The sequence below is a fragment of the Salvelinus fontinalis genome, chromosome 36 (assembly GCF_029448725.1).
Source record: "Salvelinus fontinalis isolate EN_2023a chromosome 36, ASM2944872v1, whole genome shotgun sequence".
Lineage (NCBI taxonomy): Eukaryota > Metazoa > Chordata > Actinopteri > Salmoniformes > Salmonidae > Salvelinus > Salvelinus fontinalis.
The window spans coordinates 4015327-4087415 of NC_074700.1; positions in this window are offsets into that span (position 1 = coordinate 4015327).

Here is a 72089-nt window from a genome sequence, read left to right on the forward strand (position 1 = left end):
TAGACAATGATGATGAAGGTGATGGAAATGGCTGTTCGCCCTTGTGAGGAAGGTGTTGGTCTTTAGAATGGTAATAATGACTGTGCATGTTTTGTGGTGTACACACTAGCTAGCTAGCCTGCAGTCTGTGTTGTGCAGACCCTGCAGGTCTCGCACAGCAAACGTGATTCAGTGCTTCTAGGAACAGATGTTGACTACAGGGATGTTACAACGTCACATCTGGCACACACATATCTTAACACTCCCACGGGTGAGAAAGATGGAGAATGAGAGAGAGGGGGAGATGGATTTTTACCAGTTCCTTATGGATTCTGTGTTTGCAAATGAATTGCGATCGTAAAGAACTGTTTATGTTTTGGATATTTCTGGTGTCTAAATGATATTGATCCTGTGAAGTTCCAAACGTGGCTACAGTCGCACCACTACGTTCCTCCAGGCTTCCTATCCGGTGCCCAGGCTAAATAAGCCCAATCAGTCCTTGCTCTGGCCCCGCGCGACAGTCCCTAACATGGACAAAGAGCTCTGTCAACCCCCTGCCCATCCATAAATGTGACAGTCCCTGACATGATGAGACAGAAAGAGAGGGAGGGATGGAGAGAAAAAGAGAGAGAGCAGCCTTCTACACGATTAGGCGTGGCAGACACTGATGAGCGTCTCCCTAGCTTCTCTCCTCCGTTGTGCTGTGCCGTTACACAGTGTGTGTGTGTGTGTGTGTGTGTGTGTGTGTGTGTGTGTGTGTGTGTGTGTGTGTGTGTGTGTGTGTGTGTGTGTGTGTGTGTGTGTGTGTGTGTGTGTGTGTGTGTGTGTGTGTGTGTGTGTGTGTGTGTGTGTGTGCGTGCGTGCGCGCGTGCGTGCGTGCGTGCGTGGATGTGTGGATGTGGGTGCACGTACCAGCATATGCACACACACCCTAAATACTTACACACCCATCTATAAGGATAATATCTACTCATATATGTTACATTATTGTGTAAGCTGCAAATCCTCTCTATTTTGAATTGATATGCCTCTGTACATCCCTGTAAGCCTCTGTGCATGGATCTGAGTGTGCCTCTCTGTGTGAGAGTGAGCAGGCTGGGGAGCCCATATATTCCTTTAGCACCTGTAAACTTCATAGCCCCCTGTCACAGGAGGAGAGGAATGGGCCTGTGCCTGAACACCCAGGCAGTGGCAGTAGCTGCGGCAGTAGTGTCGTCTCTGTTTTCCTCCTCGGTTTGTTTTGATTGTGTCCCTCTCCACTTCCTCCCTCTTTTCCAATATGAACAATAGGTTATGGAGCACATTTTCCTGTTGCATTACTCACAGGCATCAGCCGCCACATGCCATTAGACTCAGCTATGGGGAGGCACCAGGCAGAGCTAGTGTATTACAACACTGTCATCTGGTGGGGAGGGGGGGTATAGCAGGCAAGAGGATCGGAGGTGGCTGGCTGTGGTGGATCGCATTGGTTCCTGAAGCTCCAGGAAAAAATAGTGAGGGTCAAGTGTGGTGTCGTCATCTACAGTTGGCTGAATAGGTGTGAATGATGTGAGAGTTGTGAAGGAAGTGTTTTGTACACTGACAAGATTATAGGACCCCATTTTTCTGTCAGAGTAGTTCACTCGCTCTCTCTCTCTCTCTCTTTATGTGAGTGCTGTCTGTGATGAGCCCGCAAGCACGCACACACACACACACACACACACACACACACAGACACAGAAGCTGATGAAAATCTATAATGAAATCGTCAGATATTCCTTTATTTACAAATGTCGACTTTAGCAGACGCTGATTTATATTACAAGCCTCCAACTTCAATCCTAATTTGAAATGTTTTACTAAAATATTTTATTAATTAATTCATATTACATAATATTTCAATAAAACATTAGGTTCCTGCGGGTTTCTAAGCCAAGTTCTTCTTGCCCTCCACCCCCCCCCCCTCCCCCATCCTCTCTGAATTAAAATGAGAATAATTAGTGTTCATATGTGTGTGAAATCAAAGATTAAATACGAGATGGAGACGGAAGAGATTGGTTGAAGAAAAAGAGAGAAGAAAAGGAGTTAATGTCCGAAAAAAAATATGAATATTTTCCAAGCTGTGCCCACAGGAGGGTAGAGCGAGGAGGCACTCAGAGAGGCTGACTTCTCTTTTATCTGATGGGGAGAGAGAGTAGAGAAACTCCTGAAGGCTTGGGAGCAGACAGACAGTGGGAGAGACTTCTCTATCTTTCTCTTTCCCCATTTCTCGCCCTTTTTATATCCCTCTCTCTCTCTCTCCCTATTTCTTCCTCTCTGTGCCTCCCTTTCTCTCTTCCGCTCTCTTTCTCTATCTCTCGCCTGCTCCTCCTGTCTCCCCTGATGTTCCTTCTTCCTAAAGTCTCGGTCCTACTCTATCTCTCCATCTCTTGCCTGTTCACTCTCTGTCTCTTTCTCTAACCTGTATTATGCTATCTTTTGGTATCCCCCTCTCTCCCTCCGTCTTGATCCCCCTTGGTTGCCTTTTTATTCCCTGACATCCCTCTCTCTCCTCCCATCTCTCTCTCTTCCTCTTTCCCTCCTCTCATTCTCTCTCTCTCTCACTCTTTCCCTCCTCTCTCTCTCCCTCGTCCCATATCTCTCTCTCTCTCACTCTTTCCCTCCTCTCTCTCTCCCTCGTCCCATATCTCTCTCTCTCCATCTCGCATCTCTCTCTCTGCCTGCAGGACTAACCAGTAGATTAAGTTCATTGCTTCTGTGGCAGTGTTGCTGAATCAGCCATATTTTTCCAAATGACCCAAATCCTCACTCTGGACAAACCTCATTTGCACACTGATTGCATTTTCTCTCTCTGGTTCCCTCTCTCCTTCTATCTCACTTTCTCTCTCACTATCTCTCTCTCTCTCACACACACACACATGCAGGCGCACAAGCACACACACACTGTATTGATCTCAAAGGGTCTACAAGACACACTCTCTCCCTCTCCTTCTTGCCTGCTCTTTCTCTGTCAATACCCAGAGGCCTGTATCTTACTCTTTCTTTCATGTGTACTCCCCCTCTCTTTCTCTCTCTTGACCATCTCTGGAATAGTGGCTAGCTGTGTGTTATTTTCTTTTCTCCAATGTTCTTTCTCTTCTTTCCCTGAGATATGAAAGGTATTTAGTTACACTGAACAAAAATATAAACCCAACATGCAACAATTTCAAAGATTTTACTAAATTACAAGTCAATTGAAATAAATGTATTAGGCCCTAACCTGTGGATTTCACACGACTGGGAATACATATACTGTATGCATCTATTGGTCACAGATACCTTAAAAAAAAGGCATGGGCATGGATAAGAAAACCAGTCAGTATCTGGTGTGACCACCATTTGACTCATGCAGCGCGACACATCTCCTTTACATAGAGTTGATCGGGCTGTTAAATGATGCTGTTTAATCAGCTATTTAATATGCCACACCTGTCAGGTGGATGGATTATCTTGGCAAAGGAGAAATGCTCACTAAAAGGGATGTAAACAAATGTGTGCATAACATTTGAGGGAAATAAGCTTTTGTGCTTATGGAACATGTATGTGATTTTTTTTATTTTAGCTCATGAAACATGAGACAAACACTTTACATGTTGCCTTTATATTTTTGTTCGGTAATAGTTTACACTGAGTGACATCACCTGACGAGGCTAACGGAACTGAGCCTTTCCCCCCAAAAAAATTACGAGATTGGAGAACACATTGGGAGTTAACTTAGACCATTCCTCCTTACAGAATCCTTCCAGATCGCTTATGGACTGCCCTCTTCAATTCAAACCACAGGTTTTCAATGGTGCTCAAGTTCGGAGACTGAGATGGCCAGTGCAAAATGTTGATTTTGTGTTCAATCAACCATTTCATTGTGGATTTTGATGTGTGCGTGGCCGAAGAGCTCTGTCACCATGTCATATGACCATAGCGCAGGTTCCAATCCAAGTGCCAGTGCCGTTTAGCGAACTCCTGGCATATTCATATATACATTAAAATAAAGGTCTTTGTCCACCAGTGGTGGGTTTTGCGTCGAATACAAAATGCATATGGTGGTGGATATTTGATATTATGGGGCTATTTCGCTTCCACTGGTCCCGGGGCCCTTGTTAAGGTCAACAGCATCTCATTAAACACTTTAGAAGAAGCCACCAGGGCCGTTGTCCTTGCCAGGTGAGGTGTTGAAAACCGGGGTTTTGATCATTTTTTTGCCCTATATTTTTGAGAGACAAAAAAGATGACTTGTTAAACAAAATCTCCTTATCTGAGCAATTATATAATATAAAATAATATGATTTCAAAGGGTGTAAATAATTTCGGATCCCACTGTAACTCCACATGTCACGATCGTCATCTATAGAAAATTGCTCCACATAAGGTATGATGTATGCCACTGGAGGATTGGCACTTCTATATTACTTACCTTCCTATAGAAATGTACTTGCATCTACAGTCCTCTTCACTGATTGGACGGTTGACATAGCTCCAGCATTCTAGAAATACTCAGCTAGTACGAGTATATTACAATATCACTCGAGGCTCACCTCTATTACCATAAACTGATGAAAGAGATTATACTGATAAAATATTAAAAGTATTTGAGGTGTTCTAGAGCAGCGTTTCTCAACTCAAGTCCTCGAGTCAACAGCACACATTTTTGTCGTAGCCCAGGACAAACACACCTGATTCAACTCATCAAGGGCTTGATGATTAGTTGACAATTAGAATTGGGTGTGCTTGTCCAGGGCTAAAATGTAAATGTGTACTGTTGGGGTTACTCAAGTACTGGAGTTGAAAAACACCGCTTTAGGGTGAATATAGTTGATCTCTAATAGTATTGCGCAATCTCACAACATGTGAACAACCTTGTCTCGAAGACCAATTTGGTCGTGCTCTTTTTTTGTCGTTGTCGTCGTCAAGGATCATCGCGATCACTGTCTGACAATTTCCTGATGAACACTTCACCACTGAGACCGAAAGGAAAACAATAGTCCATTGCCTAAGCAATCACAGCCTAAAAACCCTAGTGAGACTGCATCAGATGCCCCCTACAGCTCTGGAGTCTTCCCTATCCTTCCATAGTCATCAGGCAGGGCATCCATCTACCCAGTTAACCAGATATCACTAGACTATGTCAGACCACTCGTAAATAGATGCTCCCAGGGGGTCGCCCAGTGGCCAAACAATAGCCTAACCTAGAATTACCCCCCTCACAGGCAGGCACACACTCATGCATGCACACACACAGGCACACACGCACAAACTCACACACGTCTGTTAATCCAGGGCCTTGTATTGACATTTTGATGGACCAGTGGGGTGCCAAGAGTCCACACAGCTCGCTCGGATGACCAGAGCAAACAGGCGGTGATGTGGCACAAGCTCTATGTTGATTGGTTTCTTAGAAGTATTTGTTCTTGGGTTCTTCTTTTCAAACTTTACGGTCACACTACTTTGCCAGCCCATTCGTGAAGTCTGTGTTACGGAATTGGGGTTCTCTGCCTCAAAAGTATTATTTTATCATAAAACTGATCGATCTTGGATGTTGCAGAGTGTGTAGGCGATGAGATAGAGGGAGTTGTAAAGGTGGGGAAAGGGTAGAGGGTGGCGATGCAAGGTAGGAAGAGAAGGAACTGAAGACAGCGAAATAATTCAGTAAGACAAAAATATGGCATAAAAAAACGAACGAAATATGAGGGGCTGCCCGAAATTCAATCAGAGGATGTGAGGACCATTCTTAGCCTTTTTTGATCAATTATACTAACAGATGACATTGGGAGCAAGAGAGAGAACTGGGAAGAAAGAGAGAGAGCAGGGCTGAGGAAAGGAGAGGGGAGAAGAGGGGAGAGGCAGAGGTGATAATGTACTGTCTTTAAAATCAAATCAAACTTTATTTGTCACACGTGCTGAATACAACAAGTGTAGACTTTACCGTGAAATGCTTACTTACAAGCCCTGAACCAACAGTGCAGTTCAAGAAGAGTTAAGAAAATATTTACCAAGTAGACAAAAATAAAAAGTAATAATAAAAAGCAACACAATAAGAATAACTATAACGAGGCTATATACAGGGGGCACTGGTACCGAGTCAGTGTGCGGGGGTACAGGCTAGCTGAGGTAATCTGTACATGTGGGTGGGGGCGAAGTGACTATGCATGGTAACATGGTAACAAACAATCAGCAAGTAGCAGCAGTGTACAAAAGGGGGTGGGGTTCAATGTACAGTGGGGCAATAAAGCATTTAGTCAGCCACCAACTGTGCAAGTTCTCCCACTTAAAAAGATGAGAGAGGCCTGTAATTTTCATCATAGGTACACTTCAACTATGACAGACAAAATGAGAAAAAAATCCAGAATATCACATTGTAGGATTTTTAATGAATTTATTTGCAAATTATGGTGTAAAATAAGTACAAACCAAAGCACGCAGCCTGTTTTTATTTGTCAATTTTTTTTTATTTTCTAACAAGTTTTTTTTTTTCTAATAACAGTTTGAAATGAGGTGTGTTCCGCCTCATTAATTCACATAAAAGTGGCCATTTTTACTTTTGCGGACCAATTAATTTTTTAGACATGTCTGACCAGGACAAAATTCCCCAAACACTTCTCAATTGTTTGTGCAGTTCAAGTCTGCAGACATTTACTCATCTGCCGTCCTGTATACATGTTCATATTTTCCACCAGTCGCCTGCATCGCAATCAAAGTTGTTTTCATTACCAATAATAACTTTGTAAATGTGTGCGTTTCTATCAAAGTGCCTTATTACGTTATAATAGTTTCTGCATGTCGTGTTATGTCGTTTCTACTGTAGCATCATGTTTTTCCTTATAACCGCGGACACGCGATGTAACGTTACTCATTTCATTACATTTATGATGTTATACTCAATGCTTAGGTATCTAGCTAAATTCTTCTATTAGCTCTGGAAAACAATGCTAATTGCATCAGGGAAGTATTAGCATGTGTTGTATTTTGAAGCTACCCTGGCCTTATGTCTCCCAAGTTGCGCAGCTGTAAGGAACAGTGTCTCAGTGCTAGAGGCGTCACTACAGTCACCCATGTTCAAATCCAGACTGCGTTTCTATCAAAGTAAGTGCCTAATTACGTTATAATAGTTTCTGTATGTCGTGTGATACCGTTTCTACTGTAGCTCACTGTGTGTATGGAGCATAATATATTTGTGTATATTCCTTATAACTGCGGACACGCAAGGTAATGTTACTCATGTTACTCACCTTTTATGGTGTTATATTCAATCGTGCGTATGTAGCTAGTTCAATTATTATATTAGCTCTGTAAAACAATGCTAAATGCGTCAGAAGTATTGGCATGTTGTATTTTGACACTACCCTGGAAAAATTGAAAAATATCTCATACCACTTGGTCGTTTTCTGAGTGCATTCCGCAAAGCTGTTTATCATGTCAGCCTTATCCACTGCCCCCATTTTGAGGTTATAGTCAAGCACGCAGTCTGGTTTGATGGTTCTCTGTCTGGTTTGTTTCTCTCTCCCGTCAGGTGGTCCACCTTCCCTGTGGCCGACATGGTTGCTGTATGGACAGTGGAGAGGACATGGACGTCTCGTTTGTCATGGCACTTTACTGCCAGCTGTTAACTTTTCTTGTTTTGTATAATGGGTCATTTAGGATGGTAGTAGCGTTGATGAAATGCAGTCATAGCAGCAGAACTAGAAAGCAGTCTTTACTGTCACCAGGAATGTATACATTTCACTAATTGTGGTTGTCCCCCACTCCTGGCTCTCTCTTATCCTGTAGCTCCAAGGCATAGCGATTGGTCTCTACTATGTCTCCCACCAGCTCCTCTGTCAGAAACAACTTGAAGCACTCTACCTCAGTTGGCAATGGCAAGGGGTTTTGCACTCCAGACTGGGACTCATCAAAGCAAACAGCAGGGCCAGGAGGGGTGAAATGACTTGTGGCCTTCCAGCAGAACTCCTGTACTTCATCCACTGTTGGTATGCCTCCATCACCACCAGCATCTTCAAAGGGACCTGGGAAATTCAGATTCAGGGTTCTCAATGGCTACAAGGTTGGGGGGCAGCTCCTCACTGTCACTGTCAGAATCTGATTCCTGACTTTCATACTCAGACTCATTGTCAGAATTTAAAAAAATCTCCAGAATTTCCACATTTGTTTGTTGTCTCCTTTTGAAAGACATTGCTAATGCTTCAGCTTAGCTCACTAGCTACATACATAAACAACAACACTGAATGGTTTAGAGAGAGAGGGTACGTGGTTGACTGCCGGCATGCGCCACTTGTATCAATAAATCACTATCAGAAAATGTTTTGTGTGGCAATAATTTGTGTATTTACGGTTTTATTAACATATTTTCAAATCTAGGTGACAAATCATGCATTCCGATTCTTGCACAGATTGTAATGGGCACATATTATGTGTGTAAAATACTTTTTTGAAGGTTGTACTGATTATGATGAGCTAAGCTAATTCCAGCTGTGTAGCCATGTTTGTTGACATTCAATGCATTCTGGGTTCACGTAATCGTCTGTTTGACCAAAGATGTTATAACAAAATGAGGTGAGTAAGAGTTCACTCATTTTTTGAGGACTTCTGGAAATGAATGGTGGGATGTGAATGACGGTAGATGACACACCCCTTCAACATGCATACTATAAACAGACCAAACTCATCTTGTCTTATTATCTTCGGTTTCTGTGAGGAAAAAATGCATGGGTGCTCGCTGAAACTAATCGTCGGATTACTTTCGATTTCTAAAAAGTGCTTTACCTAATTATTTCGATCAATGGTGAGCTCATCCGTGATGTGATTAATTATACATAGTAATTGCTGTTAGCTAATTCATATTGTAGTTTATGTCAGCCGAGAGTTAGAAAATATGACTGCTTGTGTTGGGTCAATCTTTCCTCAGTTAGCGCTAGGACAAATGTAGCCTACATTTTTCCGGTTAGGGTGATTGTGTTATGCTATATATACTTCTGTGAATTTCTGAACATTGAATCCAAAAATAAACTGCTCACATTCTGGACATAACTTTGTAAGGACTGTGTTTGTGTAAATAATTTCTGAAAAAAGTGTGGCCAGCTCAAACGCTGATTGTTGCGTCATTCGAAACTGGCCGTTCTAAACGAGCGTTCTAAATGAGTGTTCTAATCACACGGGTGTGATCTTACGCTTCAGGGACCACTGTAGAACGATCACACCCGTGTGATGGTACGTGTGAAAGGGATAATATTATTCATTACGCACCAGCTGTTATTGACAAAAAGACACACACCCCCACCCCTCGTCTTACCAGAGGTAGCGTCTCTGTTCTGTCGGTGCATGGAAAATCCCGCTAGCTCTATATTGTCCGTATCTTCGTTCAGCCACATCTCGGTGAAACATAAGATGTTACAGTTTTTAATGTCCCGTTGGTAAGATAATCTTAATCGTAGGTCATCAATTTTATTTTCCGATAATTGCACGTTAGCCAGAAGAATGGAAGGCAGTGGGAGTTTTTCTTTCAAGTGAAAAGTTACGTTTCAGCACCTTCAAGAGCAGCACAGAAAGAAGAAGGGAAGAGGAGAGAGAGAATCATAGCATGTGAGAGGGTGAGTCACAGATACGCAGTGAATGTGTCGGGGTGCAGTGTGCTACAAGATAGACAGGCGAGCAGGGTAGCTGCAGATAGTGAGCTAACATCCATTAATAATCAGGGAGGTAGTGGAGAGTAAACACATGTAAACACCGTTTATGCACCTTTTAATGTGTAAAATAGCGTTTACTCAACTTTTTATTTTGTTAATTATCGTATACCCACTTATTATTGCATTCCCAGCGATCAATCAATGATCAATGCACATTCTTGATCTGAGTTATATCACGCCTGCCTCTTCTGCGAACAAGTGGAATCATGTTTTAGATATGCTCGTTATGTTCGCCTACTCCCCTCGGATTTGCCTTGCGAACTCATTCACCACTCTGTCCAACGGCAAACGTCGCCCATGGCATAGGCTGAGACGTGAAACGAACTACCTCATTGGCAAGTAGAGATTCCGCTGACAGTGGGCTTGTGAGACACCAGACATAAGGCAATTTTTTAAATGTCCCTCGACTCCTGCCGTGTCAACAGACATCCCCCAAACAAAAAAACCCAGACACTCTGAGAAGGAGTGTAAAAGTGATATATAGTCGCTGATATTTCAGTCAGGTGGCCAGCTAGCTAGCTAGTTAGTTAGCTCAAGGGCTCAGACCTAAGCAGGAGCAGTTGACTGAAATGAAGCTAGCTTTAATCAAAACAAAACATAGGTTACTACAAGCTCTCATAACAAAATAATTTTGCTTTACAGTGAGTAATCAGACAGATAGTGGTGAGGCAACCTGCAATGCAGGAGGCGAAGGAGTAACAGAGCGGAAGCAAGCCGAGAGAGGAGTTAGTGGTACACTGGTTCCCAAACTTAGGGTCCCCAATTTAGGGTGTGTTTGTAAATACATTTTGGATATCTACTCCGATTTCAGAGCACTCTCGTTTGAGCGTGCCAGAGCGCAGAATAACTGATGAATTTACGAACTCACAACACCCGTTAAATGACAAAAAACTGAATTAAATTGTTGCTAGCAGCACAGTTACAGTCAATAATGCTGTAGATAATATGAAAACACCCAAACTAGGTCTGATAGGGTGAGTAAAATGGTGAGAGAGAGGTGTTGTCTAATATGTGTCTGGAAGTAGCTAGCTAGCTTGGGCGCTTAACTGCAGTTGTGAGGTCTGAATTCTCAGATGAACCCTACTCCTCAACGCTCCGAATTTACGAACGGGCAATCTGACAACGCTCTGAATTTACGAACGACCCAGAGCACACTCTGACACACTGGAGGCTATTTACGAACGCACCCTTGAATGGGTCCCCTGAGAGAATCTGTAATCTTATCAAACACATGAACAACTTTCTTTGTCTTCTAATGGGTATGGAATACAGCATTTTAGAGTAAACAACGGCTGTCTCCCTGCACAGATCTGCACCTTAGTGACTATTTGCCCCCTAGAGACTAGCTGCACCTTGGAGACTATTTGCACTGACTCTCCACACATCCTACCTTTACATACAAGCAAACAAACACACACAGTCAGCACTGCTGATCTAGTATATTTCATCTATTTAACTGTGCAACCAAGACACTACCCACGTTATATTGTAAATACAGTCCTACTTGACATTCATTATCTATTATGTATATCCTATTGTGTACATACCAGGGCATTAATATGCACACTACCTCTCAGAGGTGTCATGCCCATAGGTGTTGTGCCCCCTCAGATTTGTCCTGTATAAATATACACTATATATACAAAAGTATGTGGACACCCGTTCAAATTAGTGGATTCAGCTATTTCAGCCAGACATGTTGCTGATAGGTGTATAAAATCGAGCACGCAGCCATGCAATCTCCATAGACAAACAATTGCAGTAGAATGGCCTTACTGAAGAGCTCAGTGACTTTCAAGGTGGCACCATCATAGGATGCCACCTTTCCAACGAGTCAGTTCATCAAATTTCTGCCCTGCTAGAGCCGCACCGGTCAACTGTAAATGCATTTATTGTGAAGTGGAAAGGTTAAGGATCAACACTGGCTCAGCCGCAAAGTAGTAGGCCACACAAACTCACAGAACGGGACCAGCGTGTGCTGAAGCACGTAGCGAGGTAAAATCGTCTGTCCTCGGTTGCAACGTAAGCATAATAACTTTTTGTCGGGATCTTCCTGAAATGGGTTTTCATGGCCGAGCAGCCGCACACAAGCCTAAGATCACCCCGCGCAATGCCAAGCGTCAGCTGGTGTGGTGTAAAGCTTGCCGCCATTGGACTCTGGAGCAGTGGAGACGTGTTCTCTGGAGTGATGAATCACGCTTTACCATCTGACAGTCCGACAGACAAATCGTGGTTTGGCGGATGCCAGGAGAAAGCTTGTGGGAGGGGGAATACTGGTCAAGGGCTGTTTTCATGGTTCAGGCTAAGCCCATAGTTCAGGCTAAAAATCTTAACGCCACAGCATACAATGACATTCTAGACTATTCTGTGCATCCAACTTTGTGGCAACAGTTTGGGGCAGGCCCTTTCCAGATTCAGCATGACAATACACCCATGCACAAAGCAAAGTACTTACAGAAATGTTTTTTTTTTTAGAGATCAGAGTGGAAGAACTTGACTGGTCTGCACAGAGCCCTGACCTCAACTCCATTCAAACACCTTTGGGATGAACTGGAATGCCGACAGCGAGCCAGACCTCACTAATGCTCTTGTGGCTGAATGGAAGCAAGTCCCTGCAGCAATGTTCCAACATCTAGTGGAAAGCCTTCCCAGAAGAGTGGAGGCTGTTATAGCAGCAATGGGGGTTACCTACTCCATAATAATGCCCGTGAACTATCGAGAAAGGAAAGATAATTGTCTATCAAAGTTAAAGAGATTTAATTACATTGTGGGTGAATGAATGGGTTCACATACAAGGAATAAAGCTTAAGTTACAAAGCAATAACAAGCATTACAAGGAATTATTCTATGCATGATCAGAGAAGGAGAGTGGGAGAAGTCATAGCCTGAAAAGCCAAGCCCCAGAAACATCAAAGATACAGTCGTCCTTCTGAACTGAGCTGCAGGACAGGAATGAAACTGCTCAGGGATGTTACCATGAGGCCATTGGTGAATTTAAAACAACTCAAAATGGCTGTGATGGGAGAAAACTGAGGATGGATCAACATTGTAGTGACTCCACAATAATGACCTAAATGACAGAGTGAAAAGAAGAATACAAATATACAATATAAAAATACTCCAAAATATGCATATTGTATGCAGCAAGGCCCTGAAGTAATACTGATGGAAAAAGAACACAGCAAAGGAATACAGTTTTTGGCCTAAATGCAAAGCCTTATGTTTGGGGAAAATCCAACAACACATCACTGAGTAACTGCCTCCTTATTTTCAAGCATGGTGGTGGCTGCAGCATGGTGTGTGTATGCTTGACCTGAGCAGTTTTCCATTAAAAAGCATAACAGGACATTAACCTACACCACAAGGCCAAATCTACACTGGATTTGCTTACCAAGTAGTGAATGTTCCTGAGTGGCCAAGTTACAGTTTTGACTTAAATCTGCTGGAACATCTATGTCAACCCCAATTATTTCAGTCCATGTAACTTATGTGATTTGTTAGGCCAAATTAGCTTTACAGGGAGTAATGACACAGACAGTGATGAGGCGGACACTGGTGAGGCTGAGGCAGGCTGCAATGTAAGAGGATGCAGAGGAGAAGGAAAGAGAGAGGAAGCAAGCAGAGAGAGAGGCTATCCAAGCACTTAAACAGTAAAGAAAGACCTATATTTAAAAAAAAAAGAGAAGCCGGGCAATTAAACAATACAGTTCTAAACATGTAATATGTTTTGTTTTATATCGGTGGTGGTTCGTCTCATCTCCATCATCCGCTGGAGTTTATAGTTTACCCACCTTTCTTTGCCTTTTATTACTTTGTACTGAGGGGATTAAAGAGAGTCTTGTGGTGGTGTGTGTGCGTGTGTGTATGTTTGTGTCTGTGTCTGTGTGCGTGTGTGCGTGTGCGCGCGCGCGCGCGCGTGCGTGTGTGTGTGTGTGTGTGTGTGCATGTACAGTGCTTTGTAAAAGTATTCATCCCCCTTGGTGTTTTTCCTATGTTGTTGCATTACAACCTTACAATTTTTATTTGGATTTCATGTAACGGACGTACACAAAATAGTCTAAATTGGTGAAGTGAAATGAAAAAAATTACTTGTTTAAAAAAATTCCAAAAAATAAAAAAAGGAAAAGTTGTGCGTGCATATGTATTCACCCTCTTTGCTATGAAGCCCCTAAATAAGATCTGGTGCATACAATTTTTTATTTCTTTCTTTTTTTATTTCACCTTTATTTAAACCAGGTAGGCCAGTTGAGAACAAGTTCTCATTTACAACTGCGACCTGGCCAAGATAAAGCAAAGCAGTGTGACAAAAACAACAGCACAGTTACAAATAAACAAACGTAGTCAATAACAAAATATCATTTTTTACAATTTTTTTAGTCAATAACAAAATATAATTTTTTTGAGAAAAAATAATTTAGCACTAACACTGGAGTGATAGATGTGCAGATGATGATGTGCAAGTAGAGACACTGGGGTGCAAAAGAGCAAGAGGGTAAGTAATAATATGGGGATGAGGTAGTTGGGTGTGCTATTTACATATTGGCTGTGTCCAGGTACAGTGATCGGTCAGCTGCTCTGACAGCTGATGCTTAAAGTTAGAGAGGGAGATTTAAAATTCCAGCTTCAGTGATTTTTGCAATTCGTTCCAGTCATTGGCAGCAGAGAACTGGAAGAAAAGGCGTCCAAAAAAAGTGTTGGCTTTGGGGATGACCAGTGAAATATAGCTGCTGGAATACATGCTACGGGTGGGGGTTGCTATGGTGACCAGTGAGCTGAGATAAGGCGGGGCTTTACCTAGAAAATACTTATAGATGACATGGAGCCAGTGGGTTTGGCGGCTAATATGTAGTGAGGGCCAGCCAACAAGAGCATACAGGTTATGGTGGTGGGTAGTATATGGTACTTTGGTGACAAAATGGATGGCACTGTGATAGACTACATCCAGTTTGCTGAGTAGAGTGTTGGGGGCAATATTGTAAATGACATCGCCGAAGTCAAGGATCGGTAGGATAGTCAATTTTACGAGGGTATGTTTGGCAGCATGAGTGAAGAAGGCTTTGTTGCGAAAAGGAAGCAGATTCTAGATTTAATTTTGGATTGGAGATGCTTAATGTGAGTCTGGAAGGAGAGATTACAGTCTAAACAGACACCTAGATATTTGTAGTTGTCCACATATTCTAGGTCAGAACTGCCCAGAGTAGTGATGCTAGTTTCACTAGAATTTAAAGCAATTGGAGGCCACGGAAGGAGTGTTGTATAGCATTGAAGCTCGTTTGGAGGTTTGCTAGCACAGTGTCCAAAGAAGGGCCAGATGTATACAGAATGGTGTCGTCTGCATAGAGGTGGATCAGAGAATCACCAGCAGCAAGAGCGGCATCATTGATATATACAGAGAAAAGAGTCGGCCCGAGAATTGATCCCTGTGGCACCCCCATAGAGACTGCCAGAGGTCCAGACAACAGGCCCTCCGATTTGACACACTGAACTATATCTGAGAAGTAGTTGGTGAACCAGGCGAGGCAGTCATTTGAGAAGCCAAGGCTATTGAGTCTGCTGATAAGAATGCGGTGATTGGGCTTCCCGGGTGGGGCAGTGGCCTAAGGCCAGAGATTCTGGGTTCAAGCCCAGGCTCTGTCGCAGCCAGCCGCGACCGGGAGGCCCATGGGGCGGCGCACAATTGGTCCAGCGTTGTCCGGGTTAGGAAGGGTTTGGCCGGCAGGGATATCCTTGTCTCATTGCGCACTAGCAACTCCTGTGGTGGGCCGGGCGCAGTGCACGCTGACCAGGTCGCCAGGTGTACAGTGTTTCCTCTGACACATTGGTGCGCCTGGCTTCCGGGTTGGATGGGCATTGTGTCAAGAAGCAGTGCGGCTTTGTTGGGTTGTGTTTCGGAGGACGCATGGCTCTCAACCTTCGACTCTCGGGAGTTCGTACTGGAGTTGCAGCAATGAAACAAGACTGTAACTACTACCAATTGGATACCATGAAATTGGGGGGAAAAAGGGGTAAATAAAAGAATGCGGTGATTGAGTCGAAAGACTTGACCAGGTCGATGAAGATTGCTGGACAGTACTATCAGTGGCGGTTATGATATCGTTTAGGACCTTGAGCGTGGCTGAGGTGCACCCATGACCAGCTTGGAAACCAGATTGCATAGTGGAGAAGGTATGGTGGAATTCGAAATGGTCGGTGATATGTTTGTTAATTGGCTTTCAAAGATTTTAGAAAGGCAGGGCAGGATGGATATAGGTCTATAACAGTTTGGGTCTAGAATGTCTCCCCTTTGAAGAGGGGGTGACCGCAGCAGCTTTCCAATCTTTGGGAATCTCAGACGATACAAAAGAGAGGTTGAACAGGCTAGAAATCACATAATTAGTTAGATTGCACACAGGTGGACATTAATTAAGTGGCACATGATCTGTCACATGATCTCAGTATCTATACACTTGTTCTGAAAGGCCCCAGGGTCTGCAACACCACTAAGCAAGGGACACCACCAAGCAAGTGGCACCATGAAGACCACGGAGCTCTCCAAACAGGTCAGGGACAAAGTGGAGAAGTACAGATCAGGGTTGGTTATAAAAAAAGATCTGAAACTTCGAACATCCCACAGAACACCATTAAATCCATAATTTAAAAATTGAAAGAATATGTCACCACAACAAACCTGCTAAGAGAGGCCCGCCCACCAAAACTCACTGACCAGGCAAGGAGGGCATTAATCAGAGAGGCAACAAAGAGACCAAAGATAACCCTGAATAATTTTGCTTTTTGGCCATGAAGGAAAACGCTTGTCTGGCGCAAACCCAACACCTCTCATCACCCCGAGAACACCATCCTGTGGCGATGTTTTCATCAGCAGGGACTGGGAAACTGGTCAGAATTGAAGGAATGATGGATGGCGCTAAATACAGGGAAATTAATGAGGGAAACATGTTTCAGTCTTCCAGAGTTTGAGACTGGGATGGAGGTTCAACTTCCAGCAGGACAATGACCCTAAGCATACTGCTAAAGCAACACTCGAGTGGTTTAAGGGGAAACATTTAAATGTCTTGGAATTGCCTAGTCAAAGCCCAGACCTCAATCTAATTGAGAATCTGTGGTATGACTCAAAGATTGCTGTACACCAGCGGAACCCAACTTGAAGGAGCTGGAGCAGTTTTGCCTTGAAGAATGGGGAAATATCCCAGTGGCTAGATGTGCCACACTTATAGAGATATACCCCAAGATACTTGCAGCTGTAATTGCTGCAAAAGGTGGCTCTACAAAGTATTGACTTTGAGAGGGTGAATAGTTATGCACGCTCGAGTTTTCCGTTTTTTTTGTCTCATTTCTTGTTTCTTTCACAATCAAACATATATTGCATCTTCAAAGTGGTAGGTATGTTGTGTAAATCAAATGATACAAACCCCCCAAAAAATCTATGTTAATTCCAGGTTATAAGACAACAAAATAGGAAAAATGCCAAGGGGGTGAATACTTCCGCAAGCCACTGTATGTGTGCATGCTTGCGTGTGTGTGAGCTTGCACGTGTTTTGGTAGTTTATGGATAGACTTTAGTTATAACTATGTCACATGGCCTACACTCGACCTCTGTCTTTGACCAGTTGACTTGGGTCAGGTGCAATTTCAGTTGACAGACAGTAGAATACTACAATTTCAACTTTTCTTATTTTATCAAGTGTATACTCTGTCCATTTCCTACAGATGCAGGATCTTAATTTGAGTCAGTTTACTAAAGCAGGAATATAACCTGCAGTGACAGGACATTTGAATTACAGTGCATTCAGAAAGAATTCAGACTTATTCTAAAATGGATGAAATATATATATAATTTTTTTCTCAATCTACAAACAATACCCCATAATTACAAAACGAAAACAGGTTTTTAAAGTAGAAATTACAAACTTTAGAAGTCTTTTTAAAACTCAAAAACACTACAAGTTTGCATTTCCTGCTTTGTGGGAAAAGTCTCAGCTACAAAAGAGAGATCATCTGTATGTGAATACATATGTGGCGTCCTTAGAAAGCAGGGTGGGAAGGGATACACTGTGTTTCTGCTGACTTCTGCACACACACACACAGAGAGAAAGAGCCTCTAAATCAGCATCAACAGCACTAAGGCTCTCTGGATTAGGCTCCTGTCTGCCTGCAGCCCCCAGTAAACAGCACTAATTTAATAAATAACACAGGCAAACTGCTGAGGTGCTGCTACTGACACTGATGGTCACTGTGTGTGTGTGTGTGTGTGTGTGTGTGTGTGTGTGTGTGTGTGTGTGTGTGTGTGTGTGTGTGTGTGTGTGTGTGTGTGTGTGTGTGTGTGTGTGTGTGTGTGTGTGTGTGTGTGTGTGTATGTATGTATATATATATATATATATATATATATATATATATATATATATATATATATAATTCTGGGCCCGAAAGATTTATACAGGCTTATCGAGAGAGGCAGGGTTCACTATTGATTTCAGGGGGCATGTTTTATGATCTCTCTGGAGCAGATTGGTGCTTAAGACAAATAAACAATCATATCCTCCCTCTGTTCCTCCATTTCTCCCCCCAGCAGCCGCCAGTCCCTGATAGGCGATCTGCTACATATGTAGAATGCTCCTTGTAGTGTATTCAAGGCTTAAAAAAGCTTCTAAAGTTTTTAATTTCCACTTTAAAATGTCAGACTTGATTTGCCCTAACGAAAAATGGATCAACCCCTACAAAGAATTAAAATAATAATAATTCACATCTGCTGTTGCTGCAGGATTATTTTCCTGATGTAGCAAAATGGTCCAAATTAAGATCTTACATCTGTATGCACAGACTGTGCATGCCATAAAAGAGACAGAGAGAGAGGGAGAGAGAGAGATTCTGTTTGCCATTCTGTTAGCAAAGAGTCTGGGTAGCCATTTCAGGAGTCCTATGGCGTAGGGGTAGAAGCTGTTTAAAAGCATCTTGCACCTAGAATTGACGTGCTAGTATCGCTTGCCGTGCGGTAGCAGAGAGAACAGTGAACCTGCTCCAATGCAGCCCCATCGATGAGAATGGGGACGTGCTCGGTCCTCTTTATCTTATAGTCCAGAATCATCTCCATTGTCTTGATCACGTTGAGGGAGAGGTTGTTGTCCTGGCACCACACGACCAGGTCTCTGACCTCCTCCCTGTAGCCTGTCCTGTCATTGTCGGTGAGCAGGCCTACCACAGTTGTGTCATCAGCAAACTTTATGATGGTGTTGGAGTCTTGCCTGGCCATGCAGTCATTAGTGAACAGGGAGTACAGGAGGGGACTGAGCACGCACCACTGTGGGACCCCTGTTTTGAGGATCAGCGTGGCAGATGTGTTGTTACCTACCCTTACGACCTGGGGGCGGCACGTCAGGAAGTCCAGGATCTAGTTGCCGAGGGAGGTGTGTAGTCCCAGGGTCATTAGCTTATTGATGAGCTTTAAGGCACTATGGCGTTGAACGCTGAGCTGTAGTCAATGAACAGCATTCTCACATAGGTGTTCCTTTTGTCCAAGTGGGAAAGGGCAGTTTGGAGTGCAATAGAGATTGCATCATCTGTGGATCTGTTGGAGCAGTATGCAAATTAGAGTGGGTCTAGGGTTTCTGGGATAATGGTGTTGATGTGGGCCATGACCAGCCTTTCAAAGCACTTCATGGCTACAGACGTGAGTGCCACGGGTCAGTAGTCGTTTAAGCAGGTTACCTTAGTGTTCTTTGGTACAGGCACTATGGTGGTCTGCTTAAAACATGTTGGTATTATAGACTCGGACAGGGAGAGTTTGAAAATGTCAGTGAAGACACCTGCCAGTTGGTCAGCGCATGCTCGCAGTACATGTCCTGGTAATCCGTCTGGCCCTGCGGCCTTGTGAATGTTGACCTGTTTAAAAGTCACAGAAAGGTCACTTACTCACATTGGTTGTGGAGAGCGAGATCACACAGTCTTCCAGAACAGCTAGTGCTCTCGTGCATGTTTCAGTGTTGTTTGCCTCAAAGCAATCATAGAAGTTGTTTAGCTCGTCTGGTAGGCTCCTCTCACTGGGCAGCTCTCGACTGTGCTTCCCTTTGTAATCTGTAATGGTTTGCAAGCTCTGCCACATCCAACTAGTGTCAGAGCTGGTGTAGTACGATTCGACCTTAGTCTTGTATTGACGCTTTGCCTGTTTGATGGTTCGTTGAAGGGCATCTTGTAAGCTTCCGGGTTAGAGTCCCACTCCTTGAAAGCAGCAGCTCTAGCCTTTAGCTCAGTGCGGATGTTGCCTGTAATCCATGGCTTCTGGTTGGGGCATGTATATACGGTCACTTTGGGGACGACGTCATCGATGCACTTCTTGATGAAGCCAATGACTGATGTGGTGTACTCCTCAATGCCATCAGAGGAATCCCGGAACATATTCCAGTCTGTGCTAGCAAAACAGGAATCAGGAGGATAGAATTATGGTCAGATTTGACAAATGGAGGGTGAGAGAGAGCTTTGTATGCGTCTCTGTGTGTGGAGTAAAGGTGGTACAGAGTTTTTCCCCTCTGGTTGCACATTTAACATGCTGATAGAAATTTGGTAAAACTGATTTAAGTTTCTCTGCATTAAAGTCCCCGGCTACTAGGAGCACCACCTCTGGGTGAGCGTTTTCTTCTTTGCTTATGGCGGAATACAACTCATTCAATGCTGTCTTAGTGCCAACCTCTGACTGTGGTGGTATGTAAAACAGCTAAGAAAAATACAGATGAAAACTCTAGATAGGTAGTGTGGTCTACAGTTTATCATGAGATACTCTACCTCAAGCGAGCAATAGCACGAGACTTCCTTATATATCGTGCACCAGCTGTTATGCAGTTGTCTTTGCTATCTTTGATTTGTATTTGTTCGATCTTAGCTAGCTACTTAGCTGGCTCCATAGCCGTCTTTGTATCGGTGATAATTGTGTAGTTATCAAGGTTCGCTGAGGTTCGCTAGCCAGGTATTCTCGCCCTAACGTAACGTAACGTAACGTAGTCAACCCTGCTAGCTAGCCAGCTAGCCACCGATTAGCAGCACGGTAGAAACGATTACATTACAACGGAACGACTTGACTTGTGTAGTGTTAGCTAGCTACATAGTTTTCTTTGCTATCTTTTTATCTAAGATAATTGTGTAGCTTTGAGTAATTATCGGTTAGCTAGCCAGCTATTTTTCGCCTGCCGCGCTGCCGTCCTCCTACCTAGCCAACACTGCTAGCTAGCCAACTTCTACCGAATAGCAGCACTGTAGAAACTTACATTACAACGGGGCGACTTGATTAGCGTAGTGTTAGCTAGTTGTCTTTGCTGTCCTTGTATCCATGATATTTGTGTAGTTTAGAGAAATTTAGTGAAATTGTCGAGGTTACCTAGCCAGCTTCACTTTCAACAACGTAGCCACTGCTAGCCAGGCTACTTCACCAGCCAGCAGTACTATATCATTTTAGTCAATAAGATCTTGTATTTTATTTTTATTTTTTTGCAACGTAAGCTTAACTTTCTGAACATTCGAGACGTGTAGCCCACTTGTCATTCTAATCTCCATTGCATTAGCGTAGCCTCTTCTGTAGCCTGTCAACCATGTGTCTGTCTATCCCTGTTCTCTCCTCTCTGCACAGACCATACAAACGCTTCACACCGCGTGGCCGCGCCCACCCTAACCTGGTGGTCCCAGCCCGCACGACCCACGTGGAGTTCCAGGTCTCCGGTGGCCTCTGGAACTGCCGATCTGCGGCCAACAAGGCAGAGCTCATCTCAGCCTATGCGTCCCTCCAGTCCCTCGACTTCCTGGCACTGACGGAAACATGGCTCACCACAGATAACACTGCTACTCCTACTGCTCTCTCTTCGTCTGCCCACGTGTTCTCGCACACCCCGAGACCTTCTGGTCAGCGGGGTGGTGGCACCGGGATCCTCATCTCTCCCAAGTGGTCATTCTCTCTTTCTCCCCTTACCCATCTGTCTATCGCCTCCTTTGAATTCCATGCTGTCACAGTTACCAGCCCTTTCAAGCTTAACATCCTTATCATTTATCGCCCTCCAGGTTCCCTTGGAGAGTTCATCAATGAGCTTGATGCCTTGATAAGCTCCTTTCCTGAGGACGGCTCACCTCTCACAGTTCTGGGTGACTTTAACCTCCCCATGTCTACCTTTGACTCATTCCTCTCTGCCTCCTTCTTCCCACTCCTCTCCTCTTTTGACCTCACCCTCTCACCTTCCCCCCCTACTCACAAGGCTGGCAATACGCTTGACCTCATCTTTACTAGATGCTGTTCTTCCACTAACCTCATTGCAACTCCCCTCCAAGTCTCCGACCACTACCTTGTATCCTTTTCCCTCTCGCTCTCATCCAACACTTCCCACACTGCCCCTACTCGGATGGTATCGCGCCGTCCCAACCTCCGCTCTCTCTCCCCCGCTACTCTCTCCTCTTCCATCCTATCATCTCTTCCCTCTGCCCAAACCTTCTCCAACCTATCTCCTGATTCTGCCTCCTCAACCCTCCTCTCCTCCCTTTCTGCATCCTTTGACTCTCTATGTCCCCTATCCTCCAGGCCGGCTCGGTCCTCCCCTCCCGCTCCGTGGCTCGACGACTCATTGCGAGCTCACAGAACAGGGCTCCGGGCAGCCGAGCGGAAATGGAGGAAAACTCGCCTCCCTGCGGACCTGGCATCCTTTCACTCCCTCCTCTCTACATTTTCCTCTTCTGTCTCTGCTGCTAAAGCCACTTTCTACCACTCTAAATTCCAAGCATCTGCCTCTAACCCTAGGAAGCTCTTTGCCACCTTCTCCTCCCTCCTGAATCCTCCTCCCCCTCCCCCCCCCCCTCCTCCCTCTCTGCAGACGACTTCGTCAACCATTTTGAAAAGAAGGTCGACGACATCCGATCCTCGTTTGCTAAGTCAAACGACACCGCTGGTTCTGCTCACACTGCCCAACCCTGTGCTTTGACCTCTTTCTCCCCTCTCTCTCCAGATGAAATCTCGCGTCTTGTGACGGCCGGCCGCCCAACAACCTGCCCGCTTGACCCTATCCCCTCCTCTCTCCTCCAGACCATTTCCGGAGACCTTCTACCTTACCTCACCTCGCTCATCAACTCATCCTTGACCGCTGGCTACGTCCCTTCCGTCTTCAAGAGAGCGAGAGTTGCACCCCTTCTGAAAAAACCTACACTCGATCCCTCCGATGTCAACAACTACAGACCAGTATCCCTTCTTTCTTTTCTCTCCAAAACTCTTGAACGTGCCGTCCTTGGCCAGCTCTCCTGCTATCTCTCTCAGAATGACCTTCTTGATCCAAATCAGTCAGGTTTCAAGACTAGTCACTCAACTGAGACTGCTCTTCTCTGTATCACGGAGGCGCTCCGCACTGCTAAAGCTAACTCTCTCTCCTCTGCTCTCATCCTTCTAGACCTATCGGCTGCCTTCGATACTGTGAACCATCAGATCCTCCTCTCCACCCTCTCCGAGTTGGGCATCTCCGGCGCGGCCCACGCTTGGATTGCGTCCTACCTGACAGGTCGCTCCTACCAGGTGGCGTGGCGAGAATCTGTCTCCTCACCACGCGCTCTCACCACTGGTGTCCCCCAGGGCTCTGTTCTAGGCCCTCTCCTATTCTCGCTATACACCAAGTCACTTGGCTCTGTCATAACCTCACATGGTCTCTCCTATCATTGCTATGCAGACGACACACAATTAATCTTCTCCTTTCCCCCTTCTGATGACCAGGTGGCGAATCGCATCTCTGCATGTCTGGCAGACATATCAGTGTGGATGACGGATCACCACCTCAAGCTGAACCTCGGCAAGACGGAGCTGCTCTTCCTCCCGGGGAAGGACTGTCCGTTCCATGATCTCGCCATCACGGTTGACAACTCCATTGTGTCCTCCTCCCAGAGCGCTAAGAACCTTGGCGTGATCCTGGACAACACCCTGTCGTTCTCCACCAACATCAAGGCGGTGGCCCGTTCCTGTAGGTTCATGCTCTACAACATCCGCAGAGTACGACCCTGCCTCACACAGGAAGCGGCGCAGGTCCTAATCCAGGCACTTGTCATCTCCCGTCTGGATTACTGCAACTCGCTGTTGGCTGGGCTCCCTGCCTGTGCCATTAAACCCCTACAACTCATCCAGAACGCCGCAGCCCGGCTGGTGTTCAACCTTCCCAAGTTCTCTCACGTCACCCCGCTCCTCCGCTCTCTCCACTGGCTTCCAGTTGAAGCTCGCATCCGCTACAAGACCATGGTGCTTGCCTACGGAGCTGTGAGGGGAACGGCACCTCAGTACCTTCAGGCTCTGATCAGGCCCTACACCCAAACAAGGGCACTGCGTTCATCCACCTCTGGCCGGCTCGCCTCCCTACCACTGAGGAAGTACAGTTCCCGCTCAGCCCAGTCAAAACTGTTCGCTGCTCTGGCACCCCAATGGTGGAACAAACTCCCTCACGACGCCAGGACAGCGGAGTCAATCACCACCTTCCGGAGACACCTGAAACCCCACCTCTTCAAGGAATACCTAGGATAAAGCAATCCTTCTGCCCCCCCCCCCCCCCCTTAAAAGATCTAGATGCACTATTGTAAAGTGGCTGTTCCACTGGATGTCATAAGGTGAATGCACCAATTTGTAAGTCGCTCTGGATAAGAGCGTCTGCTAAATGACTTAAATGTAAATGTAAATGTAAATGTTATTTATAAAAATGAGTAGTCCGCCGCCCCTTGTCTTACCAGACACCGCTGTTCTATCCTGCCGGTGCAGCGTATAACCAGCAAGCTGTATGTTGATAGTGTCGTAGTTCAGCCACATCTCCGTGAACCATAAGATATTACAGTTTTAAATGTCCCGTTGGTAGTTTAATCTTCCGTGTAGGTCCTCTATTTTATTCTCCAAAGATTGCATGTTTGCTAGCAGAATGGAAGGAAGTGGGGGTTTATTCAATCGCCTACGAATACGCCAAAGGCCCTCCGGTCCCTTTTTCTCCGCCTCCTCTTCACGCAAATCACAGGGATCTGGGCCTGTTCCCGAGAAAGCAGTATATCGTTCGGGTCGGCCTCGTCAGACTCGTTAAAGTAAAAAAAAAAAATCTGCCAGTCCATAGTGAGTAATCGCAGTCTTGATGTCCAGAAAATATTTTGGGTCATAAGAGACGGTAGCGGCAACATTGTGTACAAAATAAGTAAAAAAACAACGCAAATAAGTGAACAAAAGAACACAATCGGTTGGGGGGCATGTAAAACATCTGCCTTCTTCTCCGGCGCCATCTTAGAATATACGACCAAAACCAAGTTTGATGTCACTTTTTAGTAGTTTACCATAGCCTTCTTCCATCATCTATTTGTTATTACCAGACACTTCAAGAGGGAGGAAACTGAAACAATCTGAGGGCAGACAAACAGTGGAGTTTCACTGAATTTAAGCCTGATACAGTACATAAATAAGACCAAAACTACTAAAACAAAACAAAGCACTCGCTCGGCTACGGATTAGCCAAAGGCTGTTTTATCTCCCAAATAAATTGCCTTTTAGACAAAAGAATTCACTCGCGGTGCAAGGATGGAGAAACAGTGGCGGCACAGCGGAGAGCGCATCCCGTGTGTGTCGACTCACTCGCGGAAGCAGCGTCCCTAATCGATGGATATTGAATGGCTCCAGCTACCAGTGTTTTTGCACTAAAGGAACACCCACCATTGTTCATATCTCATATTGATGTTCCCTGCCCTCTTTTGTTTCACTGCGGTTTGATCATGCTATGCATGCCTTAGTCTTCAACTCAGAGTACAACTTTTGTCTGAATGGTGAGGACTCATCCCAACTTTCCTCTGAATTGTTTAAAGCCTGCGTTGTTCTCAAAGGTAGCATGAGAGCATGTTTCTTGTGGCAAATTATTTCCCAAACAAAACAGCCAGTTTGATTCGTTATTGAGGCCTATCTTTTGCCTTGGAACAGTTTTATAACACCTGGAGAAGGTGATTGAGTTCACTGTACAGAGTGTGTTTGAAAGACAACGGAATACTTGGCTGGTTACGGCAATGAATAATCACACACAGCCCGAAAAAAAATATTGATGGCACCAGAGTCTTTTTAATCAGGTCACATGGTTTAAAATTTCTCTAAAAACTCCTGGCCTTGGGGAGGATGAATACCCTGTCAAACTGCTGCAACCTTGTACTTATTCATATTAATTATATTTTAAAGAAGGACTAGGGGTGTTTCCTATACACAAACAAATTTGATCCCATTCACATTTTCTCACAAACAAATGGGCTACAAATACATGTTACTACTTTGTTTATCCTGGCCAGAGGGGCATGGAGCATAGTATGCTAGACTATGCAGCTGCTGTTGTCAGTAGCCTACAGTTAGTCAGACTGAAAAATTGTCTGCTTTCCATGCAAAACAGCACATCAGATCGCTACTGTTTAGGAGTACAGGCTGCTACATTTATGAAAGAGTCTTTGCTTGTGTCTTTCAGGAGTGATGTGTTATCACACTTGCTAAAAGAAAATACTGGATGAAAGCGGAGAGCTCGCCTTGAACTTTGTGTGTTGTGACCAGCCTGCACCACATGCGTTTTTCGTGAATCTTATTGGTCAAGACACACAAAGAGCTTGCAGAAACACTCTGATGTAAAGGACAGAGAAATTGTGCATGAGTTGACAAATCATGAGGCAAATCGGTTAAAAAAAACAGCGCTTTGCCCTTCTTTTTAACACTTTGCGTTGGTTTATCTACACAATCTAATAGATACACACAAACACACACATTTCTTCAAACACCCAAAGTAAGAGAGAGCTGCAGCCACCCTCAGCCCATTTCCATTGTGTTTAACAGATATAGAGGTAGTTTGGTAGTAATATTACATACAAATATTACATACATATTCATTTGCACAATGATTCAGACGTTCGTTAGCGGCAGCAGTCCAAGATGGATGAGAATTTAATTTTGACACCTTGTGGTTATTAAACTGTAATCAGGGTGAGCCACTTATCTTTAGTCCTAACCTTTAGCGCCAAGGTCTGTATAAATTAATCGGAGCCAACATCTCTTACCAAAACGATTTCCATCTCTCCTTAGTCCGGCCCAGACGTAAACAACACTACCTTTCAATATACAGGCAATTACAGCACTCCCATCTATCAAGATGTCAGTAGGAAGTGACTTTGTAGGAAAGTGGAATTGAGGAGCACCCTCTATCTGTGGTTGCAGTAAATACAATTTAAAAAATGCTGGAACTCTAGAGTAACACAATGTAGCCTACGAAGGGGTTTAAATGAGAACGTACGTTTCATTGCCGTGCTAAGACACTCCTAAATGTGTATTAACTTCATTAACTTGCCCCCATTTACTCACTCTCACTACTCCTTATTACTCTGTCAAAATGACAATGGTGCCAGCGAATACTTACTAGTTCCAGCCTTTCCTTTCTTTCAAACAAAGGCTCTGAAAATCACACAGACAAGCACCATTATCCCTTTCTAGCGGGGAGTCTGAGATTCCCCACTATGTCTCTCTCGCTCTTTTGCTCTCTTGTTTTCTCTCTTTTCTTTCCCTCTCAACTTTTCGCAATGCTCTACTTCTTCCCTCCCCTTGGCAGCCTTAACAAGGAGTCATGGCGTCTAATTTCGCTGCGTTTATTCACGGCACTCCACCCTTTCCCCACTGTTTGTCAACGTCTGTTAGACAGTAAACACTGACACGTGAGCAAACATGTCATTTTTTTATTCAGTAATTGTACATTTGTTGCTAGCCCAGCTAGCATGGACACTGACAGTTGTGAATCTGATGTAGCCAAAGAGCTACTTACCCGGGAAAGCACCGAACAACAGACAGGGACGTAGGACCATCGAAGAGGCGCACATATGATGAGAACTACATTGATTTGGGGTTCGCTTATATTGGGAGTAGTGCCTTTCCTCAGCCACAGTGTGTTATATGTGCAAAGGTGTTATCTCACAACTCGATGAAACCACTCTTGCGCAGACTTTTCGAAAGTAAACATACCAATTTGATAAATAAGCCACGGGAGCTCCTTTTTTTTAAATTCAATTTTCGCCTAAAATGACATACCGAAATCTAACTGCCTGTAGCTCAGGCCCTGAAGCAAGGATATGGATATTCTTGATACCATGTGAAAGGAAACACTTTGAAATTTATGGAAATGTGAAAGGAATGTAGTAGAATATAACATAATAGATTTGGTAAAAGATAATACATAGAAAAAAACAACCATTCTTTTGCATTTTTTTGTATCATTATCTTTGAAATGCAAGAGAAAGGCCATAATGTATTTCTCAAGCCCAGGTGCAATTTAGAGTTTGGCAACTAGATGGCATCAGTGTATGTGCAAGGTTTTAGACTGATCCAATGAACCATTGTATTTCTGTTTTTAAAAAATATTGAGACTGCCCAAATGTGCCTAATTTGTTTATTAATAACTTTTCATGTTCAAAATTGTGCACTCTCCTCAAACAATAGCACGGTATTCTTTCACTGTAATAGCTACATTAAATTGGACAGTGCAGTTAGATTAACAAGAATGTAAGCTTTCTGCCAATATCAGACATGTATATGTCCTGGGAAATGTTCTTGTTACTTACAACCTCATGCTAATCGCATTAGCCTACGTTAGCTTAACCGTCCCATCGAAGGCACACCGATCCCGAAGATCTTTTGAGTAGTAAGACATGTATAAAAGCAACAGATACCACAATGAGAACAGGCTAGAAGCATCTTATATGGTGAGCTACCGAGTGGCTAGGACAGGCAAGCCCCATACTATTGTGGAGGACTTAATTCTTCCTGCTGCCGCGGATATGGCTGGGACAATGCTGGGGGAAAAGGCCAAAAAAAACTATACAGACAATGCCTTCATCAAACAACACTGTTTCACAAAGCATCAGTGACATGGCAGGAGATGTTTTAAAACAATTACTGCTTTGCATACAAGCCAGTGAATTCTATGCATTATAGCTGGATGAGTCAACAGATGTGGCGGGCCTTCCACAGCTCCTGGTATATGTCCGTTACGTTTATGGGGGATAAATTAAGGAAGACATCCTCTTCTGGAAACCAGGACAACAGGAGATTATATTTTTTAACTACTGGACATTTTGTAAGTAAAAGCCATGACAGGGAGACATAGTGGAGTGGTAACGCGCATGCAAGCAGTTGCTCCCGACGCCACTTGGGTACACTGCAGCATCCACCGAGAGGCTCTTGCTGCCAAGGGAATGGCTGACCGCTTGAAAGACGTTTTGGACACTTCAGGGAATTTTTAAAAACTTTGTTAAAGTAAGGCCCCTGAACTCTCGGGTATTTTCTGCATTATGCATATGGGCAGCGATCATATAACGCTTTTACAACATACAGAAGTGTGCTGGTTATCAGGGAGCAAAGTATTGACACGTTTTTTAATTGAGAGACGAGCTTAAAGTTTTCTTTACTGGCCATATTTTTCACTTGTCTGACCGCTTTCATGATGATGAGTTTCTCACTTGACTGGTCTATATAAGTGATGTTTGTTCTCGCTTGAATGATCTAAATCTAGGATTACAGAGACTCTCCACAACTATATTCAATGTGCGGGACAAAATTGAGGCTATGATTAAGAAGTTGGAGCTCTTCTCTGTCTGCATTAACAAGTACAACACACAGGTCTTTCCATCATTGTATGACTGTGTGCAAATGAACTCAAGCTTACGGACAATGTCAAATGTGATATAGTGAAGCACCTGAGTGAGCAATTACGCATGTACTTTCCCGAAACGGATGACACAAACAACTGGATTCGTTATCCCTTTCATGCCCTGCCTCCAGTCCACTTACCAATATCTGAACAAGAGAGCCTCATCGAAATTGCAACAAGATGTTCTGTGAAAAAGCCACTGGCAGATTTCTGGATAGGGCCGCGCACAGTGTATCCTGCCTTGGCAAATCGCGCTGTTAAGACACTGATGCCCTTTGCAACCATGCACCTATGTGAAAGTGGATTTTCGGCTCTCACTAGCATGAAAACTAAATACAGGCACAGACTGTGTGTGGGAAACGATTTTAGACAGAGACTCTCTCCAATACAACCCAACATTGCAGAGTTATGTGCATCCTTTCAAGCACCCCCTTCTCATTAACCTGTGGAGATTTATTGTAACGTTCGTCTTCCTCCTCGTCTGAGGAGGAGCAAGGATTGGACCAAAGCGCAGCGTGGTTTGAATACATACTATTGTTTATTAAACGAAGACAAAAAAACACTTGAACAAACTACAAAACAATAAACGACGTGAACAGACCTGAACTTGAGAACATATAAACCATGAACGCATGAACGAAACAGTACCGTGTGGCGAACAAACACAGACACAGCAACAATCACCCACAAATAACCAGTGAAAACAGCCTACCTTAATATGGCTCCCAATCAGAGACAATGACAAACACCTGTCTCTGATTGAGAACCATATTAGGCCAAACGAACTAACCTAAACATAGAAACAAATAACATAGACTGCCCACCCCAACTCACGCCCTGACCATACTAAATAAATACAAAACAAGGGAACTAAGGTCAGGAACGTGACATTTATTCACCATTTTTGATGAACAAATAAGGTTTTTCTATGTAAGATGGCTAAATAAAGAGCAAAATTATTGATTATTATGATATTATTATTTGTGCCCTGGTCCTATAAGAGCTCTTTGTAACTTCCCACGAGCAGGGTAGTGACAAAACCTCACACTCATTCTTATGTGTAATAAATGTATCGTATTGTGTGTGTGTGTGTGTGGCAGGCTTACAATGATTGCAAAAAAACAACATTTGAGAGTGCGCTGACCCTGGTGCTAGAGGGGGTACGCAGCTGGAGGTTAAATGTTTGAAGGGGTACGGGACTATAAAAAGTTTGGGAACCACTGACATGGAGCATAGTGCGTCCACGTCAAGACAAATTGCCCTCTTGCAGGACAATTTCATCATATTTTGTTTTGTCTAGTATACAGTTGAATGCTCTTTTGGGGGATGTTTATGAAAGGTTTGTGGAATGGGGTGGGTGCAAGATTGTGAGGGCATTATTGAGGAAGTTGACTGTTCTGTATATCGTCTGATGGCTAGTTGACAAAGTATCATTAACGATGGATGATTTTGCTAATTTCGCTGAAAATCCATATCGACACCCTGCTGATCAACTCTCCTAGTTGGAGGTGTAAGCTGTTGTGTCGTGGTAGAAGAGCGCAGTGACTTTCCGTATCTATTTTTGTATCTATTTTTAATCTGACATATGCTGTTTGAGAGATCTACTCCATTTTATCTTGTCTTACGTGCTTTGATTGAGGACCGTGCAGGGAAAGGAAAGGAAATGCCTTGTAGAACTTGCAGCCTTCTATTCTATTCCAAATCTGCAGGAGTTTTGCTTTTCTCTTTTCTCTGGCTCTTTTGTCATGAGTAACAAGTTGAATTGAAAGGCAAAGAAAAATACAGGCGTCCTTCCTAACTAAGTTGCCGAACAGGAAGGAAACCGCTCATGGATTTCACCATGAGGCCGAATGTTGACTTTAAAACAGCTGCAGAGTTTAATGGTTGTGACAGGAGAAAACTGAGAATGTGTCACGTCCTGACCAGAGTTCTTATGTGTTGTGCTTGTTTTAGTGTTGGTCAGGATGTGAGCAGGGTGGGCATTCTATGTTGTGTGTCTAGTTTGTCTGTTTCTGTGTTCAGCCTAATATGGTTCTCAATCAGAGGCAGCTGTCAATCGTTGTCCCTGATTGAGAATCATATATAGGTGGCTTGTTTTGTGTTGGGATTTTGTGGGTGGTTGTTTCCTGTATCAGTGTTTGTGCCACACGGGACTGTGACGCTTAATACGTTTGTTGTTTTGTATTTTGTCTATTAAATCATGAAAACTTACCACGCTGTACATTGGTCCTCCGATCCTTCTCGCCTCTCCTCGTCTGAGGAGGACGACTTAGACTGCCGTTACAGGATGAATCAACAACATTGTAGTTGCTCCATAATACTAACATAATTGACCAAATGTAAAAAAGAAGCCTGTACAGAATACAAAATATTCCAAACCATGCATCCTGTTTACAATAAAGAACTAAAGAAAAACTGCAGAAAATGTGGCAAAGAAATGTACTTTATGTCCTGAATACAGGGGCAAATCCAATACAACACATTACTGAGTACCACTCTTCATATTTTCAAGCATGGTGGTGGCTGCATCATGTTAAGGGTATGCTTGTCATTGACGAGGACATGGGAGTTTTTTAGAATCGAAAAAAATGGAATAGAGCTAAGCACAGGCAAAATCCTAGAGGAAAACCTGGTTCAGTCTGCTTTTCAACAAACACTGGGAGACAATTTCACCTTTCAGCAGGACAATAACCTAAAACACAAGGCCAAATATACACTGGAGTTGCTTATCAAGACGACATTGACTGTTCCTGAGTGACTACGTTACAGTTTTGACTTAAATCCGCTTGTAAATCTTTGGCAAGACATGAAAATGGCTGTTTAGCAATGATCAACAACCAGCTTGACAGAGCTTAATTTTTTGGGGTGGTGCCACTTTAAATGACATGCAGCTTATAAAGCCTTCATAAAGCCTTAATAAACACAACATAAATATGTTACAAGTCATCTATAACCGTATGTCATGCTTTTTGAAGGATTCATAAAAGTGACATAACACACGATGTCAAATATGACACAAACCTGTGCTTTATGAAGGTTGGCATCATCATATTAAAATCATATTAAATTGAGGCTACACAAAGCATTTGTAACCCTGTCATACATCTTGGTAGAGTATTTCAACGCCAGGATATTGGTTTCAATTCCCAGGACCACCCATACATAAACATTTGTTCACGCATGACTGTAAGTCATTTTCATAAAAGTGTCTGCTAAATTGTATATATTACATTATACAGTATTTCCCTAAAACATTTCTAGGATGGCCAAACCTGTTTCCCTCTTGGGTGCACAGTCAATATTGGACCTGACCTCAATTTCCCTCAAAATGATGTGCTGCAGAATGACACACATTCTAAAGTGCAGTCATGCACATCAAAAACGTTGGTAAGGCATTTTAAAATCTGTTAAATTTTTTTGCCTACTTCCGTTTTTTTTGCCAAATTCCGTTTTCTTTGTTTTGTTCCCCCAAGTTTCGGGTTTTCCCCATTTTTTTCACACTTGTTTATTAGAAATACAACTCAGTTTGGTTATCTGTGTTCACAACAATGCTTAAACCACATCAGGAGATGACTTTTTAGGTCTGGGAAAAATCTAATGAACTGTTTTTGTTTGGTTGCCCTTTAATTCCTGGGGCGGCAGGGAGCCTAGTGGTTAGAGCATTGGGCCAGTAACCAAAAAGTTGCTAGATCGAATCCCCGAGCTGACAAGGTAAAAATCTGTTGTTTTACCCCTGAACAAGGCAGTTGACTGTTCCTAGGCTGTCATTGTAAATAAGAATTTGTTCTTAACTGACTTGCCTAGTTGAATTTTTTTTTTTATGAGCCGTGCACTGTTGCTTGGTTAGAAGGTTGTCTGTAGTGAAGTAAGCGCACATGTAATGTGATTTGGCCGCCAATGGAATGGGTGGAGTAAAAGACCAGCAACACTCCACATTATTCAGAGCCCTATGAAATGACACCATATATACATTCTACAGAACCTGCTGTGTATTCCTTACAATACTTTTACTGTGGCACCCAGTATAGTTATTGCTCAAAGCCAATATGTATTCGATATACAGTGATTTGCATTGGGGATATTTATTTGACCATGGGACCTGTTTTAAAACCCACATTTAATGCAAATCTCATTTAAATATTGTCACGTTCTGACCTTAGTTCCTTTTTTATGTCTTTATGTTATTTCGGTCAGGGCGTGAGTTGGGGTGGGCATTCTATGTTGTTTTTCTATGTTTTGTTGGTTATATTTCTATGTGTTTGGCCTAGTATGGTTCCCAATCAGAGGCAGGTGTCAGTCGTTGTCTCTGATTGGGAGCCATATTTAGGTAGCCTGTTTTTCATTGGTTTTTGTGGGTGGTTGTATCCTGTGTTAGTGTTTTCACCATACGGGACAGTTTCGGTTGTTTGTTTGTTTGTTTGTTTGTTTGTTTGTTTGTTTGTTTGTTTGTTTGTTTGTTTGTTCTGTTGGTTTATATTATTATATCATTATGGACACTTACCACGCTGCACATTGGTCTGATCCTTGCTACTCCTCCTCCTCAGAAGAGGAATTCCGTTACAAATATGAACAAATAGGACGATGAGTTTGCAAATCAAATGCCCACTTGTGCTGCCATTGGACAGTGAAAAACAAGTAAGTTAACATTTATTTATTGTCATTTAAATTAGTTTGTAGTAGTTAAGTGAGTTAAATTACATACTGTAGCAACCTAAATTGTTATTTCAAATAAATTTGGTGACTTCAGAGCTATTGCTATCTATCCAAAATGTAGCTAGCTGGCAGGCTCCGCTAAATATATATCTCCCAGATACAGTCACTTCTCATAGTCTTGTCAATATAGATTTTAACACAAAAATAAAAACATACAACTGACTATGTTGCAGATTTATCATTGAAAAATGTTGCGTAACAAATTCAGTACTTCGATAAATACAGGCATTTGACAAAGCATCATCTCAAACAATTAAAAACACAATTGACCATTCATCACATGACAAGCATACAATATTTTTTTTATAAAAACACTAAAAAGACACCTTCCCCAAGCCATGATATTTACATGTTTTCATATTTCAAAATACTTAACAATTTTATATACAACATTATGGATAACTTAAAAGCAAATACATAAACGGAAATGAAAGAGGAAAATAATCATATGAATTGAATGGAGTTTTCCATGTGCCCATTTAGAGTTTCTGGCGCAGCACAGAAATGTCCTTATCCAGATGGTGTGACAAAGGCATTTCCTAATAGACCTGCTAACTTTCTTTGTTAAAACTTTTAAGGTTGGAAGCAACATGCAGGAAGAGAGGCAAGAACCATTTGTCCGTCAGCTCAGGGAAAAGTTACAGTACATTATTCACAGCCCTGAGTCAGGTTCAATTTAAATGCATTGCTGGCCTTTTTGAAATGTCATGTATTTGTGTTTACATTTGTACATTTTAATCATTTAGCAGACACTCTTATCCAGAGCAACTTACACTACAATTAGGGATAAGTGGCTTGCTCAGTACATTTGTGTTTACATCATTAAGCATACATAAAGTATGTGTTTTGAATGACCAAAGGTGTCTGGCCTTATAGTAAGCACAGCGTCATATGTTACAAGGCATTTATGAATGTGTTATAAATTACCAAAGGGGTCTGACTTTAAATTAAGTACAGCATGATGCAATATAGAGTCTTTATGGATGTGTTATGAATGACTGAAGGTGTCTCACTTCAAACTAACTATTACAAGACACTACATAAAGTGTAGATAAATAGGTTATTAACGTTCTGCTGATTTGTGAAGGTTCTCTCATGAGCCACAGGTTACTGTGGTGTATGATATGTATTTAAATGGGTTGATGGACCTGCAAAGCTCGCGTTTGTGTATCAGAGCCAAGATGATTTGGAGTAGTCCAACCTGAGACTACCGCACCAGGTATTCCCTGTCTGTTCGCATTCTGGAGACCAGGGCTTGATTATAACCTGTTACAGTGGTGTCAACATTTGTGTGGTTGATCTTTCAGCGGGGGAGTTGGTGAATGTGTCAAAGACCTAGCTGGGCCCAGCACCGCACGGTATGGCTTGTTTCTGTTGTGTGCGTGTTTGTGTACTGAGGGAAATGTAACTTGGTTCCAGAATGAAGGCACTTTCAATTTCTTTTGGTCGGGGGCTTTCATCAAGCTAAGTGTTTCTTGGTGCAACATTGCTTCATTTTCATTTAACCTGGAGTGTGCGAGAAAAAGGCAATTCTTGAACATGGGGTGAGACATTCTCACTCATTTGTCAATAAATCCAGTTATTTAGAATGATTTATTTCTGGTGAAACCTAACTTGATTATTTAGCAGACATCACTTGCTTATATTCAGTCAACACATATTTTAAGAATGTCGTGGAACATTTGAACATTTTGGTTTCTCCATGCTCGTCTCAGAGCAGTGCGAAACGGTGCTGAAATAGACGGCCACAGCGGGAAGGCTATGTATTCTGTGCCCACTCATGGTATCTCTTTCGGTTACACATCCTTGGAATAGCAGAACAGCATAACGGTTTGGGCGGCCCTTGCTGTGCCTGGTGAGCAGTTGGTCAAGTTCTGTTGTCAGTAGAGGAATAGAAATGTCAGGGTGATCCGAAAACCTGACGAACCCGCCACGTACTGTACTGTATGTTGACTCTGCCTGTCGGAGGTGGAGTTCCAGAGCTCACAGGTGTGCATGGCATGGATTGTGACGCCATCTTGTTCATTTTCAACCCGTGAGTCAATGACTATTCAAGCCATTGACTCACTGATGAATGAAGATGATGAGCGATCGGCAAAGGCAATCTGTAATCTGCGGGCATCACGGCTTGGTAAGAAATGCTTTCTATATATAGATTTTTTGAATTCTCAGAACATTAACCATGTGTGTTTGCTTGTTTTGCACTATTTTGTAGTTTCGAACCAATGATTCGTCTGACAAAAAAATAACTTTGCGTCCTACAGGCCCAGTCATGGATCAAAGCTGGCGGGACATTCAATAACGTCCTCTTCACAGATGAATCAACCATGGCCATTGAGCAATTTGCTCAAAATTGCTACAGAAAATCAAGAAGATTAATGAAAGCATAAAGATGTTGATGAAGAAATGCTGTTTTGAGTTAGAAATGTAACACTTTAGAGTACTTAAGTATCGAATACATTGCAAGTTAAAGGATTTTCACAACAGCAGCCGGTGTAACCGATGTGAAATGGCTAGCTAGTTAGCGGGGTGCGCGCTCAAAGCGTTTCAATCGGTGACGTCACTCGCTCTGAGACCTTGAAGTAGTTGTTCCCCTTGCCCTGCAAGGGCAGCAGCTTTTGTGGAGAGATGGGTAACGATGCTTCGAGGGTGGTGTGTGTGCAGAGGGTCCCTGATTCGAGCCCGGGTAGGGCGGAGGAGAGGGACGGAAGAATCATTTGCATGATGGACTACATTCTTTATTGTAACCACAAATTCACACATCATTTGTATCTACCTTTCCAATTACTTTTAGAGTTTGGGAATCACAAATGTGCACTTTCTCTTTAGTTACATTATTTTAGTTCAAACGTGCAGACTTTTTTTCTTTAAATTATTGTTTTTATGTAGGGTGCTACGTTGTTGACCAGTTGTAATTGTAAGTAGGCCTAATAAATAAAAATCCCACCTCTATTAGGCTGTTAAGGCTCATAGCCTACCTCAGCCAGTTAAGTTATTTTATATAGGTCTAGGCTCCGTAGAAATAGACTCCAATTAAGCCCTCCTGTTTGTAAATTCAAAAATCAAAAGGTTCTCGCACATCTGAGCTATCTTTTTTGCAGGTGCATGGCAACAGCCAGATAAGACGAGGAAAAAGAAGGAACCCACACACTGTTCTTGATCGTATAAATGATCTTTAATAAGCTCTATGTATTGGCCTCACGGCCTTCGTCAGAGCTTTTGTGAGTTTTTTAAATTAGCACCCTTATGTAAACCTAGCCACACCACATCCATTCCACGCATGGAAAGGGGTTGGAGGCGAAGGAAAAAACAAATAAGTGCTACCAAATATAACAATATGCATTTCATAAATATTCAAATAAAGTGTGTAAAATGTCTGTCAAAACACAATGAGGACATCGACCTACCAATGAATCCTTGAATCCTTGTGTACAGTGTAAGAAAAACGTCAGAGTAATCTGAAATAGGGGCATAAGTAATGTTCAAATTTACAACATAACATACATAGGCATGTCATCATTAAGACCTTTAGGAAATAATGTCTGGAGGGTGAAAATCCCCAAACATTCTGGATGATTTTCTTTTGTGGCTGGCAGTTGGCATGGACCAATTTATCGCGTAAATAAAACATGCCAGTGTTTCTTGACCGCATCTCCCACCTTTCGCGAGTTTAAAGTACAGGTAGTTGTGAACATTACAGAGTGTTCTTTAGCTTCAGCAGGTATTTCTTGTAGCAGTTCATCTCGTGTTTCCCAAATGCCAAATGAAGAGCTTCATCCCCTTGTGGAGAATAGCCTCTTCTTAGAAACCTATTGTGCATCTCCGCTGCTTTATAGTCCTGAAATAGTCCTGAAAATGATTTCTTGCAAGTTGGGGTGGAGGGGGAGTTTCACACCTAGCTCAAGTTGGGAAGGGGGGGGGTGGTGTTCACACCTAGCTCAGCTATTATACAATTCTTTAGTAAAGGTTGAATAGTCTATTGTTCAGCTAATAGCCCATCCTGCTATGCTTGTAAAAAAAACTTTTCCCCTTTCCACATGTTAAAGATTCCAATTGATAAAGTGTTTTTAGCCACACTTGGCCCCAACCCATATTAATAGATTTGGGCACAGTCGATACAGCTGGACTTCGGGCTAGAATGTTGAGGGTTCGAAACCTGCTCCCTGCTTGCTATAATTAATGAGTTTGATACACCTGGTATTGGAGAAGGCTGAAAAGAACTTGCTAAATAGCGATTTTCGTAAATTAACTTTATGACTAAAAAATCTGCACAATCGTTTGACTCTACATTAACTAACATAATCCTCTCATTTGTAATTTTTTTTGCTTGACTCGTTATGACGTTAAAACTACATACATTTGCTTCCCCATAATGTTTTGTCAGCCGTCTTTGCTGAAGTCACCAGAGACGGGTGGCCCGCGTCAAATTTGTCATTTGAACCACTCGATATGATTGGTCATATAGAAACCTTGGGACCCAAATGCGTAATGAGTGCTCTAACCCCCTTGCGGACCCCCTTGCGGTGGTCTGGAGCAATGAAGCCGTGACGCTGGGTACCTCTAAGTCTAAGTGTAAGCTAGCAACTTTTAAAGGAGGAACCACTGTATACGCCTAGGATATCAAGCATTCAATGTTAACCTGAGCGGGAGTGACCATAGAATTCTATGGGAGTGACCTTACTGAGTAAAGTATTTGTTATCGTCATTACTTAACACATTCAAAAAGTCATAATTATGGCTAAACACCGCCCATTTGTAGAATGTATGTAATAAAAAAATTATTTTAAACATAACCCTAACTAATGACGGCCAAGCTTGATGCATTGGTCCACCAGACATTCCACGCATTTGGGCGGAAGTGTCTGGGAACGGATTAGGTCTTATGTATCTAACACGACATGACTTTATCACAACTGAAGGATGTCACCCTTTATAAAGCACGTGTTTATATCGTATTTGACTGAGTGAGTTATGTTACATTTATGAACCATTTATAAAGAATGACATAGATGCTTTGTAACAGATGTGCTTAAGAAGGTATTATGAAGGCTTTATGAAGCCTTTATAGGCTGATCGTCATTTAAAGCAGGACCAAATGAAAGATGCATGTGCATATATTGTACAATTCAGGTGTGCAAAACGTACCTGCAGGAGTCACATTAGAAACCTGCATTTTCAAAATGCAGACCATCAAAAAATCAGCTTTTTATAGAGGCATATGCTCCCACCTACTGTAGTAACAGGAGAGGTGTAGGCTGATGAACAAGAATACACCATTATCCCTTATATCCCAGTATATGGACCAAGAAGACCGTTTTCACATTTTTTATTGTGCTTTACATTATGAAAATTACATATTGATTTCATTGTATATCCCCCCAGGGGCAAATCTTTTGTTTTTAAGCTACACTACATTACCAAAAGTATGTGGAAACCTGCTTGTCGAACATCTCATTCCAAAATCATGGGCATTAATATGGAGTTGGTCTCCTCTTTGCTGCTATAACAGCCTCCATAATTCTGGAAAGGTTTTCCATTAGATGTTGGGATATTGCTGTGGGGACTTTCTTCCATTCACCGACAAAAGCGTTAATGAGGTCGGGCACTGACGTTGGGCAATTAGAACTGGCTCGCAGTCGCCGTTCCAATTCATCCCAAAGGTGTTGGGTGGGATTGAGGTCAAGGCTCTATGTAGGTCAGTCAAGTTCTTCCACACTGATTTCGACAAAGCATTTCTGTATGGACCTCGCTTTGTGCACGGGGTATTGTCATGCTGAAACAGGAAAGGGCCTTCCCCAAAATGTTGCCACAAAGTTGTAAGCACAGAATCCTCTAGAATGTCATTGTATGCTGTAGCGTTAAGATTTCTCCTTCACTGGAACTAAGGGGCCCGAACCATGAAAAACAGACCCAGACCATTATTCCTCCTAAACCAAACTTTTCAGTTGGCACTATGCATTCAGGCAGGTAGCATTCTCCTGGCATCTGCCAAACCCAGATTTGTCCGTCGGACTGCCAGATGGTGAAGCGTGATTCATCACTCCAGAGAACACGTTTCCACTGCTCCAGAGTCCAATGGCTTTACACCACTCCAGCCGACAATTGGCATTGGGAATGGTGATCTTAGGCTTGTGTGTGGCTGCTCGCCCATGGAAACCCATTTCATGAAGCTCCCGATGAACAGTTCTTGTGCTGACGTTGCTTCCAGAGGCTTTTTGGAACTCGAGGACAGGCGATTTTTACGTGCTTCACCACTCAATGGTCCCTTTCTGTGAGCTTGTGTGGCCTACCACTTTGCGGCTGAGCCATTGTTACTCCTAGACGTTTCCACTTCACAATAACAGTACTTACAGTTGACCGGGGCACCTATAGCGGTGCAGAAATTTGAGGAACTGAATTGTTAGAAAGGTGGCATCCTATGACGTTGCCACGGACATGCTTATTTATACCAATGGAAAATACACTCGGTGACAGAATATGGAGAATGAACAGAGTGCATCTTCAAGACCCAAAATATATTACATTCTTAAACAAAACAAAATTGAACCTTTACAAATGTGGATATAGAGGACAGAGAAAAGCCTACCTTTGACATGATTTGGGATTCTTTTAAGGCGTATATTAATGGGAATGATAATCTCATACTCTGGAAACATTTTGCTCGAGTTAGAAATTAAAATTCAATAAAAATAAATCAGTATCTAAGAAAAAGCTCATAAAAAATATTTACAAGGTAAAGAAGAATACATTTCTGAACCAGGTAAACACCTTGCTGACTTCACAAAACGAATGAATGCCGAACCAGTTATAGTTTTAAAATATGAGGATAAAAATGCTTTAATTAGAAACAACAACTTTATTAATAACAATTTTAAAAGCTTCTTTGAAAATCTATATAAATTGGAATTAAACAACAGTTTAACAACACTAAATTCTGAAAAGAAAAGGGTCCTGGAGTATATTTTAGGGCTTCATCAAATTTAAACTGTGGGGGAACCCCTATACATTGCCTTCAAAAAGTATTCAGACCCAGTCACTATTTCCACATTTTGTTATGTTACAGCTTTATTCTAACATGGATTTTTTTTAAATCCTCAGCATTCTATGCACAATACCCCATAATGACAAAGCAAAAACAGGTTTTAGAAATTTTTGCAAATTTTTTCTCAATAATAAACAGAAATTGCTTATTTACATAAGTATTCAGACCCTTTGCTATGATACTCGAAATTGAGCTCATGTGTATGCTGTTTCCATTGATCATCCTTGAGATGTTTCTACAACTTGATTGGAGTCCACCTGTGGTAAATGATTTGGAAAGGCACACACCTGTCTATATAAGGTCCCACAATTGTCAGTGCATGTCAGAGTAAAAACCAAGCCATGAGGTCAAAGGAATTGTCCGTAGAGCTCTGAGACAGGATTGTGTCGAGGCAAAGACCTGGGGAAGGTTACCCCCAAAAAATCTGCAGCATTGAAGGTCCACAAGAACACAGTGGCCTCCATCACTCTTAATGGAAAAAGTTTGGAACCACCAGACTCTTCCTAGAGCTGGCCGCCGGCCAAACTGAGCAATCAGAGAAGGGCCGTGGTCAGGGAGGTGACCAAGAACCCGATGGTCATTCTGACAGAGCTCTATAGTTCCTCTGTAGAGATGGGAGAACCATCCAGAAGGACAACCATCTCTGCAGCATTCCACCAATCAGGCCTTCATGGTAGAGTGGCGAGACGGAAGTCACTCCTCAGTAAAAAGCACATGACAGCTCGCAAAAAGCACCTACAGACTCTCAGACCATGAGAGATGAAATCAAATGTCAACTCTTTGGCCTGAATTCCAAGCGTCATGTCTGGAGTAAACCTCGCACCATCCCTATGGTGAAGCATGGTGGTGGTAGCATCATGCTGTGGGGATGTTTTTCAGTGGCAGGAACTGGGTGACTAGTCAGGATCGATGCAAAGATGAACGTAGCAAAGTACAGAGCGATTCTTGATGAAATCCTGCTCCAGAGCGCTCAGGACCACAAACTGGGGCGAAGGTTCACCTTCCAACAGGACAACGACCCTAAGCACACAACCAAGACAACACAGGAGTGGCTTCAGGACAAGTCTCTGAATGTCCTTGAGTGGCCCAGTCAGAGCCCGGACTTGAACCCAATTGAGCATCTCTGGAGAGACCTGAAAATAGCTGTGCAGCAACGCTCCCCATCCAACCTGACAGAGCTTGAGAGGATCTGGAGAGAAGAATGCGAGAAACTCCCCAAATACAGGTGTGCCAAGCTTGTAGTGTCATACCCATGAAGACTCTAGGATGTAATCACTGCCAAATGTCATTTAAGAAAGTACTGAGTAAAGGGTCTGAATACCTACGTATGTAAATGTGATATTTACGTGTTTTTTATATATATAAATGAGCAAAAATATCTAAAACAGTTTTTTTTTTGTCATGAATGTATGTAGATTGATGAGGGGGAAAAACAATTTAATCCGTTTTAGAATAACACTGTAACCTAAAAAAATGAGGACAAAGTCAAGGACGAAAGCACTGTGAGTTCTTCAATAATTACTGGTCAGTGTTTATTATGATTTTAGTGGCAAAGCCAATGACAAAATCTAAGTAAGAGGGAAACTCCCAGCAGAGCACCAAGTCCAATGGGTGTATCCTCTGGCCTGTTCTCTGTATCCATAGCCAGAATGATTTTGCACTGCAAGGTGATCGAACAGGTTTCCTGTTATATTCATCAGAGGTGTAGGGAGAGTGAAGTCTGTGAATCCAAAAATAGTAATTATACAGATGATTAACAATACATGCACATGACAAATCATATCTTAGTTCTTGTGCTTGTCTCCACCCTCTACCAGGTGTCTCCCATTTGTTCCATAATCCATAATCCCCTGTGTATTTATACTGGTGGTTTCTGTTTTCTGTTGCCAGTTTGTCTTGTCTCCTCAAGCCTACCAGCGTGTTTTTCCATACTCCTGTTTTTCTAGCCCTCCCGGTTCCGACCTTTTCTGCCTTCCCTGACCCTGAGCCCGTCTGCCATACCATTCTGCCTGCCCTGCCCTGACCTCGAGCCTGCCTGCCGTCCTGTACCCATGTGACTAAGACCTGGTGTACGAACTTCTGCCTGTTGTTGACCTGCCTCTTGCCTGCCCCTTGTCTATGAATAAATATCAGAGACTCCAACCATCTGCCTCCTGTGTCTGCATTTGGGTCTCATCCTATATTGAAATAGTACGAACTGGCCGTGACTGACACAGTAAACTTGGAACAGCTCCGCAACACTGTCTCCCTGCATGGAGCCGCCATCGGAAGACATGAGGAGCTACTCCAGAACCTTAATTGGAGGGCTCCATACTTTTGCGGAACGCCATAACCAGGGCTTCGAATCATTACTGGAGCAATTCCTTGGACTATCTATCAGGTAGTATACCACAACGGAGACCTCCCGGACGCTCAGTAATCCCACTACCAGTGGTGATTTTGTTCAGCCTAACCCGGCTTCCCGAGAACCCCACTTACCACTTTGTTCTCAAATTTGCTTTGTTAAAATCCCCATAGACAATAAATGCAGCCTCAGTATATATGGAGTCCAGTGAAGTTCCTTGAGGGCCGTTGTGTTATCGGCTTAAGGTGGGATATACACGGCTGTGACAATAATGGATGAGAATTCTCTTGGGAGATAATATGGTCGGAATTTGACTGTGAGGAATTCTAGGTCCGGTGAACAATAGGACATGAGTTCCTGTATGTTGTTACGATTACACCATGAGTCGTTAATCATGACGCTTACACCCCCGTCCTTCTTTCAGAGAGATGTTTATTTCTGTAAACGCAACGCATAAAGAATCCCGGTGAATGTACCGACTCCGACAACATATCTCGAGAGAACCATGTTTCTGTGAAACAGAGTATTTTTCAATCCCTGATGTCTCTCTGGAAAGTAACCCTTGCCCTAATTTTGGCGACCTTGTTATCTAGAGACTGGACATTGGCGGGTAATATATTCGGAAGCGGTGGGTGGTGTGCACGCCTCTGAAGTCTGACCAGGAGGCCGCTCCATCTACCTCTTCTGCGGCAAAGTTGTTTTTGGTCGGCCTCTGGGATCAGATCAAATGCCCTGGGTGCTGGTGCGAAAAAAGGATCCGCTTCGGGAAAGTCGTATTCCTGTTCATAATTGGTAAGTTGACGTCGCTCTGATATTCAATAGTTCTTCCCGACTGTATGTAGTAACACTTCATATTTTCTGGGCTAACAATGTAAGAAATAATACAATAAAATACAAATGTAGTTTGCCTTCACAGAAAATACATTAGTGCAACAAATTCGGCAGAAAATAGCTTCATTTTCATCAGATGACAACAGAAGTGCAGCCCTATTTGGCTAGCAGCCACACAAGTAAATTAACTTACAATTAAAATGCTTTTTTATTTTATTTGTTGCAAAAACAATGCATGGCCATCATATTTATAATGTTTATCATGAAAAGAATATAGCCAGCTACATTTCCTAATGTTTTGCTTGAAGTTAATCTTGAATTTTACCAGAGTACCAAGGAGGCTACACCGAGAAAAGTTTGGGAGAAAAGTAGCGACAACTCAGTCAAAGAGCTGTCTGCTGATAGACTGCCCTTTCCTGAATTATTTTCTGAGTGGAGAAGTGCAACTGAAGCACGATATTAGTGTGATGCTAAACTGAAATTACATTAAAAATATTTTTAGATCTGCGTTTACAAAGCACATTAACATATTTCTTATACGTTTGATATTTTATTCTGCGTGAAAAACACATAAATCTGCGTTAGCTTGACCCCTGACTCAGAAATACTCAAAGCTGCAATCGCTGCCAAATGTAATGACTCAGGTGGTTGAACAATTATGTAATCTCAATATACAGTTGAAGTCGGAAGTTTACATACACTTAGGTTGGAGTCATTAAAACTCATTTTTCAACCACTCCAAAAATGTCTTGTTAACAAACTATAGTTTTGGCAAGTCGGTTAGGACATCTACTTTGTGCATGACACAAGTCATTTTCCTATCAATTGTTTACAGACAGATTATTTCACTTATAACTACTCACTGTATCACAATTCCAGTGGGTCAGAAGTTTAAACACACTAAATTGACTTTGCCTTTAAACAGCTTGGGAAATTCCAGACAATTATGTCATGGCTTTAGAAGCTTCTGATAGGCAAATTGACATCATTTGAGTCATTTGGAGGTGTACCTGTGGATGTATTTCAAGGCCTACCTTCAAACTCAGTGCCTCTTCGCTTGAGGCTGTGGGAAAATCAAAAGAAATCAGCCAAGACCTCAGAAAAAAATTGTAGACCTCCACAAGTCTGGTTCATCCTTGGGATCAATTTCCAAATGCCTGAAGGTACCACGTTCATCTGTACAAACAATAGTACGCAAGTATAAACACCATGGGACCACGCAGCCGCCATACTGCTCTGGAAGGAGACGAGTTCTGTCTCCTAGAGATGAACGTACTTTGTTGTGAAAAGTGCCAATCCCAGAACAACAGCAAAGGACCTTGCAAAGATGCTGGAGGAAACAGGTACAAAAGTATCTATATCCACAGTAAAACGAGTCTTACACTGACATAACCTGAAAGACCACTCAGCAAGGAAGAAGCCACTGCTCCGAAACTGCCATTTAAAAGCAAGACTACGGTTTGCAACTGCACATGGGGACAAAGATTGTACTGGTCTGATGAAACAAAAATATAACTGTTTGGCCATAATGACCATTGTTATGTTTGGAGGAAAAAGGAGGAGGCTTGCAAGCCAAAGAACACCATCCCAACCGTGAAGCACGGGGGTGGCAGCATCATTTGGTGGGGGTGCTTTGCTGCAGGAGAGACTGGTGCACTTCACAAAATAGATGGCATCATGAGGGAGCAACATCTCACGACATCAGTCAGGAAGTTAAAGCTTGGTCGCAAATGGGTCTTCCAAATGGACAATGACCCCAAGCATGCTTCCAAAGTTGTGGCAAAATGGCTTAAGGACAACAAAGTCAAGGTATTGGAGTGGCCATCACAAAGCCCTGACCTCAATCCCATAGAAAATGTGTAGGCAGAACTGAAAAAGCATGTGCGAGCAAGGAGGCCTACAAACCTGACTCAGTTACACCAGCTCTGTAAGGAGGAATTGGCCAAAATTCACCCAGTTTATTGTGGGAAGCTTGTGGAAGGCTACCCGAAACGTTTGACCCAAGTTAAACAATTTAAAGGCAATGTTACCAAATACTAATTGAGTGTATGTAAACTTCTGACCCACTGGGAATGTGATGAAATAAATAAATAAAAGCTGAAATAAATAATTCTCTCTACTATTATTCTGACATTTCACATTCTTAAAATAAAGTGGTGATCCTAACTGACCTAAAACAGGGAATTTTTACTAGGATTAAATGTCAGAAAAAACTGAGATTAAATGTATTTGGCTAAAGTGCATGTAAACGTTCGACTTCAACTTCATCAGTGTTTCATTTGTCATTAAAAAAGCACATTTTCCTTCCACTTTGACAGAGAGTATTTTGTGTAGATAGTGATGTTAGGTTTGATATCGGAGCTTCGAGGCATGCGTCCAAATCACTAACGCCTCGATCGCACCAAAAGCTTCATTGTATTTTAGTTACACCAGAAGTACATTCATTTCCAATAGAGCACTGCGTTTGCCTTGCAGCATTGCGTGCAGTTCGCGTCGTGTTCGGTGTGGTGCATACATTGGATTTATCGAACGCATGCGTCAAACTATATGCATAGACAGTGTCATGACGTTGGCCTGGGGGTAGGTTTATGACAGTCATAAATACCTCTTCCCCCCTTTTTCTCTCTCCCTACTATAACTGATGTGACATAAGAAAACCCATTGGTTAACATAGAGATTCTGGGAACATCAGAAGTTGGGGGGGAAATGAACTATATTCTGGTAATCCGACCAACTGAACATATGTGGTGGTACTTAAGGTATATTATGTCAGTTCGGTTGCCCTCTGACACATTCTCATCAATGATAGAATGACATAAGCTCTACTGTGGAAAGTCTAAACGTCAGAGGTATCGGATTCACATGGAATTGTTTAATTCAAATGTTTGAATATGAAATTATTTGTGAAGAGATTAAATGTAATTTTAGCTTCCAAATGAGAGATTTGGGTTTTCATAAACTTGGCTTCTGCTCAACCAGGGGCCCGCCCCTGTGAAGAGACATGGGTTATAAACTTTTCAGACACACCCCCGTCCCTCCACTATAAAAGCCATTGACAAAAATATAACTTCCTGTTCCGGGGACACTAGGATGACGATCCGGTGTCAGAATGGTTCAGATAATAACTACAGAACTAAGCCAACAGCAGCATGGACTTTGGTTGTGAATGGTATGAACTTTGAACTCGTATTCACTACAGAAGTGATACCTCCTAGCCGTTGAGTTAGCAACAGCTGCTACAAACGCAGGTTAGGAAGGACAGTCAGAGTATCCCGTCTACTACACATCGACGTTACTCCAACGTATCCAGTGACCACCAGAGACATTCTTCAAAGGACAGAGGACTCGGGTTGCCGATACGGTCTTCCATCTACCACCAACCTACTGAAGCGCAGCTCAGAGTGAATATTTATTGCATTTTCCTTTTTCAAATGGGCGGCAATTTAGAATGCATTTACGATGGTAGAGCTTCGCCTATGTTCCAGTCTCCTGCTTTTTCACTCAAATCCGGCCCTCTTTCTTTGTGTAACAAGCTGTCATATCTATTCTGCCTGCTAGGGACGTTTTCCTTTATGACTGCACTTTAATCAAGTTATGATTTAATTGTGTTATGTGTGATTCTGTGTGATTAGTTAGGTATTTAGTAAAAAAATAATTAAACCCAATTTTGCATTGCTGATTCAACTTGTTAGCCAGGATTCTTGCAGATAACCAAGGATTTACCACTTTCAGATGAGACTGAATAAAATGACGATTAATGTGACTGCTATGGATGTAAAATATTACTAAATCTTTAAAAGTTTATTCGGAAGATAACAGCTCTATAAATATTATTTTGTGGTGTCCCTCTCTAGTTAATTACATTTACATGATTAGTTCAATCAGGTAATATTAATTACGGAGAAATTATTTTATAGAATAGCATGTCATAGCAATTAATCTGGCATAGCCAAAGACACGACAACAACTTGACAGAAATGGTAGCAGAAGGTGAATGTTGAACTTTGTTGCACACATATCCAGATGATGCTGCATACCACTTAGCGCAAAGTCACTCACTATCGAGGCATAACGCAGTCTATGCATACAGTTTTGCATACGTTTGATAAATCCAATTTATGCACCACACGGGGGGGGGCTCATGTTTGTCTGTGGTGTTAAGACTAATGTAGTGATGTGAAAGGTTCTGAGGGATTTTACAGTCACACTACATGAATATTACAGCGGTGAACTCAGCCAGTAAAGGAAAAGCTGAATATCACATTTCTGGCCCACAGAGCCTATCACCACGCCAGCACATGTGAGGGGAAGACCATAATCCTATGGGGTTGGTGAATGTGTGATGAGGAATTAGAATGCCTGGGGCCCCTATTCATCATCCAGTGTCCCCTGGCCCCTGGGTGTGTGTTAGGACAGTTTCTGTCCCAGAGATACGAGTCAGAGTGCTGGATTTGTGGTGGCGGATGTTTGACAACAAAGTCACTGTAGATAAGAGCAAACAGGAAGAGGGAGGTGGATGAAGGAATAGGGAAGGAAGGAAGGAAGGAAGGATGGATGTCTGGAGATGACTGCTTGTTAGAGTGAAGAAAGAAAGAGGAGAGAGAAAGATTGGAATAAAGAGGAGTACAGAGAAAAAGAGAGGTGATAAGAGTAGAGAGAGTCAGGAATGGATGGAGGGAGTGGGAAGTAGCCTGTTAGCGTGTCCAGAGGAGTGGGACTCTGTGCGGGGCTTACTCTGAGACAGAGAAGAGCGCTATGCGTGACAAGAACCAATGGAGCACAATGTGTCTGCTCCAAACTGAGAGGGCGGCACTGTGGGCACCCAGGAGATCAGCACCTGTATAGTGTGTAGCCTAGTGTGTATGTGTGCATGCATGTGTGTGAGAGAGAGAGCGAGAGAGAGAGAGAAATAGCGAGAGAGAGAATGTGCGCTCTGATTGCTATTGTAATGCACACCATCGTATTCTGGTCATAGGAAATAGCCCTGCAGCTAGAGCAAATATCCTGACCCAGCTCAGCACTCATTAGCCCACACACCCATGTAATTGCTGGGTTGTGTATATGCAAGCATGACAGAATCTTCTTCAAACAGGAAAATAATAATACTTAAGACGATTCCACCCATCATCAAGAGTGGTGTTATGTCATACACTGAAACACACCAATTTCTGGAGTCCCATGCTTTCTTCAACAACATACTGTGCTTCATATACAGCAGCAGTAGTACAGGACTATTTCCAAATACACACTAGCATTCTACATAGACTGCATGCACTGATACAGTGGTAAATGTAAGTGCTATGCTACAGTAGTGTGTACATTGACACATAGCCTGTGTGTGTGTTCTGACGCATTCTACCACAGGAACTATACTTCATTCTCCATATTCCATCCTCTCTGACTGGTCCATTCTCTCTCTTTTACTCTTTCTCTGTCTCTCTCTCTATTTCTCTCTTTCTCTGCTTCCCTCTCTCCCCTCTGAAGCTTCCCACTAAATTGACCATGTCAGGTGCTTGCTCTGGGACATAAATCCAAGCTAGGCGTGGGTGGGAGGAGGGTGGGAGGAGAGGGGAGCCACAAGGTAATTTTTTTTCTGGCTGGTCATAAAGTAAGAGGGGCAGGCTTGGCCCACTAATCCACCCGAAACTATTTTTCACAGCCCGGAAGTGTTGACATCACCTTCGATCATGTGTAAACTATGACCAAGCAAAGGCCCGCCATTTATTTACCATGGTCCTTTGGGAAAGATGGAGGAAAAGGAGTGGGTGAAGACATGAAGAGGGTTTAAGACAGAATAATATCACCTTTCTTTCTCCCTCTCCCTCTCTTTAAAAAAGATGGAGAGACCTGAGTGATTATATTGTGTGTGTGTGTGTGTGTGTGTGTGTGTGTGTGTGTGTGTGTGTGTGTGTGTGTGTGTGTGTGTGTGTGTGTGTGTGTGTGTGTGTGTGTGTGTGTGTGTGTGTGTGTGTGTGTGTGTGTGTGTGTGTGGCTATACTTAAAGTACTTGCTTACTCGGATATACACACAGTATGTTTTGTTTGTACTGCATGTACTTGTGTTTTCATCCTATTGTTTTTTGTCATCATTGTTGTCTTCTGCATGTGTGTCAATTTGCAGTCACGCGTATACGTGTCTACTTTGCCTGTTCCTGTCGTGGATCAATGAATAAAACACACTCTTGTGAATGCTAAACAAGGCTTTGGCTATCACTTCAACAGTTTCTGTGTCAGACAGATTGCATGTGGTGGGACTCGCCACACTGTGGCTGTTGCAATGAATCCACTCAGCATGGCCAAACGCCTCGCTAGCAGTCCCAGCCTCAAAATAACTGCAGGTTTGTTAAAATGTGTTTTAATAGAAGCACCCAAAATACTCACCGTTGATGGATTGCATGCAAAATGTATGACTTTAGCAAACACCAGAAACCAGTTATGTCTCACATAGGCAGAGAGAGAGAGAGAGCACATATATGTTTTCTAATCCGATACAGGCCTCCCTAGACGTTACTCCACAGCATGCCAGAGAGAGAGAGATTAAGGATTTCCTGTCTACTGCAGGTCTATTTTCATCCTCTTCAGAGTGTAAGGGTTTGTTCTATTACACAGGAAGAGCAGGCTTCCAGCCTATTCGACATACCCAGCTCTACACTTACCCTCCCCCAGCAAAGCCTCCCCTGCCTGGAATAATAAGAGAGGGAGTCTGGGGCCTGTCTGGATGGTCTGGTCTAATGGCTGGTGGTAATACTCGTCTTGGTTAGCAGATGTCTATGTTCAGGAGGCCTTAGCAGTCTAACATAGATGGACCACAGGCTCCATGATTAACTTTTCAGTTGCTGATACGGTTACTTAACAGTGGAGGCTCCTCGGAGGAAGGGAGGAGAATCCTCCTCATGGAATTTCATGAAATAAAATTAGTGAAATATTTAAAAAAAATATTATTATTTTTGAATAAACTATACTAAATATATTCACGTCACCAAATAATTCATTAAAACACACTGTTTTGCAATATAGGTCCTTCCATAGACTTACACACTAATTATGACAACTTCCGGAGGACATCCTCCAACCTATCAGAGCTCTTGAAGCATGAACTGCCATGTTGTCCACCCAATCAAAGGATCAGACAATGAATCTAGTACTGAAAGCATAAGCTACAGATACACTATATATCCAAAAGTATGTGGACACCCCTTCAAATTAGTGGATTGGGCTATTTTAGCCATACCCGTTGCTGACAGGTGTATACAATCATGCACACAGCCATGCAAACTCCATAGACAAACATTGGCAGTACAATGTCCTTGATGAAGAGCTCAGAGACTTTCAACGTGGCACCATCATTGAATGCCACTTTTCTGTCAAGTCAGTTCCTAAAATTTCTGCCCTGCTAGAGCTGCCCCAGTCAACTGTAATGTTATTGTGAAGTGGAAACCTCTAGGAGCGACAACTGCTCAGCCACACTCAAGCTCACAGAACGGGACAACCGAGTGCTGAAGCACATAGCGCGTAAAAATTGTCTGTCCTCGGTTGCAACACTCTACCAAGTTCCAAACTGCCTCTGTAAGCAACATCAGCACAAGAACTGTTCATCGGGAGCTTCTTGAAATGGCTTTCCATGGCCGAGCAGTCGCACACAAGCCTAAGATTACCATGCGCAATGCCAAGCATCAGTAGGAATGGTGTAAACCTCACCAATATTGGACTCTGGAGCAGTGGAAACACGTTCTCTGGAGTGATGAATCACGCTTCACCATCTGGCAGTCTGACGCACAAATCTGGGTTTGGCGGATGCCAGGAGAACACTACCTGCCCGAATGCATAGTGCCAACTGTAAAGTTTGGTGGAGGAGAAATAATGGTCTGGGACTGTTTTCATTGGTCGAGCTAGGCCCTTAGTTCCAGTGAAGGGAAATCTTAACGCTACAGTATTCAATGACATTCTAGATGATTCTGTGCTTCCAACTTTGTTGCAACAGTTTGGGGAAGGCCCTTTCCTGTTTCAGCATGACAATGCCCCCATGCACAAAGCAAGGTCCATACAGAAATGGTTTGTCGAGATCGGTGTGGAAGAACTTGACTGGCTTGTACAGAGCCCTGACCTCAACCCCATCAAACACCTTGGGATGAATTGGAATGCCAACTGTGAGCCAGGCCTAATTGCCCAACTTCAGTGCCCAACGCTTTTGTCGGTGAATGGAAGGAAGTCCCCGCAGCAATGTTCCAACTTCTAGTGGAAAGCCTTCACAGAAGAGTGGAGGCTGTTATAGCAGCAAAGGGGTAACAACTCCATATTAATGCCCATGACTTTGGAATGAGATGTTCGATGAGCAGGTGTCCACATCCTGAAGGAGGAAGAGAGAGAGAGAGCTAGCTATATTTCATTGTATTTATTGTTTTTCACTTTCTTTTAGCTGGAGAATGCAGCTAGCTCGTTTAGCCTACTCAAACACCCGGCTCAAACAGAGAGGGATGCTATGTTAGCTAGCTGGCTATGGCTATCCAACACTGGAACTCTTCCAAGTGAAGATAAGCTTTTTTTATAAATGTATTGCCACCGGTGCCCGCCGGTGTGACTGCTATACTGCTTGCTGACTTTACACTGTACTGAATGATTGTAGTGGGTTTACTAACGTGTTAATTCTAGTAGTGATGTAGACTAGCTATGACGTTAGCTAATATGGTGACAACGATATAGGCTGTGTTTAGCGGTTAGCGGTTATAATATGAAGGTTTGGCTTGGAAAGGTTTTTTCAACTGGTCACAGACAGCTAATTTGTTGTGCACTGAAGTCCACAAGTTAAGGGAAAAGGTTAGAGGAGGAGAGCTCGAAGATGCGAGAAGGAATTCTACAATGGGCAAAATGATCTTGCTGTTTGTATGTGGCTGCTATGAAAAAAACTTTTTGCGTGTGATCAGGGGTGTATTCACTCCGCCAATCCTGTAAAAAAAAAAAAAATTCAACGGAAACAAACAGAATGAAACAGGGATAAACATACCTGAATTGTTGGACTAATGATTACACCCCAGATCAGCTAGATGCAGGCAAGAGTGTGCAAGCGGTATTGAATGTGTCACTGTCTGTCACCTTGATGACTCTAATTCTTCTCTCAACGTGTTGTAAACTTTTATTCGTAGGCTGGATTGTAGCAGCCTCATAATAGGTATAGGGAAAATTTGAGTATCATGTGGATATCCCAAACCTATCGATGTTACATTGAATTGGGTGAATGGAATATGAATGACAGTCATCCAATATGCTGTAATAGAAATAAGGCCATGCTCTTTTTTTTTTTTTTTTAAATGCCACTGCGACTAAACAACTCAAAATACCTACAAAGACATCTACTAACAATGTTGTCAGAAAGACATTAAGGTATTCAGGTCTTGAACATACTCTTTTCTACAAAAATACCCCATATTAACCATAAACATAAGGTAGAATGGATTAAAACACAGCGATGTATTCATTGAAAGGGTTAATTGTTTAGTGCAACAAGCTCTATTTAATTATGTGCTTGAGCACACACACCCGGCAGAATATGGTGCTTTGCCCTTTCCCCATAGTTTGGTCTAAAATCGATTAATTATGGCTTTCTGTGACATTCCAATTTCCCCATTTTGAAATATATCCACAGAATATCTTCAAAGGGTATGGCAGACTTCCTAAAAAGCTCATTAATCTTAATTTCCGGAGTGATCCGCATCTCCTTTCCCCTCCAAGTAACAGTTAGTATTTCCAGAGGCCGGGAAAATAGCTTTTATATGGCAACAAATCACATTACGACATTCTTGAAAAGGGGTCAAAATCAATCAGGTGCCCACTGGCCTTTGACATTAAATAAAGGTCAGTGAATATTGATGTGCATTACAAACCCTTGGGTAGAATACCAGCCTGCACATTACTAAATATGATAGCAGTTAGACAGGCCTGAGCTTCGGTCCTCTCATACACAATATGCATGGATCACAGATAGAGAGAGTGACGGCGCCGACACAGATGGCAGCATCGCGACTAGCTCTTCAGCAACTCTGCAGTATTTTGTTTGTTTATGTACTATTTTTTTACATTACTGGCTCGGGAATTGTTTTGTGTCATTACATACAGCCGGGAAGAACTATTGGATATTAGAGTGGCGGTAACTCACCAGAATTTCCAGCATTATGACCAGGATTACGACTTCCCTGGAGCGGATCCTTTGTTTGCTCTCCCCAGCGCAATTTAACTTATTCCAGAGGCTGACCCAAAACAACGCCGGCGGAGAAGAGGTATTCGAGGCAGTGTTCTGGTCTGACTTTGGAAGTGTGCACACCACCCACCGCTCTCGAGTATTTTACTCGCTAATGTCCAATCTCTGGATAATAAAGTTGATGAGCTCAAGGCGCGAGTTTCTTTTCAGAGAGACACCAGGGATTGTAACATGCTCTGCTCCACGGAAACATGGCTCTCTCGAGATACACTGTCTGACTGTAAAGCCAGTTTGGTTCTCAGTACATCGCGCCGACAGGAACAAACATCTCTCCGGGAAGCAGAAGGGTGGAGGTATATGTTTTATGATTAACGGCTTATGATGTAACTGTGATAACATACAGGAACTCAAGTCCTTCTGTTCACACGACCTAGAATATCTCACAATGAAATGCTGACCGTACTATCTCCATAGATCATTTTCATCAATAATAGCCACAGCGGTCTTTATCACTTCCTAAGAGGATACCACGACGGCCCTCAAAGAGCTTCACTGGACTTTATGCAAACTGGAAAACACATATCCTGAGGCTGCATTTATTTTAGCTGGGGATTTGAACAAAGCAAATTTGAGGAAAAGGCTCGTGATTGTTGTAATCGCGCTGCTAAAACCCTTGACCATTGCTATACTACCTTCCAGAATGCATATATGGTCCTCCCCCACACTCTATTCGGCAAATCAGACCACGATTCCATCTTGCTCCTCCCCCCTATAGGCAGAAACTCCTGCTGCTGGGTTGTTGCCCTCCTACGGCCTCCTCCACGTCTCCTGATGTACTGGCTTGTGTCCTGGTAGCGCCTCCATGCTCTGGACACTACGCTGACAGACACAGCAAACCTTCTTGCCACAGCTCGCATTGATGTGCCATCCTGGATGAGCTGCACTACCTGAGCCACTTGTGTGGGTTGTAGACTCCGTCTCATGCTACCACTAGAGTGAGAGCACCGCCAGCATTCAAAAGTGACCAAAACATCAGCCAGGAAGCATAGGAACTGAGAAGTGGTCTGTGGTCACCACCTGCAGAATCACTCCTTTATTGGGGGTGTCTTGCTAATTGCCTATAATTTCCACCTTTTGTCTATTCCATTTGCACAACAGCATGTGAAATTTATTGTCCATCAGTGTTGCTTCCTAATTGGACAGTTTGATTTCACAGAAGTGTGATTGACTTGGAGTTACATTGTGTTGTTTAAGTGTTCCCTTTATTTTTTTGAGCAGTGTATTTAACCTTTATTTAACTGGGAAAATCACTTAAGAACAAATTCTTATCTACAAATGTGTATTTGTTCAGGGGTAGAACGACAGATTTTTACCTTGTCAGCTCAGCGATTCGATCCAGCAACCTTTCGGTTACTGTCCCAACGCTCTAACCACTAGGCTACCTGCCACATTACTCATCTCACATGTGTAAACTGTACTCTATATTATTCTAAGGTATCTTAGTCACTTTAATGGTTTGTAAATATTGCATCACCCATCTCATATGTATTGTACATGTTGGGTGTTTTGTTCTAGTACTCCGACAAGCCTCACAAGACAAGTCTGAAGGTAGCCGCATACCAGTTAAAAAGATGTATTGAAGTATAAACACTACCTTTCAAAAGTTTGGGGTCATTTAGAAATGTCCTTGTTTTTGAAAGAAAAGAAGAAAAAAAATTGTCCATTAAAATAACATCAAATTGATCCGAAATACAGTGTAGACATTGTTAATGTTGTAAATGAGTATCGTAGCTGGAGACGGCAGGTTTTTATGGAATATCTACATAGGCGTACAGAGGCCCATTATCAGCAACCATCACTCCTGTGTTCCAATGGCACGTTGTAAAATAATCCAAGTTTATAATTTTAAAAGGCTAATTGATCATTAGAAAACCCTTTTGTAATTATGTTAGCACAGCTGAAAACTGTTGTTCTGATTAAAGAAGCAACAAAACTGGCCTTCTTTAGACTAGTTGAGTATCTGGAGCATCAGTGTTTGTGGGTTCGATTACAGGCTAAAAATGACTAGAAACAAAGAACTTTCTTCTGAGACTCGTCAGTCTATTCTTGTTCTGAGAAATTAAGCCTATTCCATGCGAGAAATTGCCAAGAACATTAAGAACTCGTACAACGCTGTGTACTAATCCCTTCACAGAAGAGTGCAAACTGGCTCTAACCAGAATAGAAAGAGGAGTGGGAGGCCCCGGTGCACAACTGAGCAAGAGAATAAGTACATTAGAGTGTCTAGTTTGAGAAACAGACGCCTCACAAGTCCTCAACTGGTAGCTTCATTAAATAGTGCCCGCAAAACACCAGTCTCAACGACAACAGTGTACAGGCGACTCCAGGATGCTGGCCTTCTAGGCAGTGTTTGTAACGGTGGTCCTCCTCCTCTTCAACCGAAAAGGAGGAGTAGTGATGGAACCAAGGGGCAGCGGGTTGTGAACACATAATTTATTTAAAGAAAACACGAAAACACGAACTCGACTATAAACTAACAAAACAACAAACGGTGTAGACAGACCTGGACGACGAACTCACATAAACACGAAGAACGCACGAACAGGGAAAAATAGACTACACAAAATGATGATGTACAAAACAAACCGAACAGTCCCGTATGGTGCAACAAACACAGACACAGGAGACAACCACCCACAACGAACATTGTGAAACAACCTACCTAAATATGACTCTCAATTAGAGGAACGCCAAACACCTGCCTCTAATTAAGAGCCATACCAGGCAACCCATAAACCAACATAGAAACAGAAAACATAGAATGCCCACCCAAACTCACGTCCTGACCAACTAACACATACAACAAACTAACAGAAATAGGTCAGGAACGTGACATAACCCCCCCCATAAGGTGCGAACTCCGGGCGCACCAGCACAAAGTCTAGGGGAGGGTCTGGGTGGGCATCTGACCACGGTGGTGGCTCAGGCTCAGGGCGAGGTCCCCACCCCACCATAGTCAATCCCAGCTTACCTCTCCCCCTACAAATGACCTCCCTCATATTACCCCCACTTAATCTTTTGGGTAACATCGACACAAGGGGCAGCACCGGGATAGAGGGATAGCTCAGGACAGAGGGATAGCTCAGGACAGAGGGATAGCTCAGGATAGAGAGGTAGCTCAGGATAGAGAGGTAGCTCAGGATAGAGGGGAAACTCCGGACTGAAAGGCAGCTCCAGACAGAGAGACAGCTCTGGACTGAGGGGCAGTTCTGGATAAATAGCCGCTCTGGGCTGAGGGACAGCTCATGACTGGCTGACGGCTCTGGACGCTCATGACTGGCTGACGGCTCTGGACGCTCATGGCTGGCTGACGGCTCTGGACGCTCATGGCTGGCTGACGGCTCTGGACGCTCATGGCTGGCTGACGGCTCTGGACGCTCATGGCTGGCTGACGGCTCTGGACGCTCATGGCTGGCTGACTGCTCTGGACGCTCATGGCTGGCTGACGGCTCTGGACGCTCATGGCTGGCTGACGGCTCTGGACGCTCATGGCTCACTGACGGCTCTGGCAGATCCTGTCTGGTTGGCGGCTCTGGCAGATCCTGTCTGGTTGGCGGCTATGGCAGATCCTGTCTGGTTGGCGGCTCTGGCAGATCCTGTCTGGTTGGCGGCTCTGGCAGATCCTGTCTGGTTGGCGGCTCTGGCAGATCCTGTCTGATTGGCGGCTCTGGCAGATCCTGACTGACGAATGGCTCTAGCGGCTCCTGACTGACTAACGGCTCTGACGGCTCGGGACAGACGGGCGGCTCTAATGGCTCGGGACAGACGGATGACTCAGACGGCACTGGGCAAACTTATGGCTCAGACGGCGCTGGGGAGACGGATAGCTCAGACGGCGCTGAGGAGACGGATGGCTCAGACGGCGCTGGGAAGACGGATGGCTCAGACGGCGCTGGGGAGACGGATGGCTCAGACGGCGCTGGGGAGACGGATGGCTCAGACTGATCCTGTCTGGCGGAAGGCTTTGGCTGCTCCTGTCTGGCGGAAGGCTCTGTAGGCTCATGGCAGACGGGCAGTTCATGCGGCGCTTGGCAGACGGACAGTTCAGGCGCCGTTGGGCAGACGGCAGACTCTGGCCGGCTGATACGCACTGTAGGCCTGGTGCGTGGTGCCGGAACTGGAGGCACCGGACTGGATACACGCACTTCAAGCCTAGTGCGGGGAGCAGGGACAGGGCACACTGGACTCTCAAAATGTACTATTTGTCTGGTGCGTGGTACCGGCACTGGTGGCACCGGGCTGAGTGCACGCACATCAGGACGAGTACGGGGAGAAGGAACAGTGTGTACAGGGCTCTGGAGACGCACAGGTAGCTCAGTGCGTGGTGCCGGAACTGAAGGCACTGGACTGGAGACACGCACCATAGAGAGAGTGCGTGGAGGAGGAACAGGGCTCTGGAAACGCAATGGAAGCCTGGTGCGTGGTGTTGGCACTGGTGGTACTGGGCTGGGGCGGGAGGTAGCGCCGGAAATACCGGACCGTGCAGGCGTACTGGCTCCCTTGAGCACCGAGCCTGCCCAACCTTACCTGGTTGAATGCTCCCCGTTGCCCGACCAGTGTGGGGAGGTGGAATAACCCGCACCGGGCTATGTAGGCGAACCGGGGACACCATGCGTAAGGCTGGTGCCATGTAAGCCGGCCCAAGGAGACGTACTGGTGGCCAGATATGTAGAGCCGGCTTCATGGCACTTGGCTCAATGCTCAATCTAGCCCTACCAGTGCGGGGAGGTGGAATAACCTGCACTGGGCTATGCACCCGTACAGGAGACACCGTGCGCTCTACTGCGTAACACGGCGTCTGCCCGTACTCCCGCTCTCCACGGTTAGCCTTGTAAGTGGGCGCAGGTCTCCTACCTGCCCTTGGCCCACTACCTCTTAGCCCCCCCCAAGAAATTTTTGGGTGGTACTCACGGGCTTTTCGGGCTTCCGTGCTAGACGAGTCCCCTCATAACTCCGGTTCCCTTCTCCGGTTGCCTCTGCTCTCCTCAGTGCCTCCAGCTGTTCCCATGGGAGGCGATCCCTTCCAGCCAGGATCTCCTCCCATGTGTAGCAACCTTTCCCGTCCAAAACATCGTCCCAAGTCTATTCCTCCTTCTTGCGCTGTCCCTTCCTCCGATTACACCGCTGCTTGATTCTGGATTGGTGGGTGGTTCTGTAACGGTGGTCCTCCTCCTCTTCAACCGAAAAGGAGGAGTAGTGATGGAACCAAGGGGCAGCGGGTTGTGAACACATAATTTATTTAAAGAAAACACGAAAACACGAACTCGACTATAAACTAACAAAACAACAAACGGTGTAGACAGACCTGGACGACGAACTCACATAAACACGAAGAACGCACGAACAGGGAAAAATAGACTACACAAAATGATGATGTACAAAACAAACCGAACAGTCCCGTATGGTGCAACAAACACAGACACAGGAGACAACCACCCACAACGAACACTGTGAAACAACCTACCTAAATATGACTCTCAATTAGAGGAACGCCAAACACCTGCCTCTAATTAAGAGCCATACCAGGCAACCCATAAACCAACATAGAAACAGAAAACATAGAATGCCCACCCAAACTCACGTCCTGACCAACTAACACATACAACAAACTAACAGAAATAGGTCAGGAACGTGACATAACCCCCCCCATAAGGTGCGAACTCCGGGCGCACCAGCACAAAGTCTAGGGGAGGGTCTGGGTGGGCATCTGACCACGGTGGTGGCTCAGGCTCAGGGCGAGGTCCCCACCCCACCATAGTCAATCCCAGCTTACCTCTCCCCCTACAAATGACCACCCTCATATTACCCCCACTTAATCTTTTGGGTAACATCGACACAAGGGGCAGCACCGGGATAGAGGGATAGCTCAGGACAGAGGGATAGCTCAGGACAGAGGGATAGCTCAGGATAGAGAGGTAGCTCAGGATAGAGAGGTAGCTCAGGATAGAGGGGAAACTCCGGACTGAAAGGCAGCTCCGGACAGAGAGACAGCTCTGGACTGAGGGGCAGTTCTGGATAAATAGCCGCTCTGGGCTGAGGGATAGCTCATGACTGGCTGACGGCTCTGGACGCTCATGACTGGCTGACGGCTCTGGACGCTCATGGCTGGCTGACGGCTCTGGACGCTCATGGCTGGCTGACGGCTCTGGACGCTCATGGCTGGCTGACGGCTCTGGACGCTCATGGCTGGCTGACGGCTCTGGACGCTCATGGCTGGCTGACGGCTCTGGACGCTCATGGCTGGCTGACGGCTCTGGACGCTCATGGCTGGCCGACGGCTCTGGACGCTCATGGCTCACTGACGGCTCTGGCAGATCCTGTCTGGTTGGCGGCTCTGGCAGATCCTGTCTGGTTGGCGGCTATGGCAGATCCTGTCTGGTTGGCGGCTCTGGCAGATCCTGTCTGGTTGGCGGCTCTGGCAGATCCTGTCTGGTTGGCGGCTCTGGCAGATCCTGACTGACGAATGGCTCTAGCGGCTCCTGACTGACTAACGGCTCTGACGGCTCGGGACAGACGGGCGGCTCTAATGGCTCGGGACAGACGGATGACTCAGACGGCACTGGGCAAACGGATGGCTCAGACGGCGCTGGGGAGACGGATGGCTCAGACGGCGCTGAGGAGACGGATGGCTCAGACGGCGCTGGGGAGACGGATGGCTCAGACGGCGCTGGGGAGACGGATGGCTCAGACGGCGCTGGGGAGACGGATGGCTCAGACTGATCCTGTCTGGCGGAAGGCTTTGGCTGCTCCTGTCTGGCGGAAGGCTCTGTAGGCTCATGGCAGACGGGCAGTTCATGCGGCGCTTGGCAGACGGACAGTTCAGGCGCCGTTGGGCAGACGGCAGACTCTGGCCGGCTGATACGCACTGTAGGCCTGGTGCGTGGTGCCGGAACTGGAGGCACCGGACTGGATACACGCACTTCAAGCCTAGTGCGGGGAGCAGGGACAGGGCACACTGGACTCTCAAAATGTACTATTTGTCTGGTGCGTGGTACCGGCACTGGTGGCACCGGGCTGAGTGCACGCACATCAGGACGAGTACGGGGAGAAGGAACAGTGTGTACAGGGCTCTGGAGACGCACAGGTAGCTCAGTGCGTGGTGCCGGAACTGAAGGCACTGGACTGGAGACACGCACCATAGAGAGAGTGCGTGGAGGAGGAACAGGGCTCTGGAAACGCAATGGAAGCCTGGTGCGTGGTGTTGGCACTGGTGGTACTGGGCTGGGAGGTAGCGCCGGAAATACCGGACCGTGCAGGCGTACTGGCTCCCTTGAGCACCGAGCCTGCCCAACCTTACCTGGTTGAATGCTCCCCGTTGCCCGACCAGTGTGGGGAGGTGGAATAACCCGCACCGGGCTATGTAGGCGAACCGGGGACACCATGCGTAAGGCTGGTGCCATGTAAGCCGGCCCAAGGAGACGTACTGGTGGCCAGATATGTAGAGCCGGCTTCATGGCACTTGGCTCAATGCTCAATCTAGCCCTACCAGTGCGGGGAGGTGGAATAACCTGCACTGGGCTATGCACCCGTACAGGAGACACCGTGCGCTCTACTGCGTAACACGGCGTCTGCCCGTACTCCCGCTCTCCACGGTTAGCCTTGTAAGTGGGCGCAGGTCTCCTACCTGCCCTTGGCCCACTACCTCTTAGCCCCCCCCAAGAAATTTTTGGGTGGTACTCACGGGCTTTTCGGGCTTCCGTGCTAGACGAGTCCCCTCATAACTCCGGTTCCCTTCTCCGGTTGCCTCTGCTCTCCTCAGTGCCTCCAGCTGTTCCCATGGGAGGCGATCCCTTCCAGCCAGGATCTCCTCCCATGTGTAGCAACCTTTCCCGTCCAAAACATCGTCCCAAGTCTATTCCTCCTTCTTGCGCTGTCCCTTCCTCCGATTACACCGCTGCTTGATTCTGGATTGGTGGGTGGTTCTGTAACGGTGGTCCTCCTCCTCTTCAACCGAAAAGGAGGAGTAGTGATGGAACCAAGGGGCAGCGGGTTGTGAACACATAATTTATTTAAAGAAAACACGAAAACACGAACTCGACTATAAACTAACAAAACAACAAACGGTGTAGACAGACCTGGACGACGAACTCACATAAACACGAAGAACGCACGAACAGGGAAAAATAGACTACACAAAATGATGATGTACAAAACAAACCGAACAGTCCCGTATGGTGCAACAAACACAGACACAGGAGACAACCACCCACAACGAACACTGTGAAACAACCTACCTAAATATGACTCTCAATTAGAGGAACGCCAAACACCTGCCTCTAATTAAGAGCCATACCAGGCAACCCATAAACCAACATAGAAACAGAAAACATAGAATGCCCACCCAAACTCACGTCCTGACCAACTAACACATACAACAAACTAACAGAAATAGGTCAGGAACGTGACAGTGTTCTTCTGTCCAGTGTCTGTGTTCTTTTGCCCATCCTAAACTTTTCTTTTAATTGGCCAGTCTGAGATATGTCTTTTTCTTTGCAACTCTTCCACTCTTTTTATTTAGTTTTTTACACATTTTTCTCCCCAATTGGTAGTTTCAGTCTTGTCCCATAGCTGCAAGTCCACTGATTCTGGAGAGAAGCCGCACTGCTCGCTTAGCCCAGAAGCCAGCCACACCAATATGTCAGAGGAAACACTGTGCATCTGGCACCCGAAGTTGGCTTGCAGATGCCCGGCCCGCCACAAGGAGTCGCAAGAGCTATTTAACAATTTTTAATTGTTTAAAAATGGCCTTTTGACCTTTGTGCAGATTGCCATGTCTCATTTTCGATTAATTGATCATTATACTTTTTTCAAAGTATCTCTCCTTTTCAAACAAGCATGGCAGAGCTGGCTACAATTTCAATTTCATTCCCCTTGAAAAGATAGAACAAATATTAAAACAAATATTATTGCTGAACTCAAATGTGTTGGTTGATAAAATACCTGTATTTATGGGAAAGATGTTTGAAAATTGTATTTTGTTCCTAATTGATATTGTAAATTGGAATGGTAGAGTTATGTCTTTCATGGAGTTATCAGAATTGTATGGGAAGGTCTGCTCAATCCAAGAGTACAACCAGTTGATTACAGCATCACCCCAAAAATGGAAGAGGCAGGTGGCAGCCGGAAGAGGTAGGGAACTGGTCTGTCTGCCCAATATAAAGGATCAAAACTGTCGGAGGAATAGAAATAGCATAAATAGGAACGTGTACCAGTTTCATTTGAGGACCAGGATGTTGACAACTGTGCCATACAGATTGCAAATTAGTTTTTTGATGTACCGATTCCATGATACAGGGTGTATAAGTTGATATATGAAACAACGCAAGATTTAAGACTTCGTGCTTTTCAGCTAAAATGATTATATAGAATTCTTGCCACCAACAAAATGTTCGAAAAATCATCGCAGCTCTTCAGATTTTGTTGTGAGGATACAGAATCAATAGACCATTTATTTTGGTATTGCCCTCAGGTAGCCTGTTTCTGGTCTCAGGTTCAGGAATGTCTGAAAACGCATAACATTGATCTAAAATTGACCCTAGAAATAGTACTGTTAGGAGATCTGGAGAAACCGGGTCAGTCAATTACTAATATACTAATGCTCTTAGTAAAAGTATCTTCAACACGCAATCTGTGGATTCTATTCGATTAGATAGATTGAAATTGTACGTTAAACATCACAGCATAGTTGAAAGATACTGTATATGTTTTTTAGAAATCCGGAGAGGGTGGCCAGCAGAGATAGGTGGGATGGGCTGAGGGAAGCTGAGGGTTGGGATGTGGAATTGGAGACAAATGGGAGTGGAGTTGCTGGGCGGGAGATAGAATGATGGTCAAAGATAAAAGTATAAAAAATAAAGTAAAAATATAACGTAATAAAAAGTATGTTTGAATGACACTGAGGGGCAGTGTTTTTACAGCTAATGTCGGGTTTGCCTGAGGCTGATGCCATGCAGGTGTTTGTACACATGCATATGCACACACTCTCCTTCAAATACACACATACACGGACACACACACGTATAAATAGTGCCAGACATGCACTCAAACAAATACAGTTGCCTTTGCTGTCATGATTTTAGTTGTTCTTGATGTCCTTTGTTTTTTCGCATGGTTGTTTTCTGTATTCCTTTGTCTTTTTCTTTTTTCTTTTAGTTATTTTTCTTGGTTGTTGGTGCACTGGGGGGGGTACTTGGGGATGGGGAATGGAATAATATATATTTTTTTGAAAAAAAAAATCTTGGGGGGGACTGTGGGAGGGGTCTCAGATGGTTGACGGGCAGCTATTGGCGAACTGTGGGGGGATCTTGGAAGGTTCGGGTCCCCATTTTTGGCCTTGTGTGAGATCTGTCGACATGCTTTTGAGCAGGGGATTGACACAGGATTCTTCTGTGTGTCACTCTGAATTGGAGTAAGTTGGACGACTGGTGTGGTGTAGTTGTTGAGCGGCTTCACTGAAAGTATATTGTACATTTTGGATTCAATAAAAATATATACACCGCTCAAAAAAATAAAGGGAACACTTAAACAACACAATGTAACTCCAAGTCAATCACACTTCTGTGAAATCAAACTGTCCACTTAGGAAGCAACACTGATTGACAATAAATTTCACATGCTGTTGTGCAAATGGAATAGACAAAAGGTGGAAATTATAGGCAATTAGTAAGACACCCCCAAAAAAGGAATGGTTCTGCAGGTGGTGACCACACACCACTTCTCAGTTCCTATGCTTCCTGGCTGATTTTTTTGTCACTTTTGAATCCTTTTGAGTGCTTTCACTCTAGTGGTAGCATGAGACGGAGTCTACAACCCACACAAGTGGCTCAGGTAGTGCAGTTCATCCAGGATGGCACATCAATGCGAGCTGTGGCAAGAAGGTTTGCTGTGTCTGTCAGCGTAGTGTCCAGAGCATGGAGGCGCTACCAGGAGACAGGCCAGTACATCAGGAGACGTGGAGGAGGCCGTAGGAGGGCAACAACCCAGCAGCAGGACCGCTACCTCCGCCTTTGTGCAAGGAGGTGCACTGCCAGAGCCCTGCAAAATTACCTCCAGCAGGCCACAAATGTGCATGTGTCAGCATATGGTCTCACAAGGGGTCTGAGGATCTCTTCCCGGTACCTATTGGCAGTCAGGCTACCTCTGGCGGGCACATGGAGGGCTGTGCGGCCCCACAAAGAAATGCCACCCCACACCATGACTGACCCATCGCCAAACCGGTCATGCTGGAGGATGTTGCAGGCAGCAGAACGTTCTCCACGGCGTCTCCAGACTCTGTCACGTCTGTCACATGTGCTCATGTGCTCAGTGTGAACCTGCTTTCATCTGTGAAGAGCACAGGGCGCCAGTGGCGAATTTGCCAATCTTGGTGTTCTCTGGCAAATGCCAAACGTCCTGCACGGTGTTGGGCTGTAAGCACAACCCCCACCTGTGGACGTCGGGCCCTCATACCACCCTCATGGAGTCTGTTTCTGACCGTTTGAGAAGACACATGCACATGCACACAATGCCACAAGTTTTGAGGGAACATGTAATTGGCATATTGACTGCAGGAATTGAATGTTTATGTCTCTACGTTGTTTTCGAGAATTTGGCAGTACTGTATTTTCTACCGGCCTCACAACCGCAGACCACATGTAACTATGCCAGACCTGTCACGCCCTGACCTGAGATATCTCTGTTTTCTTTATATTTTGGTTAGGTTAGGGTGTGACTAGGGTGGGTACGTTAGTTTTTGTATTGTCTAGAGTTTTTTGTAATTCTAGGGTTTTTGTAGGTCTAGGTATGTGTATGTGCATGTCTATGGTGGCATGATATGGTTCCCAATCAGAGGCAGCTGTTTATCGTTGTCTCTGATTGGGGATCATATTAGGTAGCCATTTCCTTTTGGTGTTCGTGGGTTCTTGTTCTATGTTTAATTGCCTCTATGCACTACTCATATTAGCTTCACGGTTCGTTTTGTTATTTTGTTCGTTTGTTCAGTGTTCATTCTTAAATAAAGAAGAATGTACACATACCACGCTGCACCTTGGTCTCCTCCTTACAATGGCCGTGACAGAAGAACCCACCACAAAAGGACCAAGCAGCATGTTCAGGAGGAATGGACAGGGGAAGAGATTCTGGATGGAGCAGGACCCTGGACGCAGGCGGGGGAGTATCGCCTTCCGAAGGAAGAAATAGAGGCAGCGAAAGCGGAACGGCGATATTATGAGGAGAAATACAAACGAGGCTAGCACGAGAGGCAGCCCCAATAAAAAGAAATTGGGGGGCACACGAGGAGATTGACTGAGTCAGGTTGGAGACTTGAGCCAACTCCTCGTGCTTACCGTGGTGAGCGTGTGACTGGTCAGGCACCTTGTTATGCAGAGATGCACACGGTGTCTCCAGTTCGCATTCATAGCCCGGTGCGCTCTATTCCAACTCTTCGCACTTGCCGGGCTCAAGTGAGCATCCAGCCAGGACGCATTGTGCCAGCTCTACGTTCCAGACCTCCAGTGCGCCTCCACAGTCCAGTACGTCCTGTGCCTCCTCTCCGCACTTGCCCTGGGGTGCGTGTCCCCAGCCAGGTACCACCAGTGCCGGCACCACGCATCAGACCATGGCCTGCATACTCAACAGACAAGTCACCCATTGAAACATTTTGGGATGTTCTGGATCAACATATACTACAGCCAATATCTAGCAACTTCGCACAGCCACAACATTCCACAGGCCAAAAATCAACAGCCTGCTCGATTAAATCTAAGCGAAAGAGGTGTGTCGTGCTGCATTAGGCAAATGGTGGTCACACCTGATACTGACTGGTTTACTGATCCACACCCCTACCTTTATTTAAGGTATCTGTGACCAACATATGCATAGCTGTATTCCCAGTCATGTGAAATCCATAGGTTAGGGCCTAATGCATTTATTTCAATTGACTTATATGAACTGTAACTCAGTAAAACCTTTGAAATTGTTGCATTTTGTGTTTATATTTAATTCATTGTATATACTGTAAAACGATTTGCTGTAACTCACATAAAGAACTGTTTCTGTTAAGTTGAGATAATATATACTATTACAGATAGTTATTTAAAATGTACATGCATCTACAGCATACTGTTGTCTGGTAGTATCGCTAAGATAACAGTAGAGGTAAGCAGCTACAGGAGTGAATAAGTATAAACTGGAACAATGATTCTCCATAAAAGACAAAACTCCCACATTTACTGTAAAATACACTACTTTCAGTCTGGGACCAGTGGAAATTACCTTTGTCAGTGTCAGTTGAATGGCGTATCCCTTTCCATGGTTCTAGTAGCGTAGCATGTGTCTGTAGCATGGTGTGTGTAGACAAACGTTCATCCCCCTTAGCCGCTTGGTTCCCCTGTGTATCATGTTCAGACAGAAAGTCTCTCGCCATGTCTGTGTCTGGCATCTGCTATTCCGCCGTCCCCCCGTGTCTACAAGGTTATGCCATGCCAATGAGAGCGGTTTTATGTCATGCCAATGTAGCTCTGCTCTTCTACTCCTAGACACTCTGTCCTCGAGGGCAAAAGGCTGGGTATGGTACAAGCATGGTCCCCTGTCTCTTAGACATAACCAGAGTGACAACACACGCACGCACGCACACACACTCGCCTCCTCTTCAGAATACTTCCTCTCTCCTCTAAAATATAACTCTGTTTTAGCACATTTCTCCTGTTTTTGGTCTTGTAATCTCTCGCTGTCTCGCTCTCTCGCTCTCTCTCTCTCTCTGGGCCTAGTGTTATGACACACTACGGCAGCACAGTTGGGCCTGCTGCGGGCCTCCACGGAGCAAGCCTGCCATCTACTGAGAGACAGGAGGGGAGGAGTGCCGAATGGGGATGACATGAACAAACAATTTCGTACACACATGCACACACACATTTGAACACATTCATTTACATGCACATTCCAACACACACAAACATTCTAACACACATAATCACAAACACACAATCATTCACATACAGAAATACACACAATGAAACACACTTTATGCACACTTACAGTGCCTAGTGAAAGTCTATACACCACTTGCACAGTGTTCACATTTTGCTGCCTTAAAATTACAAGGATTGTTTTCCTACAGTTCTACACAACCTACTCCACATTTTCGGAGTGAAAGAAAATTATAGAACATTTCCCAAATGAATAATAATTTAAAAAATGTAAACGAAGATGTACTGTATTCATTGTGTATGTCTTCACACCCCAGAGTTAAAGAGCGACTGAACTTCCTGTTTTGGCCTCAATATGAAGCTTGGTTATTAAGAAATGCTAGTGGCCATGACTGAAGCCAAACAAGAGTTGTCTTGTGGGGTGTGATTTGATGTGGGTGTTGTGTGGATCAAATCAAATCAAATCAAATGTATTTATATAGCCCTTCGTACATCAGCTGATATCTCAAAGTGCTGTACAGAAACCCAGCCTAAAACCCCAAACAGCAAGCAATGCAGGTGTAGAAGCACGGTGGCTAGGAAAAACTCCCTAGAAAGGCCAAAACCTAGGAAGAGACCTAGAGAGGAATGTATCTTTGCCTTTCAATCACAACAAACAAGGGCACTAATAAAAGTGATTTGTCGTGTACACAGATGTTAAAGCAGGCGCAGCGAAAGGCTTGCGCAAAATACTGCAGAGTTGGCTCGAAGCTAGAAGCAGGGCGACCGTGTCGTCAGCACCATCTTGTCACTAGGCAAGGCAAGGTAAGCTAAGCTAGCTTTGCGATGGAGAGAACTCCATTTTGAAGTTGAGGACTTCTTCCTCCTGTCTGACTCGCCATCTCAAGATGATCAGCTAATTCATTTCCATGTGTAGGCTAAAGCCTACGCTGACCCTGTGTTTAGCCAATCACAGCTCGGGGAAAGCTGCAGCTGGCGTGTGTGTGTGTCTATCTAGATTATATTTATCTGTCAAATCAGTTTTGGCAAGATAGCAAGAGCCAGTGTCTGGAACGTGTTTCATTAGACACTCGTTCTACAACACCTTGCTGTGAAAGTAGCTTGCAGCTTCGTTTCAAAGTTTCATCATGTTACGTAAAGACACGTCGCAGTAGAAACAGTATCAACTGCAAGTTGAATGCCTGGACGTGAGTCAGCTCAGGTACAACACAATATTCTATAACTGGCTAGTTTGTCTGGTCTCTACTTATGTCTGCTGTTAGATCTTTCCCGGGGGGCAAATCCCAGAACTACTCATACCCCTACAGGTGTAGGATGCATGTGGACATTGCACAAACATCGCCCAGCTTGAGTGTAGATACATTTATCAACCACAAATCGACGGGTGTGTTTGTATTACGAAGACACACACATTTTCTGCTGTCAATATCATATCGATGTGCTTTTAAAGACCGTATGCCTACACTTACCTAGCACATACAAATACGTTGTGTATAGACTACAACTTCAGCTGTTGAACCAGAGCTAAAATGGCATTTTATTAGGCCAAATCTAACGATTAGGCTGTCCAACCACACATGGGCATGCACAGCTCTCTGGGTGAGGTTCTGTCTTTAAGTCTCCAGTGGATGATGAAGTCCCTTCCATCTATGTAACCTATTACAGGTTATGGACAGGTGTAGTCGGGTGGCAGGAGGGGTGCATGACATTCCATCCTGGATGTGACAGAGTTTGCCCCATGGGTCCAGCAGGCAGAGTTCAATAAGTATAGGCAGATGTGAGATGCAGGAGGATGGCCCTCTTCTCATTCCACTCTGTAGGCTACTGACCAATTCAAAGCTTCCTCCAGGAGGAAGCTGCATCGGTCAGCAGCCTACAAAGTAATATGAGAAGAGTGCAATTGCTGAATTTATGTAGATATTCTAAACAAAGTGTTTTGATAACTTTCAAGTGTAACATTCCCATGTAGAATAAACCATACCTCACATAATCTAGAAGCAGTGTTCTGCTTAAATAACAATGTTTAGCAATAACAAAAAAACTATAAAACGTTTTGTATAATTTGAATGCAAGGTCTCTCGCAATTCAGAAATCAGTATCAACCTGTCTTTCAGTCAGAGGACCCCATGACAAAAGCATCTCTACTGTTCTCCATTTGTAGAAAATGCTAATCTCCCCTGTTCTTGTAATGGTGATAGGTTCGCTTGTCTTGGGGGTATGATATGTGTGCGTCTGTAACTCATCTGTAACTCATCTGTAACTCACTCATCATTATTCACGATTCATCCGTAATCATGGTAGCGTCAACATTAATGCAGAAGTATTTAGAAACAAATTATATTATTTACACTAAAAGTGACTCCAAAATGACACAATACATTATTTACCATTCATTTCTATTGGGCACAAAATAATCTGAAACACAACCAGAACAAACAGTAAATGCATCCAACAAATTTGTAGTCACAAGCTTGTAGTCATTGCATGCTAGGAATATGGGATGAAATACTTAACTTTTGACTACTTTAATAGACATTAGAGAATTTGTCCCAATCCAGTATAGTCAGTGCCGAGTCAGAGAGCGGGCGTCCTGCTCTCTCAAGGGGCATGTAAGTGAATTGATATGTGACACGTCCATGCGTCGGGACAGCGGGGAGTAGAGACGTCTTCCTCTTTTTTGCCCAACGCTGCTGCACCACTGCGACAGCTCGCAGCACATATACACGCCGCCCAACGCCAGCCAGCTCAGGTCAGGGGGAACCTGGGACTTAATAAGTCAGAGTAACTTCAAGGAGAGAACCATGTATTATTCATTGGCACACATCTCTTGAATTCACTCAAATCAAATTCGCCTGCCTTTGAAAGATCATGCCCACGGTTTGACACATATCGAATTGATTGAATTTATTTGATCAAAGGAGGGGAGGAATGACAAAGTTGTGTGTTGTGTGAATATATGGAGGGAGAGGATGCAATGCAAGGTAGGCAGCGGCGGAGAAGCCGGTGAGCTGAGGGAGAATTTATGATCTGGATTGAATAGTCTGCCTGCGTACCAGTCACACTTCTCTCTCTCCCTATTTCTCTCCTTCTCGGTTTTGCAGCCGCTCTCAGTTTCGTATGACCTTGCTCTCTTTTTCTATTATAGTATTTTTGTGAATCTCTCTTTCGTACTCTCTCCCGCTTTCTCTCTTTCTCTCCTTCGAGGGAACCCCACTATTCTATGAATCCATGTGAAAAACACAGTCAGAAGTATACTGTACTGTATGTGTGAGGAACAATGCAAAAGTGCATGCCGCCATGTATAGATGAGGTCCTTCCCTCAGACCCACAAATATCATACCCCCAAGACATGCTAACCTCTTACCATTACAATAACAGGGGAGGTTAGCATTTGTGTGTTATGATATTTATGCCTCTAACTTCCTCATTATTCAGGATTCATTCAGGATTATCTGAAATCATGGTAGCACCCACAATAAGTGTTTAGAAACATAATTCTATTCTTATTTACAATGAACAAAAATATAAATGCAACAATTTCAAAGATTTTACTGAGTTACAGTTCATATAAGGAAATCAGTCAATTGAAATAAATTCATTAGGCCCCAATCTATGGATTTCACATGACTGGGGATACAGATATGCATCTGTTGATCA